At 44.7% G+C, this 72,089-nt stretch overlaps 1 protein-coding gene across 2 annotated transcripts; it reads right to left on the reverse strand.

The window, feature by feature from the left end:
* Positions 1–17,279: 17,279 nt before the first annotated feature.
* Positions 17,280–53,974, reverse strand: IL20RA (interleukin 20 receptor subunit alpha). 2 transcript variants are annotated; one of them, XM_073335214.1, is made up of 7 exons: positions 53,656–53,974; positions 32,300–32,426; positions 26,568–26,746; positions 25,608–25,783; positions 22,580–22,724; positions 21,573–21,712; positions 17,280–18,386 (listed from the first exon to the last, which is right to left on the reverse strand). In XM_073335214.1, the coding sequence occupies exons 1-7, from the start codon at positions 53,738–53,740 to the stop codon at positions 17,448–17,450; spliced, it is 1,791 nt and encodes a 596-aa protein (XP_073191315.1). In that variant the 5' UTR covers positions 53,741–53,974; the 3' UTR covers positions 17,280–17,447. The 2 variants fall into 2 exon arrangements, with proteins under 2 accessions (XP_073191315.1, XP_073191314.1); XM_073335213.1 differs by having other exon boundaries at positions 32,300–32,429.
* Positions 53,975–72,089: the final 18,115 nt, after the last annotated feature.

Here is a 72,089-nt window from a genome sequence, read left to right on the forward strand (position 1 = left end):
GCTTTCTTCTGGCAGCTCACGGAAGCTACTAGATCGCATGCCCTGATTCTCATGGGTGACTTTAATTTTCCTGATATCTGCTGGGAGAGCAATACAGCGGTGCATAGACAATCCAGGAAGTTTTTGGAAAGCGTAGGGGACAATTTCCTGGCGCAAGTGCTAGAGGAGCCAACTAGGGGGGGCGCTTTTCTTGACCTGCTGCTCACAAACCGGGTAGAATTAGTGGGGGAAGCAAAAGTGGATGGGAATCTGGGAGGCAGTGACCATGAGTTGGTTGAGTTCAGGATCCTGACGCAGGGAAGAAAGGTAAGCAGCAGGATACGGACCCTGGACTTCAGGAAAGCAGACTTCGACTCCCTCAGGGAACGGATGGCCAGGATCCCCTGGGGGACTAACTTGAAGGGGAAAGGAGTCCAGGAGAGCTGGCTGTATTTCAAGGAATCCCTGTTGAGGTTACAGGGACAAACCATCCCGATGAGTCGAAAGAATAGTAAATATGGCAGGCGACCAGCTTGGCTTAATGGTGAAATCCTAGCGGATCTTAAACATAAAAAAGAAGCTTACAAGAAGTGTAAGGTTGGACATATGACCAGGGAAGAGTATAAAAATATTGCTCGGGCATGTAGGAATGATATCAGGAGGGCCAAATCGCACCTGGAGCTGCAGCTAGCAAGAGATGTCAAGAGTAACAAGAAGGGTTTCTTCAGGTATGTTGGCAACAAGAAGAAAGCCAAGGAAAGTGTGGGCCCCTTACTGAATGAGGGAGGCAACCTAGTGACAGAGGATGTGGAAAAAGCTAATGTACTCAATGCTTTTTTTGCCTCTGTTTTCACTAACAAGGTCAGCTCCCAGACTGCTGCGCTGGGCATCACAAAATGGGGAAGAGATGGCCAGCCCTCTGTGGAGATAGAGGTGGTTACGGACTATTTAGAAAAGCTGGACGTGCACAAGTCCATGGGGCCGGACAAGTTGCATCCGAGAGTGCTGAAGGAATTGGCGGCTGTGATTGCAGAGCCATTGGCCATTATCTTTGAAAACTCATGGCGAACGGGGGAAGTCCCGGATGACTGGAAAAAGGCTAATGTAGTGCCAATCTTTAAAAAAGGAAGAAGGAGGATCCTGGGAACTACAGGCCAGTCAGCCTCACCTCAGTCCCTGGAAAAATCATGGAGCAGGTCCTCAAAGAATCAATCCTGAAGCACTTGCATGAGAGGAAAGTGATCAGGAACAGCCAGCATGGATTCACCAAGGGAAGGTAATGCCTGACTAATCTAATTGCCTTTTATGATGAGATTACTGGTTCTGTGGATGAAGGGAAAGCAGTGGATGTATTGTTTCTTGACTTTAGCAAAGCTTTTGACACGGTCTCCCATAGTATTCTTGTCAGCAAGTTAAGGAAGTATGGGCTGGATGAATGCACTATAAGGTGGGTAGAAAGCTGGCTAGATTGTCGGGCTCAACGGGTAGTGATCAATGGCTCCATGTCTAGTTGGCAGCCGGTATCAACTGGAGTGCCCCAAGGGTCGGTCCTGGGGCCGGTTTTGTTCAATATCTTCATAAATGATCTGGAGGATGGTGTGGATTGCACTCTCAGCAAATTTGCGGATGATACTAAACTGGGAGGAGTGGTAGATACGCTGGAGGGGAGGGATAGGATACAGAAGGACCTAGACAAATTGGAGGATTGGGCCAAAAGAAATCTGATGAGGTTCAATAAGGATAAGTGCAGGGTCGTGCACTTAGGATGGAAGAATCCAATGCACCGCTACAGACTAGGGACCGAATGGCTAGGCAGCAGTTCTGCGGAAAAGGACCTAGGGGTGACAGTGGACGAGAAGCTGGCTATGAGTCAGCAGTGTGCCCTTGTTGCCAAGAAGGCCAATGGCATTTTGGGATGTATAAGTAGGGGCATAGCGAGCAGATCGAGGGACGTGATCGTTCCCCTCTATTCGACATTGGTGAGGCCTCATCTGGAGTACTGTGTCCAGTTTTGGGCCCCACACTACAAGAAGGATGTGGATAAATTGGAGAGAGTCCAGCGAAGGGCAACAAAAATGATTAGGGGTCTAGAACACATGACTTATGAGGAGAGGCTGAGGGAGCTGGGATTGTTTAGTCTGCAGAAGAGAAGAATGAGGGGGGATTTGATAGCTGCTTTCAACTACCTGAAAGGGGGTTCCAAAGAGGATGGCTCTAGACTGTTCTCAATGGTAGCAGATGACAGAACGAGGAGTAATGGTCTCAAGTTGCAGTGGGGGAGGTTTAGATTGGATATTAGGAAAAACTTTTTCACTAAGAGGGTGGTGAAACACTGGAATGCGTTACCTAGGGAGGTGGTAGAATCTCCTTCCTTAGAGGTTTTTAAGGTCAGGCTTGACAAAGCCCTGGCTGGGATGATTTAACTGGGAATTGGTCCTGCTTCGAGCAGGGGGTTGGACTAGATGACCTTCAGGGGTCCCTTCCAACCCTGATATTCTATGATTCTATGATTCTAAGCACTGGACTTGAGAAGGAAAGTAACAGGAAGCGGTAAGATGCAGGGGAGGAAAATTATCTTGATGTGAACAACAAAGGGCTTTTCTGGTATATTTGGGGGGTGAGATCCTTCACCTAGGAAGTCAGTTGAATCTGTGAAAAAGGGACCTCAGTCAGGCTTGGATGAAAACACTGGAGAGAACTTTGGGTCAGATAAACATCTTCAGACAGGAGGACAACTGGTTAGTTAAATTTAAGCTTTGAATGCATATTATGGTGGTGGTGTGTGTCACCATTTGTGTCCATCTCCCACACTGGTTTTTACTTGCATCTCTATTGTTCCTTAAATTAATTCTCTTTTATACTTGAATTCAAGTGCTGTGTGTGATACAGGAGGAGTGGACTAAGGTAATACTGGTGAACTGTTGTATGCTGTTCGTTGGGGAACAGAGGATCTGGGATTTCTTGGAGTATGCAGTGAGCTGGGGCTGGATACCACAGTGGGACATGTTCAAGGGACTCAGGGCTGGGTGCATCTGTTGTCAACCTGCAAGGGAAGGCCAGGGTTGCTATAGTAACCCTGAGGAGAATGCTTGAGTGGCTGACAGGCTGGTTGCGTTCGGGAGCTAGCACCCTGCTAGTAGAGGCAAAACTCCCTTGTGCTGGAGGCAGGTGGTAACAAGGTGACTCACAGCCATGGTGGGGATTGTGGCTGGATTATGGATGTGGCCTACCCCTGGGAAATTTTTTTTCTGGCAGGACCCAAAGTGGATGTGGTGGTGTGGTGTTCTGTGCCAGAGGTCTGGATCCCGCTTACCCTAATATCCGAGACCGACAGCTGCTGCTTTTTATGGAGCAAGTGTTTCTTTTTCACACTTCTGCCGAAGCTGCTACCAAGAGACAGTGGTGGGTGTTTCAGAGAAGTCTAACAACCAAATGACAGAGCTGACACTGTTTTTCATAGCAGACCTCACCCAGACGGATGGCTGCTTCTGGACCAGGACCACAAGCACAGAGTGGTAGGATCACGTCCTGATGGAAATTGGGTGACTAGCAGTAGACCCAGAACTTTTGAATGAGAAAAGCCACATTCCTGGAGCTGTGTGAGGAGCTCACCCTGTCCCTTGGCACAGAACACCCAGATGAGGTGCAACAATGGTCCAGAAGCGCATTGCTATCACCATGTGGAAGCTGGCAATAACAGACTTTTACAAATCTGTTGGTAATCAATTCAGAGTAGGCAAATCCATGGTTGGCACAGTGGCCATAGAAGTTTGCAAGGCAATTAATGCTGTGCAGACCCCCACTGTTGTAAAAATTGGAAGTATTCCCAAAATTACTGCAGAGTTTGCACAGATGTGCCCCCTCGATTTGTCCCTCTGGTTCTTGAGCCTGAATAAGTTTCTGAAAGATATCCCTGTGAAACACAGTTTATCACGTCCCTGTCTCATGATCATAGCATAGATACTCTGCTAGTGGTTTCTCCTCACATTCTTCCTCCTCCTACCTTTGCTTCTCCTCACACTCTATGTGCTTTTCTAGTCTGATGGAGTAGTCCATAGGCACCTCAATGATTAAGTCATTTGCTATCCTCTGTCATTCTGACCTCAAATTCGGAGACCTTCCAATGATATTGAGTGCTCTCCTAGTTGGCCTCCCATCCCTGGAGCAGTCTAACACATCCTCACTTGGTCCTGACAGATAGAGGAAAAAGACATTGGTGAATGCCCATGACTTCCTATAATTTCATACTCATTGCTGGCAGCTGCAACTAATTAAGTAGCAACTGTCTCATAAGAATGCCATTCTCTTGGCTGACTCCTTTGCCCAGCAAACTTTGGCCTGTGGCGTTTTCTCAGGAAAAGAAATGGTGAGATGATTTTATTTTTAGCTGTCCAGAAAATGTCTTTTTGGGAAAGGCTTGTGGGCATGTGGTAGGGGCAAGCCCTGGGAGACACAGCTGCAATCATGATTATGTTGAACCCAACCCAGGCTGCTGTAACCCTATTACATAGTCAAATTCCAGAATGGAAGAGGGACCAGTTATTCCAGGCCTCAGAAGGAGCTTTTCCATGTATACAAGAGAAATCGTACTGTGTCTTGTGGCAGAAGAACTGATAAGTGACTGAAGAGGGACTGCAAGTTACAACAGTGGCAGAGGGAGGCTTGCCTTACCAAGGACTCTCAGAGACTGCCTGGAACGTTTACCGAGTGAAAACTATATTTTATTACTTTACAGGAATGGCCAAAAATAAGCTCAGCAATAAACTGCCATCTGCACTAGTGGGAGGGGGGCTTAGCAGGGGTATTTGGCTGGATAGTGCCTCTAAGGACTATGTTATGGCAAGTTACATTTTGTCTGGGCTATGACCAAAAAGGTTTTTACTTTTGGATTAATGCTTTTCCATTTTAAACTCTTTTACTGCATTCAGCCACTGTAAGCAGCCAGTTTGCAGGGGGTTTTTTTCCTCTACTTGTCTGCCATTTAAAGCAGCATGGTCAGGGTATGGGGAATTGGATCAGTGTAACGGCACAGCATATGCCCTCAACTTAAGTGCCACTGAGAATTATAATGTAAAACCCATCCAAATAGGTCACGGTATGCTTTATAATAATATCAAAGATGGCTGTGCCCACATTACCTGGCTGAGATGCTGTGTCCTCCCCAATGCTTCTGTTTGGGGCCCCTCAATCCCACTGTGCTCTCGCTGTTCCAGATTAAAGAAGAGTTCCTGACATGACTAGGAGCTGATGTCCTTTTTGAGGATGGTGTCTTCCCCCATGCCTGAGCTGTCTGTCTGGTGTGTGTGTGTGGGTGTCTTCACAGACATCCAAGTTCTGAATTTACACCTGTCCTGGCTCCAAAGGTGAGTCCATGCTGGAACGGGGCTCTGTGTTTGGAGCATTGCTCAAAAAACACTCCATTTCATCACAAAACAGACAGGTAGCCAGGCCAGCAAGATTTCTTATGGTTATCTTTGGCCTTTTGGTACCTCACCTTGAGCCCCTTTATCTTCTCCCTGTACCACTGCCTGGTCCGCTTGATCCCGTGGTCGGCCAGCAGCTGCTGAAAGGTACCATCATGTAGTTGGAAATTCCTCTTTGAGGAATCAAAGTCACTGGTTTTGTACAAAGCTTCACCAAGACTCTGGTGTGATCCTTCAGCTGGTGGTTGCACTCTGATACATGGGCTTATTACTGCTGTACGTATTCTTCTGCTGTAGCAAACACTGGAGATAACTGAAGCAGGAGAAACCACCAGCAGGGTGGAACTAAGGACCCTATGCAGAGGCATGTGCAGGTGAGTGACTTCCACTGAAGGGTCAGAGCACAGAGAGATGGGAAGGTGGTACACAGGAGTGGGTGCAAAGGGGCTTGTGGGAAAGGACTGGTGGACCATCATATTAATTCAGGTGATTGACTATTGCTGCTCGTTTTCACGACACTTACCTTAGGTCAGAAACATGCTGGGCAGGCTAACCTCGGGATTGACCTCATGCCTCCGGGCACGGCGGATCCTCACGGGGCAGCACAGATAAAAGCATGTGGCTGTGTGAACGCAGAGCGTGTGAAAGGAAAACTGGTGATTGAACCCGAGTTAAGTGTGCAGTGAAGACTAGGCTCCAACTAACAGTCCCAACAGTCCTGAGCCTCAAGTCAGGGTATTGTTAATAAGACAAAAGAAATATTTTATGGACAATGGTACAGTTAAAAAGAAAATAATAAGATAAAAGATACCCAGAGATAAATACACTTGAGGCAAAACACTAGAGAAAGCATCTGTAGTCTAGCACTAAGTTTGGGTTACAGAGTATTGAAATGTAAAACATCTGAGAAAAAATCTTTGTCTCGTCTCCAGCTCCTTAGCTATCTACCCTCTCTCTGTCCATGTTACATGCCCTTGCTATGCATGTGCAAGTGTAACCAGAATGCCCTTTCTTTACAGCCCAGGTGTGGTTGCATGAATAAGCATTATAGCTAAATTACCATTGTGCTATTACATCATTCCCCAACCTCATTCCTTTCTGAATACCAGCTTCAGCTCTTTCGTCTTTCTTTCTATGCTGCTACATTTTAATGTCAGTCCAGCTGCTCTTAGGGATTCTCATCTGCCATGTTCTCAAAGGCTTCCCTCAGTTGAGTTCATTGGGCAGTGCTCCAGGGTACCTAGCAATGTTGAATAGCTCACAGCTAAAGTAAACAGCTAGTTGAACAAATAATACCAGAGCCATTACTTAGCTGAGAGACAGCAATTATAATTTGAGATCAGACATAGGTTTACACACAGATCAGAAGTAAATAAGATACTTGCCTACTCCATTGGGGTTCGTGAGACTAATTAACCTTTGCAAAAAGCTATGAGGTTCTCTGTTGAAAGGTATAAAGTATTATTTAAAGAATGGTCAGAATGACTTAGTGCACACATTGGTAGCATGTGTTGATTTGTTTTCTGGTTTTGAGTCATTCTTAGCATCTATGCCAAGAATGCTTCAGGTAGCTGCAACACCTCCAATTAAATAAACTAGATGTATTTCTTAACAAAAACTTCTTAGGTGTAGTCTCCTATTATTATGATCACATATTTTTCTATATTCTACAGAAGGGCTAGATCCATGTTAAGGATTATTTTCTTAATATAGTGAGAAGACTAGGTAGAATTCACCCTCAGTGACATACCCTCTATTTAACAATCCACCCTGTTAGAAAACAAACTGGGAAACTGACAAGCCCAAAACCCAGGTGGAAAATAGAGTAAAGAGTCCTAACATGTGTAGGAGTCATCCTTTGGAAAGTGTTTTCTCTTGAAAGCCTTCATGAGCTTCCCCCACCTCCCAGGAGGTCTTCAGACTCTGCTCCCAGCTTGGAGCTGAATCCTGGGCAGTTTCGGACCCCGCTCCAGCTCGGAGCCAAGGTGAGAAGCCACAGCAGCCCCCTGCCCACTCCCTGCTGGGAGCCGGGCAGCCTTCTCAATTTCACAGTTTGGCCATGAATTGACAAGGCTGCTCAACTCCAGGCAGGGAGTGGGCAGTGGGGGCCTAGCAGCCAGGGCAGCTGGACCCTGCTCTCTGGTGGTGAGACACCCCAGGCAGCTTCCCCCAGCTCTTGGTGGGATGTGAGGGGCTGAGAAGCCCCGGGAAACTTCCCCCCCGCTCCCAGCAGGAAACAGGAGGGGCAAGAAGCCCTGGACAGCTTCTCCCACTCCCTGTGGGGAACAGGGAGCAGAGGTGGGGGGCAGCCCTCCGGGAGCCCAGGAGCCTTTGGGGCAGCCAGGCTCCCGGAAGGGAGCTGCCAGTGGAGTTGAGAGACCGGGCTCTCAGCTCCCCACACTGCCATCTTTGGTTGGAGGAAGTGCTCCTGGTGAGGACACATCACCGACTCAAGGAGGGTAGCGTGGACATGCACCATCACAGTAATTACTGCAGTGGGTGTAAGTCGACCTAATATAGGTTTTTAGTGTAGACATACCCTTAGTTAAGCTAAATAGATTGATGTCTTTGAGTCAATCACTACAATGCATGTTTTCTAATCCTTTAATCATTCTCATGGCTCGTCTCTGAACCCTCTCCAATTGATCAACACCCTTTTTGAATTGTGGACACCAGAACAGTATTCCAGCAATGGCTGCACCAGTGCCAAGTACAGAGATAAAATAACTTTTCTACTCCTATTTCGTATTCCTATTTATGCATCCCAGAATCACATTGCCTCTTTTGGCCACAGTATCACACTAGGAGCTCATGTTCAGCTGATTATCCACCGTGACTCCCAAATCTTTTTCAGAGTCACTGCTTCCCAAGATAGACTCCCCCATCCTGTAAGCATGTTCTTTGTTCTTTGGTATGCTCAAAAGAGTGGGGACCATGAGGCACCGTGTGCCTGGCAAAGTGTGAGACTTCCCAGAGCCACTATGAATTGTAGGGTGTCACTACTAGGGAAGCCCCATGGAGTGACAACAGCTGTGGGCGCTCAGCTGAAAAACAGGGGAGAAAGAAGAACTAGGTGGAAGAAGAAGTAGGCAACCAAAGGAGTCCTGGACTTATAGAAGCGTTTGGTTTGAGGGATGGGTGAAGGTTCATGCTTCTGGTTGTATAAGTTTTCCCATCTTTAATAGCAAATGGATTCCCTATGCTCATATCTTCCTTAAGGGTACATTTTCAGAGCATTGCACAAGGCTTTAGTTATGTGACCCCTGTAATAAGCAGCAGAACAGCTTACACAACCCTTGGAAACCTTGTCGCTGATGGTCATACTCGTCTACAGGAAGGCAGATGGGCCCCTAGCTCTCTTATGCAGGCAAAATTTTCATTGAATTCAATGGGCAGTTTGCCTGAGGAAGGACTGCAAGGTTTCCCTATGAAGGTTTACCTCTAAGGCCAGCTCCCACCCCTTGAGCAACATGTTGCAAGTGGATACTCCTTCCACGCTTGCACAGAAGACGCCACGATGGGGACACTGAAGAAGCCACTGCTGCTGTTAGCCATGAAGACCCATTGTATTACTGATATGATGTCACGGAGGTTTAAACTCATGTAGGAGACTAAAGTCTGGATTCTCTGATGTATCCAGTTCCACTGGTGCAATTGTGGGCAGTGGGACGGGGAATGAACCACAAAGTTGAGGCTCCTTGATCCTGAGGCTGGTTCTATATGAGTCCCAGCCGTGGTCAGCCTGAGTGCTGCTCTAATCTACATTGACTGGATATGGCCCCCAAACTGGGGCTTGCTGAAGTGCAATCCCACTCTGCCCCAATACTGTGGGATACAGAGGGGTGACATATTTGCCCACCCAGACCACACCAGCTCTACACCCAGTGGGGCTTCCTATACACTTGGGGAATCCTCAGATGAGAAATCCCACCAGAATTTGCAGTGACAGGGGGATGGAGTGGGGCAGAAAATCTGAAACCAAACAGACAATGCAGCAACAGAGGCTGGAGGCTTGGCTGTAACAAAAAGAGTGCATAAGGCTGCCCAGCAATTTAGCTTAAATTCTCACCTATTTGCTCCTTTCCAGGCTTCATAACAGAGGGAGCACTGGGTGCTGAATAAGCATGATATTGGAAGTCAGTGGGCGTTTGGGGGGCTAATGACCAGCTGTGCCTTTGAAAATCTCCCCCTTAGCTTCTGGTGACAATGGGATTTGAGTGCGCATCTCCCCCTTGCTGCATGAAGGAAACTAAGCTACGCAGAGGAGTGTGAACCAGCTGGAGGGAAGCAGTAATGCATCATATGAGCAAGTTATTACTGTACCCCATCCTTGCCTGTTCCCCTGTTATTCTTGGTCACCCCTTTGCTGGGGCAGGTATCTAACATGGTATGAAAACAACACAAATAATAATGGATTCCACTGGTTCCAGGAGACACACAACAGTCTGTAAGAACAAAGTTCACAGTCCTAGGCATGAGAGTAACCAAGGCCCCTCTCTCAAGGCTGAGCTGGAGTTTTCCAGCATATCACAATTGTCAAAGCTTAGATTTTGCCGGGAAGGCCTGGGAATTTTTCTGAGCTTTGGAAGCAGATAGTCCTCTGGCCCATAGAGACTGGATTTGATGTAGGAATGACTGGATGAAATTCTATTGCGTGTGCTATGCAAGAGCAGATTGTGACAATGATTCCTTCTGGCCTTACAATTTATGCATGTCATAAATTTCCCAAGATGGAATTTCCAGCCCGGGCCAGCTGCCTCTTAACCTGCTCTTGCCTCCTAGGAACACAGCACTGTTTGGGTAACAGCCCTCAAATTCCAAAGAGGTGCATTAGATATAACTAAAATCATTTGTTGTGCTGTGTGGGTTTCAGTTGCATCTATAGGGTGTCAGTGTGAACTGTCAGCCTTCTGTGGTTTCCATCAGCAGACCATCCTCCGTTTCATGTATAGGAAAGTGACTGCTTGGCACCATGGCTCAGGGGTAGGGTGACCAGACCTCCCAATTTTATAGGGACAGTCCCGATTTTGGGGGCTTTTTCTTATATAGGCACCTATTACCCTCTACCCCCTGTCCTGATTTTTCACACTTGCCCTCTGGTCACCCCTCTCAGGGGTCCTTTGTGACCCCTTGCTGATGCAGTAACTACACAGTAACTGAACTCCTTTCAAGGGACTGAAAAGGGTGAGGGACAGTCCCATTTCCCCAACGCAATCATCCACTGAGCTTCTGCAAAAGACGCATGTATTCTTATACTTTGCCAACTCTTGTTTAACTCAGCTGTCCTTGGCAGCTCACCTCCCTGCAGCCGAACAACCATGGCTTGGCTCAGAGAATTAATTAAAGGGAGTCCCCATGGCTGCTTGTGTTATTTGGAAGAAGTTATCCTGTATCTTGGCAGCAGAAGCCTCCACTGTCTCCCTGGCTTAAATAGTGGCTTTGGTGCTAGTACACTACAGCCCCTGCTGGGCTGCTACAGTGCACGGACATTACAATGAAAGGACTGCAATGTTAGCCTGCACCTGATATAATGAGAAGCCTAATAGGTGTTTTTCCTACAGGCAAGCCAGGAGTTAAAGCTGCATCCTACATTGGACTGCTAAGTCAAGGGTAGACCTTCCCTGATGTTAATGACTCAGCTTTACAGTCAGTATCTAATTGTAAAGGACTAGAACCGCAGGCAGGCAGTAATCTGGCTGGCACAGGGAAAAAGGGCCATTTAACTTGCCCATTTGTGTATTCATAGCTTAAATACTAATGTGATGTAACAGTTACAGCCATCAATCACTTGTGGGTCTGCCAACAATCCACAGATCATTAAATATAAATGCTTGTTAAGGTAAAAGTAGTTTGGGAGGGGATAGAGACATATATCATGTCTGAAATAAGTCCTAACACTTTCCCTGGTAAAGAAAAAAGGTTCTAAAATGATTTTAAACAGTACTTGAGTTTAATCTGATAATTAATGTTGTCAGGATGTAACCACATGGGATTTTGCTACTCAGGAGGAGCAGTGGCTGTGCTGTGGAAGGCTCCAGAAATAAGGACAATTTTCTCCAGCTGATTCAGCAACAGCATTCAAGAGCCCATTCAATTTTTAATTAATGACCCAAATAAAGTCACTAGATGCAATGCCAAGCTCCAGAAAGTCATGAAGAAAATGGGAAGGTGGCAAGCGTGGGCAAAAAAAGATTTCTCTCTTCTCATCAACACCTGGCTTCACTTGATTCCATAGTTTTCAACTCACTCTTTCTCCCATCCACTAAAAACATCAAAAGCCTATGGTGCAACCATCTAGGTCTATAGCTACAACCACAAATACAAGGATAGGGTCAACAGCCTGTCTTCAAATGTGACATTTTGTTTAGGTATCCGTTTTCCCTATGTGGAAAGATTCCCACCATCTGTCAAAATTCTTTATGCTGTCACTGGCCTCTATCATGGTATTTTCAATCTTCAAGCTGTTATCCCTCCTCCTCCCTTTTAAAATAACTGAAACAGTTTTGTCTATTACATAGGGCCCTCATTTGGGAGTCCGGAGACCTGGATTCTCCCACTTATCTGCTTTCTGACTTAAGGCAAGTCGGATCACCTCTCTCTGCCTGTCAAACCTTTCCACCCTTCATTTGTCTTCCTGTTTAGGTGCTGTTGTGGGACAAGGAGCATCTCTCACTATGTTTGTATGAGGCTTAGTACAATGGGGTCATAATCTTCAGGCTTCTAGACATTACCATATCATAAATAGTAAGGTAACCTGCACAAGACAGGAACTCAGTTTTTGCACAGCACCTATGACAATGCAGACCAATTCTGGCTGGGGCTGTTGGGCACTATATTTTTAGAAAGACCCAATACTTAACGGAAACGGAGGCACAGAGAGGTTAAGCAACTTGCTTCAGGTAGCACAGGAAATCTGTGTCAGGAGCTGAACCTAGACCTCTTAAGTCCGAGTCCTGTGCTGCAAACACAAAGCCATACTTCTCGAACCTAATCCACCCATTTGCCTTGACATTTATACCACACTCATTACTTTGGTCTGTAAAAATGAATGTGTCTCAACCATGTTTTCCAGGTATGATGAAGGAATCCAACCATTTTGGGGATATGGACTCCTGTACATGTGAATACCTGCCTGATGCCACAAAATCATTTCACATAATCCACTGAGCAGCCATCAGATGGGTAAGGATTTGCTGGGTGCAGGTAGGATGCTGATGGAAAGGAAAGTGGTTTGGAAAGCACAGTGGGCATTCTATGGTCATCAAACAGGGAAGATACATTTGTCCAAGTCAATTTGGATTAGCTTTCAGAGATGCAAGGCTATAAATCTTCTGCAGCTTAGCAGCCATTAAGCCAGTAGGTTAATTATTTGATCACTTGAGGAGCAAGCCCACTCAAGTACAGCTACTTTATAAAATAAAATAAACAAATCCTTTAGAAAATTCAAGTTGAACTGATCTCACTTTTCATATAAAAGTGGCTTAGCCCAGATTCAGTGGCTTTTGATTTTACTGTAGCACCAGTCCCTGCAAGAGATGCTTGGTACGTATTGGTGAGTCTATGGTTAGGCTAGGCTACAGTTGAGCTGTCTCCTACCTCTCTGCAGGTTTTCACGTACTCCACTGAAAAGCATGCAGAAATAAGTAGTAATCAAATCCAATTGGATGAAACAGAGCCATCTGCTGTGTATCTCAGGGATCAGAAGTTAGAGAATACACTATATTTACAAAACAAGTGTCACTGAGGTTGCATGTTTGGTTCTTTAAATAAATTTCTCAGGAACGCTGATGTCAGTGCTGCAGCAGAAAGCCTGGAGATAAATGTTAACTGAATTATGAGAAACAGGTCTGTCATCTTATTGATGAAAACCATAAGCAGTAAAAAGCAAGTAAAAACACTGTACCATCCAGTTAATTGATTGTGATTACTGTGGTTTTCCATTTCCTGGAATATTTGGCTTTTGATCAGAAATGTCACTGTCGCATCAGAAAAGAGCCTTCATTGTCCACTCCCGAGATGGGCATTTTAACATCATCTCTGGCACTTAAGATGCCAATCTTCCTAAATAACTAGTAGTAACATTGCCCCATCGCCTCTCAATCTGTGCCTGGTAGATAGGATAACTTTTTGTCACATATGCAATTGGAAGGGGTAGCAGGTATTGGAGGATACCACTAAGTAACATCCCAGCTGATATTTCATTATGAAGCTTCATAGAAGCCCTAGGAAACCATTCTGTTCATATTCTTGAAATTTTTGGCGTCCCCCTTTCCTTCACTACATTTTGAGGTAGATCTTTGTTCTACATAGAAATACCCCACCCATCTGCCTAACACTAGTGCTGTAATGGTCATCCACACAAACCAGGGGGAGGCAGATGTGGTCTTTGCTTCTGACCACTTTTCACACTCTCTACTGCGAAGGGAGACTACAGAGCATGACCCCTTTTTGGTGAAAGTTCAGGGTGAGGCATGTTCTACTCCACTGTTCCCTGACAGGCCATGGATACAATGCCTGGGGTCTGAGGCAGGAAGTGAAAGATCTTGATAGGATCTCCCTTGAAATTAAACAGCAACAAAAGGAAGCGAACTTTACTATTCAGTGCTTAAGCCACACAGCTGGACTTGGGGGTGATGTCTTAAGCAGTAGGGTTAAAACATCTGTTGCAATAAGAAAATATCAGCATTCGAAGAATTGGCCAGAAGGGTGTATCTGCATGGCTCCCTTTGCAGGATCGGGGTCTTAGAGACAATGATTGGGCTTTTAGTCCTGTGGTACGTCCCTCATCTTAAAAAGTGAGGATTTTTTCCAACAGAAATAGGCCTCAGTCAAAAACCTGGATCCAAAAACCCCACACTCCACCCAAGGGTGAAAGAGAAATCTGGATCAGCCTCTAAAAAAATAATGGAAAAGAAAAGCCAGGCTGTAACAGGTAAAACTCCAACTGTTTCAATATGCAAAGTATCTGGGATTTCCCTCTGCTGTTTGGGCTGGAACAGCTTGCCAGCAGATTGCATCAGCTTGCAATATGTTGCCTTTAATTTCACTTTTAATTATAAAAAAACTGCTTTAGGGACACTATATATGTAAGATTACAAATGGAAGTTCAGGTTACTGTGTTTGCAATGTAAAGGTAAATAAAACACTATTAGCAAGAGAAGTGATTCCCCAGTTTATCATACATTAAAGAGAAACATTACCTTCTATATGTTAAAAATAATTTTAAACTTTATAAAATATAATGGCAAGGAGAAAGATAACAATGGTCTGGGGATCAGACTATCTGGGGTTGATTCTGGCTCCACCGCTTACCATATTTCCTATGTGTCTTCAGTCAACCTTCCCCTGCCCTCCACTTTCCTGTCTGGAATATTGGGGTGGACAAACTTTTTGGCCTGAGGGCCACATCTGGGAATAGAAATTGGGTCTGAGGCAGGAAGTGAAAGATCTTGATAGGATCTCCCAGGATTGCTCACAAAATTGGGGTTGGGAGGGGTTTGGGGTGCAGGAGGGTGCTTCAGGCTGGGATCGAGGGGTTCAGAGGGCAGGAGGGGGATCAGGGCTGGGGCAGGGGATTGGGGCACAGGGAGAGGTTCAGGGGTGCAGGGTCCGGGGCAGCGCTTACTTCAAGTGGTTCCTGGAAGCAGCAGCATGTCCTTTTTCTGGCTCCTAGATGGAGGTGCGGCCAGGTGGGAAATAAGAAACCACAAGTAATTTTCAGCATTGCTATTATGCCAGGCTATTGCCACCATGCTGACCTGCTTTTGATCAACTGGCACACAACATTTCTTAATGCCCTTTGAGGCATTTGTTATAAATCAATCCTGATAATGCCTGTTTATGTCAGGTGCTGCCGCTGATAAGGACGGCACCTGCACAAATCACTAAGGTAAATGAGAATTGATTCTGGCACTGTGAAAGTCACTGTGTGAGTCATGCTGGTGAACTATTCCTTTCTCAAGCTGCCATTGGACGGCAGAGTCGCTACTATCTTTGACCTTGATGAATGAGTGGTTGTAACTTTCACAAGGGAATAATTAACAGCCTGCCCCAAGTCAGATTTATGCTACTAGAACTTCTAGTCTTTGAGGGATGGAGGATCTTACACAGCTATTGGTAAGCAGTTCCAATTGTTAATTACACTTGCTGTTAAAAAAAATTGTACTCTAATTCCAGTTTTAATATTTCTAGCTTCAACTTCCAGCCACTGGACTCTGGTCTATACTTATAATTTAGATCAACCTAGCTAGGTCACTCGGGAATGTGAAAAATTCCCCCTCCCCCTCCCCTGAGAGTTGTAGTTCAGCTGAGCTAACCCCCAGTGTAGACACAGCTAGGCCAACAGAAGAATTCTTCCATCAACCTAGCTACAGGTGCTCGGGAATGTGGATTACCTACAGAGACGGAAAAACCCCTTTCATCAGTGTTGGAAGTGTATACGCTACGGCATTACAGTGGCATAATTGCAGTACCATCTCTGTGCCACTGAAGTACCTGTAGCGGAGACATGCCCTAGGTCTTGTTATGCTTTCATCTACTCCTCTATTATAATGGTATCGTCTCCAGATGTTGGTACTTAAGGATCAAGTCACCCCTTAGCCTTCTCTTCAGTAAGGCCCAAGGCCTTATTCAGGACATCCCTATTCAATACAGTACATAAGCACAGGCTTAACTTTTAAGATTTACCTTGAATTCAGTAGGACTTCAGTATGCGCTTTAGTGCTGTCCTGAATAGGGATGAACTTAAGCATATGCATTCCCAGTTAGGTGATGTGGTCTTTTATTGTAAGGTGTGTTTTCCAGACCTTGAAATCATTCTTGTACCTCTTTTTTAACCCTTTCTAACTTTTCAATATCCAGTTTGAAATGTGGATGCCAAAAGTGGACACTATTCCCATAAATGGTTTCACCAACGCTGAATGCAGAAGCAACAGCACCTGCTTACTCCTATTTAATGTTCCCCGCTTATCTGTCTGAGGAATGCACTGATTTTTTTAATTTACAACATTTCACTTGGCGCTCCTATTCAGTTAGTTAACTCCAGTGACTCCCTGTAGCTGGAACTAGGCTTTCACGTGAAAGTCTTTATTTTGTTGCTGATTATTTTGGCTTGATAAAAGCACCTAGCCTATTTTAATAAGATTGATTTAGGGTAATTAGAATGTTTAAGGGTAATATATGCACTTTCCTTGAAGATGTTAAAAGTGTCACCAATAATTTACTGCTACTGCATTGACAGAGATTGGTGTAGCGATTGGGCGTGGGTGGTCAGGCAACAATATTTCTGTTTTTCCACCTTGGTTTAGATTGTAAACATTTTGGTGTACGGACCCTCTTTTACTAAGTATCAGTACAACACTAATGCAATGGGGCCCAAATCTCATTTGGGGCCTCTAAGAGCTTCTATAATATTTAATGACTACTGTAGATAACGTTTCTTCAAAAACAATATACAGTGGAAGTTGTTAATTCCCACAAAAAATTGGCCTTTTCTCCCCACCTCTCAGTAAGATTTTACAGTAGAGGCTGTAATGAGTTTATTAAAGCTTGATCCAATTCCCAAGGAAGCCTACAGCAGTCTCTCAAGCGATTTCAATGGGGGCTGGACTAGGCCTTTAAATAAGTCTACTTATTTTACCAAAATATGTGAAAGAACTTTACCCTGTAAATCTGACATGGCCCTTAGAATTCTTGTGGCAGAAGATGCCTCAGGTTCTTCCTCTGCTTCCTTCCTATTTTTTAATGATTTAATTCAGTGCATAGTGAGAAAAGCTTCCTAACATTCTCTAAAAATAATTGTTTTCAAGCACAGATAATTTGTTTTAAATGCGTATAGCACAAAGAAGACACCAGAATAATCCTTATAGAGCATCCACTTTACAATACAAGTCTTCAAAAATATGACAACATAGCAGAGATTAGATAATTCCAGTACAAATCCAGCCTTGAGGCTAAATCAAGCCATGACTTGGATGAAATAAATACCTTTTGAAGGTATAAACAACAATTTACATTTAACATTTTAAGATCTTGAAGGAAGACCGTTCAGTCTTCCATTTTTACATGCAATCCCCATTGCTCCTTGAATTGCAGGAGATACGGTTCTTGGTTTTCTGATGGCTCATCAGACGCCTGGCTCTCATAGAGTTTGGACAAAAGCCCCTCTTTAGCAGGCTGATCACACACTTCATGCTCAAATACTTCTTCATGTGTATCACTCTCAAAACTGGACAAAGTAGGTATATAAAGTCTTCCAATATGAGGATCCCAATCTACTAATATGGTCTGTTCATCCTCCTCTTCTACCTCTGTTGTCCTAGTTTGGTCTTGGAGGCTCTGTGTTATGGTTTTTAACTGGGGACAGTAAGACTGTCCTATTTTTTCAGTACCCAAATCCGTCTGTGGATCATCTAGTAGTTCCTCTGATGCAGCAGCCTCCTCCTTCCAATTAAGTTCTTTTAGTTTCTGCACCGAACACATGTCTGTAACCTGCACATCAAGCTGGGGACAGTATGGCTGTCCCATTTTATTGTCAGTGAAATCCCTCAAAGTGATCTGTGGCTCATCTAGCAGTTCTCTTGGTGCAGACTTCTCTGTCAAACCACGTTCTGTTAGGTTTTGCACAGGAAAAAGGTCTGCAGGCCTCACATCAAGTTCATACTCTACAACCCCTTCATTCCTTTGACCCAAAGCATAGTGGAATCCATGTTGGCATATACTATATTGCTCCAAGACAGGTAAAATGTTCACATCTTCAGAAGTATCAACCGAGTCTTTCACTTCCAATGCTCTTTTCAGAGGCTTATCATCAACTCTGCTTTCGTCATGAATGGAATTGCAACTGTGGCTGGTCCTGCCTATTAAATTAATGGTTTCCTGGGAAGTCTTGTACTCACCCATCATATTAATAGTGATGCAGTTAACCATTATTTTTTCAGAAGGGATTAAAATCCTTTCATCATGTTTATCCGTGTAGTGCAATACCTGTAACGGAAAGACATTTTGATTTAAAAAAAAAAAAAGACACCATCTAACTGCAACTTATTTGGCATCTACTTTTAAAATGTACAATTAGGTCCCATCTGGTCAGAGTTCAGGAGGAGAGGAAGGGAGAAGTGTAAAATGGCCCACTCTCTTTAAGCAGTGACAAGAGGAGCTGTAAGTCCATTGGTAGGATCATTCAGAAAGCTTCTACCTTAAGGCAAAAGTTCACCGTGCATTCAGTAATCAGTTTTAACTTCACATTGGAAGTTGTGGGTTCAAACACAGGACTGAGAGACCAGAGATTTGTGTTCTACTTTCAGTTATGCCACAGAGTGCATTTGTGACCCTGGGGCAAGTTACTTCACCTTCTATGCACTCCATCTCTCCATTTGTAAAATGGGGATATCACTAGTTACCTACTCCTCACAGAAGTTGTGTGTGTCATAACTTGCTCATTAGCATTTGCAAGGTGATCCAAGATCTTCCAATGGAAAATGTTACAGGATTGCAAAGTACTAGTTAAATTATAGCTGTACTTAGGTTTCTTCCAGTTTGAGAGAGATTACTGGTGTCTACCAGCAATCCTCATTTAAGTACAAAGAGCCTCTCTCCAATCAGCAGACCCTTTCAAATGCATTAAGTGCAGCCACTGTAAATAAAATATACCCGGGGGAAAAACACCCCAAAACCAGAAACCATGAAGCTGTCTTTTTTATTGTAAGTGTAGTGCTTTAATGCTCAGTAAAATGAGAGACTAATACCACTAATCTGAGAAAGGTGTAGTGTAGCACGAAAGCTATTTCAGAAAGTTCTCCTAATGCTCTTCAGTTCTGACTTGAAACATCTTGGGTATTCCACCTCCCCATGGCTGGAGACTCTCAACCTGGGGAGGAGGTTTGCAGATGTGGCCAAATGGTGGTTGGGATATGGACTAATTTTCACTTGTTACTTACGTCATGATTTTAACCCAGATGTCAAAAGCGGGAGGATGCAGAAGATGTACCTCCATGCGGTCTGGCCACAGCAGCAACCCTGAACTCCCCTGAGTGCAACGGCTGCCCTATGCTAGTGACACTGCCAGGTCCAGTCTCCCCAGATGAAGCTGGCTCCATATAAGACGGAAGGAGTGGCACAGTGGTGGTCCAAAAATAGCACAATGGTTGCACTGCCCCATGGTTTTTGAAAGTATTGCACCCTCCTGAGGCACAATCACTGCAAGAACTCTTGTAAAATGCTGCACCTACAGTACTAACCCTGCTATGGGCTGGCTTCTTTCAGCTTTAATCCCATCATTCTCTCTACCTTCTTCAAACCCTCCATGCCATCCTCTGTCACAGAGAGTGAATTAACATCACAAATGAGAACCTACAAAAGTAGGTTGGCTTAACTATATGGCTCAGGCCTGTGAAAAATTTCCCACCCTGCGAGGTGTAGTTAAGACAATCTCAGTCCTGTGTAGACACTGCTAGTCGATGGAAGAATTCTGCTGTTGACCTAGTTACCATCTCTCGAAGAGCAATGGAAGAACCCGCCTGTCGCTGTAGTACGTGTCTACACTACAGTGCTACTGCAGCTGGGCTGCCATAGCATTTCTAGGGTAGACATACTCTGAGTAAGGTATTTTCTTTATGATGGGGCATCAGTGTTTGTGCAACTTGCTGTGCAATATCTAGAAGACAAAGTTACTCTTTTAGGGATTAAAAATGAAACCTCTCCCATCCCACCCTATTCTTTTAAAGATATTTTCTTTAAAAAATTGTTAACATAATAAAAAGAAAGAGGAAAAACTTGTAAATGCTTTTACATACATCTTTGGGCTATCTAATTAGTAGTACAGTTGGATGCTAGTAGAATAACATACAAAAACAGACCTGAGACTGTACTGTTTTTAAAATACACTAAAATTGAAAGTTAAGTAATCTGCCCAGTGCAGACATGCTAAATCCTCCAGAAACATAATTAAACAGTGAACTGGAGTAATATCTAGTAATAGTCCAAGAGAGCATCACTATTTAATTTGGTCTTGACTTTTTCCATTTTTAATTCTCTCCTCTATTTGGTGATGAATTAATCCAATTAATAATTTTTTGCTAATTGAATCCTCTCCATAGGGCTCCCTGGGTAAATATAGAAATCGTGCCAGCTTACTAATGGCATTTGCCTCAGTGCACCTTAGTCCTTGCTTATAGCAATGACCCTTTCCAAGACTAAGAGAATAGTTCCATTTTGATGTTCAGTAACTTTGGGCACCTTTTTAGGAAAGACTGCCAGGCAGTCATGCCTAACACAGGCACAGCTGTTAATATAAGAAAAACAGAAGAATTTACAACTATTTACAAAAATTATTTACAACAATTTACAAAAATTAACAACCAGCACATGAATACTGCGTACAAATGTGGTCTCCTCATCTCAAAAAAGATATACTGGCATTAGAAAAGGTTCAGAAAAGGGCAACTAAAATGATTAGGGGTTTGGAATGGGTCCCATATGAGGAGAGATTAAAGAGGCTAGGACTTTTCAGCTTGGAAAAGAGGTGACTAAGGGGGGATATGATAGAGGTATATAAAATCGTGAGTGGTGTGGAGAAAATGAATAAGGAAAAATTATTTACTTGTTCCCATAATATAAGAACTAGGGGCCACCAAATGAAATGAATGGGTAGCAGGTTTAAAACAAATAAAAGGAAGTTCTTCTTCACTCAGCGCACAGTCAACCTGTGGAACTCCTTGCCTGAGGAGGTTGTGACGACTAGGACTATACCAGGGTTTAAAAGAGAACTGGATAAATTCATGGAGGTTAAGACCATTACTGGCTATTAGCCAGGATGAGTAAGGAATGGTGTCCCTAGCCTCTGTTTGTCAGAGGGTGGAGATGGATGGCAGGAGAGAGATCACTAGATCATTACCTATTAAGTTCACTCCCTCCGGGGCACCTGGCATTGGCCACTGTCGGTAGACAGGATACTGGGCTGAATGGACCTTTGGTCTGACCCAGTATGGCCATTCTTATGTTCTTATGCTCTTTTCTTGAGATGAGTGGGACTTAAGGCACTGATCCTGCAATATATGGCATGCAGGCAGGCTGTAGCGCCCACATGGAGTCTTAGTGAATTCAATGGGGCTCTGCACAGGTGCAGTGTAAATGGCAGGAATGGGGCCTTAGTGAGTAATGAGGAGCACTTACCAGGTTAGCCGGATGCTTTTGCTTGCTGACATGAATATACCTGTGCACATAATAGCCTGCCATAGAGATAATGACGCCTGTTAAAATGATGGGTAGAATACATCCATATACGATTGTTATAGTCTGCTCTACTGTCGGGTCTGTTAATAAAACAGAAGTTATTGCATTATGTAATTTACTTCTTAATATTATGAGCTGTCACAGGCACCTGTCAAGCTGCTGTCTGGATGGATGATGTGAGTGTGATGCATTCAGGGATTTTTGGCATCTCTAGGGGATGAAAATGGTGACATTTGATCCGGAGCCCAAATTTTGATAATTCCACTTGTCTTTGCAGGTGGAACTAGTTAACCTGGTGGAACTAGCTCACCCTCACTGTGAGAAAAATGCCTACTGAAAGAACAGTTTTAATTCTGATTTCTCTCAGATACAGATCCCCTTTTCTTCCGATAAAGCATTTTTTTACCCAAAGACCCCAGCTTCACATAGCAGAGCTGAACAGTTTGCTGTGTTTCCTGCTGCTACTGGTTTAGGCATATTCCTGTATGCTCTGGATTTGAAGACTAGGTGGGTGGGTAAGGAGGGAGGAAGAGAGAACGTGCACGCACACAAACGTATTCCAGAATCCATTAGACTGCAACAAAGACCATAGGGCTACCGGGGGAAAAGAGAATAGAAGGTGATGAGCTTTATGCCCTGAGGAACAGCCTGTTCACAGATGAAATTATTTCATGTGAGCCCCAGTGAGTAGGACCACGTGTATTTTGCAGCCAGAGAAAAACATTTTGGGAGATTCTTCATCAGTACAATAGATCAAAATCTGGTGGGGGAAGAGAGAAGGGGAAACTTTCCAAAATCAGAACTGCCCCTTTCATTTGGCACCCTAGGCAGTTCTTACCTGCACCTATTCTTAGAATTGTCCCTTTTTTAACAAGACATATAACTGTGATAGTTTCAAACTCTGATCTAAGTTTCATTCTCTGCACATGTTGCAGATTTGTACATACCTTTCAGAGTAGCAATGCAATGTTCTTTGGAAAATCCACTGAGCAAAAGTGGTGTTGTAACATATGTCTGTACACTGACACAGTAAACTGTATTGGATTCCAACCGGGGCACAAGCAGTGTATTGTTTTTAATGGAGAAGACCCACTAGAAAAAAAGAACATGGTAACTTTTATTTAGCACCTACCCTAAAACACAGATGATGGATTTTATTAAAAACAAACAAAAACAACTTGGAAAGAGCACTATTCTAACCATTACCGTGAGCGAGAGCATGAATCTTAAATTATTCCATTTTTCTGAACACTAATGAAAACAGAATTAGTTTTACATTACCTCATCTGAGCATGTTACCTTCTATTTAACGTAATATTCTGTAACATTACTGACCAATTCCCCCTTTACAGAAAGGAGAGAAAATGGAACGCTACTAGCATATACTCAGATGGATAGCGTGATATACCAGAAACATCTCATTGATCTTTCTGTAGGGCATCCTAACAAGGTCCAATAAAGTTACATTTAGTTTTCATGTTAGGTAAACTCATTGAGGCCAACCCTTCTTCTACCAGAGTTAATGAGAGTTTTAACTTTGACCTATAGGAACAGAATTAAGCCCTCTCACTTCTCTATTGGCTTGGAAAGCCAGACCATTATTGAACAGCACTGGTGGAGTCCCACTGCTTTAAAAAAGCAAACTGACATCAGAGGAAAAAAGGCTGCTAAGAATGTCTCTCCATAGTTCATCTGTGGAATAATTGTAGCTTTCAGGCATTTTAAAGAAACAGCATAATATTAATACGGCGCAGCTGATAGGGTAGTATAAAGAGTCATGATAGGGTAGTATAAAGAGTGTAGATTGGTAATAGTAGTATGGTGAATTATGCAGGACAGCTCAAATGAGTATTAATCGAACCTTCACACTACACCCTTTATTCTCTACGTGCCACATGTTACAGGAAGACTGCTTAAGACACGTATTCAAGTTTTACAATACTTTTTTTAAAATTAGAATAAGAGTTTGTTAAACTCTGCTTGTTAAACTAGGTGCCTGATCTTGGAGGCAAATTAAAAATAGCGATTACATTTAAAACAGGGGCAAAGAGATCTAAAAATAACTTTCCTATATATAAAATTGTTATAGCATCATTGGCCAATATTTTGGTACTTTGCAGAGCTTGCAGCTAGATATATCCCCTTTGAAAGTTGGGCATCTCTCCTCTCCAATGATATAATGCACCTGTTTCTAGCCCTGCAAAACTGTGAGAAATTGGACCTTGCCAGTGACTACATTTGCTTATCCTGCACTTCATGGCATTGTAATTTGGAAGAGGTATGTGTGTGTGTACATGTTGGGGGTGGGGGAGTGGTAGAAATATTTTTATAGCAAGTCATTGTTTTTTCTTTTCTCATGTGTCTGATTGAAGCTGCTCCATGAAATGGAATGTTAGATTGAATCAGGTGAGATGGATTGGTGGGCAATGTTCAGATGTGGTGGTCAAAGGATGTTGTTTATCACATAAGTTTTACAGCCAGATGTGTGGCATTGTGATGGGGTAAACTAGGCCCAGAGGGAGGCCTCAGGGTCCCGCCACACTCGTCCCAGGAAAAGAACAGTGGAGAGGTCCTTCAAGCAGGCTAGAGTGGCTGCAGGGAAAGCAGCCAATCATGGCTCAGGAGGGCCCTATAAAAAGGAGCTGCAGCGGCAGAGACAAGACAGTTCCTGGCTGGAGTTAGAGGAGTGTAGACCGTGCTCCTGGCTGGTCAAAGGAAACTGCAGGACAACAGACAGCTCAGTGGTAGCATGGACTGGAGGAGCAAGGAAGAGCTGGCTGGCTGCTGGGCCTGAGCTTAGAAGAGTAAGGGTAAGGCACTGGTGAAGGGTGGGACTGCAGGGAAGTGGCCCAAGGAACTGAAGGCAGTTTTGCTAAAGGGACATGGTAGTGCACAGCTGCTATTCTTAGGGTCCTTGGGCTGGGACCTGGAGTAGTGGGTGGGCCCTGGTCCCCCCACCCCATAGGCCTCTGGGGAAAGGCCTACAACTGGACAGCAGTAAGTCCCCAGAAGGAACTCAACTGTCAGGAGGCCCATCTGGAAAGCTAGGGCCAGAACAGATTAAGAGGGAAAAGCAATCCTCTCTGAGGAGGAAGCACTGGGGGTATGGCCCGATACCAGGACTGGGACTGGTTTAAAAGAATGCAGATGCACCTAGCCAGAAAGGGGTGCTAATGAGAGGTGGGTGCCATGCCTTTACAGGCATGTACAAAATTATATTTAAATAAATAGAATTTTGGGTTTGACTTTTTGATATTCTTATATCTTATACTACTATTTGTGAAGAACAAAGACACCGTGTGTTGTATTTCCCACAACCAGATGGGACTTTTAGTACAATGAGAAGAAATAAGGGATAGAGCAGTTAAAGTGTTATGGTGGGAGTGTAATACATGAGCATACACTGGAAGGCTGCCTGGCTCTTCTCTCAAGGCAAGGTCAAGCAACCAGTTGGGAGGGGCAAGGGGGGCTTGGGGAGAGAAGGTATAAAATACTAAAAGACCAAAGAAATGCCTGTCCCTGACCGAAGCACAACCTCACTCCTTACCCCTCCCATGGGGTACGAAAGGGGTGGGACTGTGGGCTAGCCTTGCAGGTATATTTGGGCCTCCGGAGGAGGTGGAGGTGGGAATGGGGAACTGGAACATAAGCAAGACTCTGAGGCATCAGAGCTGGGAAGGGGGACATGGGGCAAATGCTCTGCGGCGTCACAGCTGAGAACAGACCATTGGGAAACAGACTCTGCTGGTGTGTCGAGCTATGGATATGTTTGCTTGGAACTAACCCCATAAACAGTGCATTGCCTGCACTTCGGACTTCCGCTTTCTGGCTGTGTGACAAGAACCAGGACAGAGGATGAATGAAAAGCCCTGTAACAAAATGAAGTAAACCGGCTATGCTATTACTTACAGTGCAAGTTCCATAAACATGTGAAAAGATTTAACATGTACTCTTCTACGGCCTTTTCAAGCTTACCTTTTTCTTTGTTTTTTTGTTGAGTACAGACACATTATATTGCAGGCCAGAGTAGACTTGATACAAAGATATAGATTCCTCTTCAGGGGTTCTTTTCCATTTCTCAGGAGCAGTCAAAACTATTGATATAGATTTTTCAGTGGAAGACACAGTAACTGCTGGTGGATCAATTTTAGCTGGAAAGATATGTTTATACACTTACATAAAGCAATTTCAGACAGCAAAGATACATTTGATATGACTATTACGATATTAAAATTTTCCAAACAGTGGATGATAAGTTTCATTATAGATTTTTTGGGACTTAATATAAAAGGAATTATTCTAAGTTACAGTTATCTGGATAAGTAACTAAGCCTTAATATCAACAGTGTGGATACTACTGGATGGGGAGTTTGGGTTAGGAATCCTTGTGCCTAGCAGACTAAAAAGCCTTGATATTTACATGACTTGACTTATGTCAATGTGCATAAGATTTCAGCTTACTAAAATGAGCTAGATAACTGGGAATTTCTGGAGAGCACGCAGATTGGCTGTCTGGCACAGATGAGAAACATGGCACTATACGTTATTATTCTGGCTGCTGCCTGGTTAGTAGGAGCTATAATGGAAAAGTATTATTATGGATGCAGAACATTTCTGCTTCTTAATAGGTGTTCTCCAAACCGTACATGCACTGCTGCAAGCTTTGAAGGTATGGTAATATTTCACTCTACTTGAAAACACTGGCCATCTATTATTCAGCACACAGAGATATTTCCAAACATACTCAATATGCAATTGGCATAGAAACTCAAATTCTTATCAGATACACTCCAACTAGTTCTGCCAATAGCAAAAACAATTTTGACATGCTATGAAATTTCCTTCGTTTGCGCTTGACGGCGAGCACGCAATGTTAATAAATGTTTCACGATATAATCACAGCTATGAACCCCTGACTTTATTGTCTTTCCTTACTATCAGTGAGAGGATTGAACCGTGCAGTTTCTGTCCATCTGGAACAGTTGCCATTGAAAAAGGCTTTTACACTTGCGTAGTATTGGTCCTCGTGGTTATACGTTTCATTGGAGAGATCACACCATGTTCTACTGATGTTCTTGCATTCTGACTTTTTAATCCATTTACCTATGCCATATCTGCGTGAGAGAGAGAAAAGAGAGAGCTGAACAAGAACCATGGCCAGAAACATAGTAGTCACTTGGTAAACTGCACACATGAAGAACAGAACGCGGAACCTTCTGCTCCCAAACCTCAGGCAGCAGCTACCACTTGTATGGAGATTTCCCAGTAGCTGGTTGTAATTACTAAGGGTTTACATCTTAATAAATCAGTGCAATATAATTGCTTACCCAGCATCCAACAGAGAGCAGTAGTGAACATACACACTAGCTTATGAACTATACTCCAGAGATGTAATTAAGGGTATGTCATTGCTCCCCTGACAAAATCCCTATTTTAAGGGGTTATCGTTTGGATGCAAAACACAGAAAAGAGATCTGTTTACAGGACTACAAAGTTCTGCTCCTTGGGTCCTGTTTGTCAGTCTGGTTGGGCCATTTTGTTCCCGAAACCCGGCTTAGCCAACCACTTGAGGATCTCACTACACTGAGGGAATCCTGAAGCTACAAAGGCCCAGACTCAAAAAGGTACTTAGGTGTCTAAATGCCAGATTTAGGTGCCAAAGTCTGTTTTAGGCTAAGATTCACAAAACTCCCACCAAACCCTGTAGGTGCCTAAACTGACTCAGTGCCTCAATTTTCAGGGTAAAAGTTCCCTGGGTACCTAAGTTTTTGCCTTTAAGCACACACACTATCACATTCCTCTAGGCATCTAGATGCCCATTTGAGAGGCTGCCTACCAGATTGGGTCCCATTCAAAAATCTGGCTGCTGGAGGAGTTTATGGTGCCCGCCTTGCAACTTTTAGCCCAGTGGTTAGTACACACAGCTGGGATGTGGGAGACCCAGGTAAGGTTCAATTCCCCACCTCAGGCAGAGGGGGAGAAAGGATTTGAATTTGGGTCTCCCATCTCTCTAACCACTGAGCTCTGGCATATTCTGACAGGGATCTCTGTAAGTCTCTCCTGTTGAAGCTCTTCCTCTTTGGAATCGTATTTAAAGAGCCATTGGGCCGGAGAGAGAGAGAGACAGAGAGAATGACTGTAGTCTGGTGAGTATCACAACACCTAAATACGGAAGGGTGTGTCTACACTACAAAATTTATAGAAGTCGGTTTTTAGAAATTGTTTTTATATAGTCGATTGTGTGTCCCCACACAAAATGCTCTAAGTGCATTAACTCGGTGGAGTGCTTCCACAGTACCGAGGCTAGCGTCGACTTCCGGAGTGTTGCACTGTGGGTAGCTATCCCGCAGTCTCTGCTGCCCACTGGAATTCTGGGTTGAGATCCCAATGCCTGATGGGGCAAAAAACATTATCGCGGGTGGTTCTGGGTATGTCGTCAGGCCCTCCCTCCCTCCTTCTGTGAAAGCAACGGCAGACAATCGTTTCATGCCTTTTTTCCTGAGTTACCTGTGCAGACGTCATACTATGGCAAGCATGGAGCCCGCTCAGCTCACTGTCACCGTATGTCTCCTGGGCACTGGCAGACGCGGTACTGCATTGCTACAAAGCAGCAGCAACCCATTGCCTTGTGGCAGCAGACGGTGCAATAGGCCTGAAAACCATCCTCACTGTGTCCAAGGTGCTCCTGGCCGCCTCGGTAAGGTCGGCCAGGAGCGCCTGGGCAGACATGGGCGCAGGGACTAAATTAGGAGTGATTCGACCAGATCATTCTCTTTAGTCCTGCAGGCAATCCTATTGTACCATCTTATGGTGAGCAGGCAGGAGATGAGGATGGCTAGCAGTCCTACTGCACTGTCTGCTGCCAGCCAAAGATGTAAAAGATAGATGGAGTGGATCAAAACAAGAAATACACCAGATTTGTTTTGTATTCATTTGTTCCTCCCTCCCTCCATGAAATTAACGGCCAATAATCATTTCGGTGAGGTCTGTTAGGGGCACCTTGAAAACTTTAATGGCGATTCAGTCCTGCCTGAAAAACCAGAGGGAGGGATAGCTTAGTGTGTTGAGCATTGGTCTGCTAAACCCAGGGTTTTGAGTTCAATCCTTGAGGGGGCCATTCTGTGTGACAGTTGTTTTTATTTCTCCTTGATCTAAAGCCACCCCCTTTCCTGATTTTAATTCCCTGTAAGCCAACCCTGTAAGCCATGTTGTCAGTCGCCCCTCCCTCCTTCAGAGCAACAGCAGACAATCGTTCCTCGCCTTTTTTCTGGGCAGATGCCATACCACAGCAAGCATGGAGTCCGCTCAGATCACTTCAGCAATTAGGAGCACATTAAACACCACACACATTATCCAGAAGTATATGCAGCACCAGAACCTGGCAAAGCGAAACCGTGAGAGTAAGGGGGAGATGTTTATGGCGGCGTGGGAGGTTGAGGCAAATCGCCTGGCTGCTAGTTACGCGCAGCCAGACACCAGGGCGATTAGAAGAGCACAGGAGGGCGCGATGCGCATCAGAGAAGCTTTGAAAACCAATTTCATGACTGGCCAGGCTACAGTGTGAAAGTTCTTTGTTTCTCCTTCATGCAACCCCCCCCCCCCCCGCCCCTTGGTTCACTCTACTTCCCTGTAAGCTAACCACCCTCCCCTCCTCCCTTCGATCATCGCTTGCAGAGGCAATAAAGTCATTGTTGCTTCATATTCATGCATTCTTTATTCATTCATCACACAAATAGGGGGATAAATGCCAAGGCACCCCAGGAGGGGTGGTGGAGGAGGGAAGCACTGGGAGGGGTGGTGGAGGAGGGAAGGACAAGGTCACACAGCACTTTAAAAGTTTAAAACTTATTGAATGCCAGCCTTCTGTTGCTTCGGCAATTCTCTGGCGTCTGGGTGAGGAGGCTATGGAACTTGGGGAGGAGGGCGGTTGGTTACACGGGCTGTTGCGGCTGTCTGTGTTCCTGCTGCCTTTCCTGCAGCTCAACCATATGCTGGAGCATATTGGTTTGATCCTCCAGCAGCCTCAGCATTGAATCCTGCCTCCTCTCATCACGCTGCCGCCACCTTTCAGCTTCAGCCCGCCACCTCTCCTCCTGGTCATTTTGTGCTTTCCTGCACTCTGACATTGTCTGCCTCCACGCATTCCTCTGTGGTCGGTCAGTGTGGGAGGACACCATGAGCTCAGAGAACATTTCATCGCGAGTGCGTTTTTTTTCGCCTTCTAATCTTCGCTAGTCTCTGGGAAGGAGAAGATCCTGTGATCCTTGAAACACATGCAGCTGGTGGAGGAAAAAAAGGGACAGTGGTATTTAAAAAGTCACATTTTATAGAACAATGGGTACATTCTTTCACTGTAAACCTTGCTATTAACGTTACATACACAGCACATGTGCTTTCGTTCCAAGGTCGCATTTTGCCTCCCCCAACCACGTGGCTAGTCCCTCCTTCCTCCCCGTGGCTAACAGCGGGGAGCATTTCTGTTCAGCCACAGGCAAACAGCCCAGCAGGAACGGGCACCTCTGAATGTCCCCTTACGAAAAGCACCGTATTTCAACCAGGTGACCACGAATGATATCACTCTCCTGAGGATAACACAGAGAGATAAAGAACGGATGTTGTTTGAATGCCAGCAAACATACACTGCAATGCTTTGTTCCACAATGATTCCCGAGTACGTGCTACTGGCCTGGAGTGGTAAAGTGTCCTACCATGGTGGATGGCATAAGGCTGCCGTCCCCAGAAACCTTTTGCAAAGGCTTTGGGAGTACATCCAGGAGAGCCGCAAATGCCAGGGCAAATTAATCATTAAACATGCTTGCTTTTAAACCATGTACACTATTTTAAAAAGGTACACTCACCAGAGGTCCCTTCTCCACCTGGCAGGTCTGGGAGGGAGCCTTGGGTGGGTTTGGGGGGTACTGGCTCCAGGTCCAGGGCGAGAAACAGTTCCTGGCTGTCAGGAAAACCGGTTTCTCCGCTTGCTTGCTGTGAGCTATCTTCCTTGTCCCCAAAACCTGCTTCCGTGTTGTCTCCATCTCCATTGAAGGAGTCAAACAACACGGCTGGGGTAGTGGTGGCTGAACCCCCTAAAATGACATGCAGCTCATCATAGAAGTGACATGTTTGGGGCTTTGTCCCGGAGCAGCCGTTTGCCTCTCTGGTTTTCTGATAGGCTTGCCTCAGCTCCTTCAGTTTCACGCGGCACTGCTTCGGATCCCTGTTATGGCCTCTGTCCTTCATGCCCTGGGAGATTTTGACAAATGTTTTGGCATTTCGAAAACTGGAACGGAGTTCTGATAGCACGGATTCCTCTCCCCATACAGCGATCAGATCCCGTACCTCCCGTTCTGTCCATGCTGGAGCTCTTTTGTGATTCTGGGACGCCATCATGGTCACCTCTGCTGATGAGCTCTGCACTCACCTGCAGCTTGCCACGCTGGCCAAACAGGAAATTGAAATTCAAAAGTTCGTGGGCCTTTTCCTGTCTACCTGGCCAGTGCATCTGAGTTGAAAGTGCTATCCAGATCGGTCACAATGGAGCACTCTGGGGTAGCTCCCGGAGGCCAATACCGTCTAATTGCATCCACAGTACCCCAAATTCGACCCAGCAAAGCTGATTTCAGCGCTAATCCCCTTGTCGGGGGTGGAGTCAGAAAATTGATTTAAGAGCCCTTTAAGTTAAAAAAAAGGGCTTCGTTGTGTGGACAGGTGCACGGTTAAATCGATTTAATGCTGCTAAATTCGACCTCAACTCCTAGTGTAGACCAGGGCTTAGTGACTCTAGGACAAGGAGCCTATGCTATCCCTCCTGCTAGCACAGAAAGTCAGGCCAAGGGAAAAGGGGCATGGCATGGATTCTCCTATGCCTGGTTGCCAGAACAACTCCTGGAGGCCTTTAGCAAAAGGCTTAAGTACAGCAACTTGCAGGTGGTCTGAATTTGGCTTCATGTTATGACAAAGTTATTACAGTAAGGAACAGGTAAAGTCACCTAGTAGCAGGGGCTAAGACAGAAGTACTGTGACCATCATCAATACTATTCAAGGGCCAAATTCTTCCACCATCATTCACATTGAATAGTATCTCAATACACAAGTGGTAACGGTGCTTCTTAAGGTGGGTAAGGGTAACCAGACTGTGGCCCTAAGCAACATTCTTATTCCTTCTGGGTCAGATATAATCCTTCACAGATAAAAGCCTGATTCTGATCTCACATATATTGATTTTACACCAGCATAATTCCATTAATTTCAATAGAGTTACCTTTAATTTCCAAGTGTATAGATCAAATTTGGACCCTTAGAAAATTTTGAAGAACAGGCATATTCTACCTTCCATCAACTATCACATCCTATGCACAAGTGTTAAGAATTTACACAGTTCTTCTATGATTTGGAGCCAGCCTCTCTATGGCACAATCTCTCTTCGTCTCATATCTCCGCAATGCCCCCATAAGCTCTTATTTTATATCCTTCACATATTCCGTCCTCACGCTTCCTTTAACTGCATCTAAACTAAGTAATAACAAAAAAAAGTTTCAACCATTTATTTTTATTTACATCTCCAAGCCCTGATTCATTCTCAAAATTAGTTTTCCATCCCTGCCTTTGCATAAAGGTGCCTTTACTTAAACTACTAGAATGGGGAAAGAGACAATGAGCAAACTTACATCAAATACTTCACCTTATAGAGTACTCCCTCTCCTAGTTCTTCTGGTGGTGACCAGTGCAGGATATTCTTCAGGTTTTTAGATTCAAAATGGACATTTCTAGGACTGGGCAAAGAACAGTACAGATCTGCTGGAAAAGAAAATTAAAAAGGAACAATATACACTAAGAATCCCAAAAGACATTTGCTTCAAAGCAAAATTTATTTATTTTTTAAAGAAACCCTAAAATGTGAAACACTTTTTTTTTTTCTTGCCAAAAAGCAGAGCTGTATTGGTCATGAAACCTGGATTATTTTCTGACATTGTCTCATAGGAATTGCCCTACTGGATCACACAAGAGGTCCACCTAGTCCAGTATCCTGTCTCTGATAGTGGACAGCACCAGACATTCAAAGGAAAGTGTAAGAACCACACAGTATGCACATGTGGGATAACCTGCCTCTCCTATTAGGTCTCACTCTAATCTTTAATAGTTAAAAGATGGCTTAAACCCTGAAGCAATTATTTCAATCTATTTGCCAGGAAGGCTTACTGTTCTGTAATCCTCTGGAGCCATTTTAAACCCCCTGGATCCTTTTTAAAAATATGGGTTACAACTCATTCTGGCTCATTGAAAAATTCAGGTTAGAGAGGCTTTTTTTAATCTGCAGTCAGCTATTTCCCAAAATATTGTGTGTGTGTTTTTAAGAGCTCTGTGTAACCCCAAAGCTCATCTCTCTCTTCAACAGAGGCTGGTCCAATACAATATATTATCTCACCCACCTTCTCTCTCTAATTGTTTGCTTTTGTGAAACAAAACTATGCATGAAGCATGTGTGGAGAATTCCTATGCAACAGCAGCCTTTCTTGGTTAAAAGCATTGTGTTGAGTGATGCTGCTGCATACCCTTATTATAATACTGCTGTAGACTACGATCTCTTATTATTATTACTGAGACAGCCGTGATCCAGAATAGTAGGCTTCTCTGTACAGTTGCTGTGATAGTAATAATTTTGTTACGTTACTGTTTAAAATGGGACATTACCTTTAACGTTACTCGCTGACACTTTGTCTACACTGGAACTTCAGTGGCAAAACTTCAGGTGTTTTTACCGCCCCCCCTCAGCCGAATGACAAAAGTTTTGCTCTCCTGCCGACAAACAGCAGCTAAACAGCCGTGTCGCTAAAAGCTGCGTAGTGTAGACACAGCCTGAGGTTACAGTCAAGATTCTGATCTTACTTACACAGGTGTATATCTGTATACCTCCATTGACGTCACTGTCTGTATTCACCCAGACATAAATGAGATCAGAACCCAACCCTATGTTAGCTACGGAGTGTTACTCTGCTAAATTACTACTCATTGAGCCAGTTCTTGAAATAAAGGATTAAACATGGAATTTAGTTTTGGTCTAATATGGGCCTCAGTTCAGCAAAGTACTTAAGTGCCTAACTTATGTCATATTTCCATGTCAATGGGAAAGCTCAAATGCTTACATTCCTTGCTGAATTGGGGCCTTAATAAGGCTATCATAACCAGGGGCCAAACCGTGCACCCTTTACTTACAACTCAATCCCATGTGCCTCCTGCCAGGAGTATTGTTTGACATCACTGGAAGCTGAGGGCACTCAGCAACACTTAGGATCAGGCCTGAAATTTCTGAAGTTGAACAACAGCACAACTGTTTGCATTATCTCTTGTCATAAGTATGAGGCTATGAGAACATAAGAGGAAATTAAAAAAAGGGAATCTGTGGCCACTCTGGACTTTTCAAGGCCCCCCTAAACTCATCCTCTAGCAATATAGTTGTAGTTCTTCTTTAGCTGAACAAAGAACCAGAGGAATGAGGAAGTAAAACATTATAATGTAATGAACAACAGGAACCTAACAGAAGGGTTAGTCCTTGTGGTGAAACCTGATCTTGTTACTGCCTTAAATGGCCTTAAAGAATTATTTGAAGTTTATTTCAGTATCATTTAAATATTTATTCTCCAGATGTGTAACTCTGAAACCATTAATTACACTTGTGACACTGGTCTATAAATCAAATCAATGTCACCACTGCTCCCTTAACAGACTTCTCTCACCTTAGGATATCCTAAGGCCAAACTGTAAAAATGAAAAGAAGGAAATATTCTCAGATTGATTTTTAGAAAGTATTATATTGTTGCAATTCTGCTGGAGCAGAGTTAAGGTTACTGCTTTTATTTGAAAGAGACTTTCTGGTTTAGGGTGGAAATATAATCTTAACTCTGAATTTTCCATTCTTCAAAATATATATAAACATTTTTGGAAGGTAATATACAGTCAAAACACTGGTATGTACCTACGTGCTTAACTTCAGCTTATAAATACACTCCACAAATCTCCTGATTAATGTTGCCCTTTTTGGCCTGAGCGGTAAGCCAATATTTGGGGCCTTGCAAGACTGTCGCAGTTAGGCAGAGAAATTAATGATATGAGTTATGTATTTCTTTGGTGCAATCCTGTATATTTACAAAGAACGTACACAAAAGCCAAGTACCCTTAATGCAGTAGAGACAAACCAACAGCAGGCAGTTTCCTTGCTCTCTTTCCAAGTCTGCCTTCCTAGTGATTTCTGTGCTCAAGAAGCAGTGCCTCTCTGCTCCCTCTCAGGGCCACATTAGGGTTGCCAGGTGCCCAGATTTTCACCAGAAAGTCTAGTCGAAAAGGGGACCTGGCAGCATCTGGTTAGATGTACTGACTGGACACCTAAAGTCTGGTTATTGAGGGTGGGAGGTGCCGAGTCACTGACCTGCACCAGCCCATGCTCAGCTGGAGCTGCCTCCTACCTGCATCTCATGGGCAGGCAGGCGGGCTCTGCATCAGGTTGCAGCTCTGGAGCAGAGGGAGCCTGGCAGGGTGGGGAGAGGGAGGTGAAGAGGATCCAGCTATGGGGAAGCGGGAGAGCAGCAAGTGACAGGGGGAAGGGAGGGAGTGAGCTGGTGCGAGGCCTTGACGGAAGAGGTCGAGCACGGGCGGGGTCTCAGGTGAAGAGGCAGGGCAGGAACAGGGCTTCAAGGGGAAGATGCGGGGCAGGGCATGGTTGTTGTCATCAATTAGAAAGCTGCCAACCCTGTATTACACTCCTGACTGCTTAGCTTGCTTTCTGCTGGCTTCTTCTTGCTTTTTTGTCTCTCACACACATCTTACAGATACATGAGCTATAGGATTATTAGGCAACCACTCCCATAGAAACCCCTCTTAATCTTCTAGGGTTACCTTTTGCTCAGACCTTGCCAGGTGGCCCACTGCCTTGTGTGGTTGCTTCTAATGTTTCCAGTGATCTCACAACATAAAGAGGCAATTAATTGCTCCTTCCATTTAGCCTGAAAGAAAGGTGCTTAGGATACCCACTTGTATTAAGCAGCTCTGTGATTTTATAGATTAAAGACCTGCTTGATGGTTGCCATTAACACCTTCCAGCATAATAAGAACAATCAGGGATGACCTGGTTTGGACAAAATAATCATCATCATCAGGTAGATTTCCGAAGATACTTAGGTGCCTTACTCTCATTGAAAATCTACCTCTCAGTCGCAGGTCTCAGTGGTAGCCGTGTTAGTCTGTATCAGCAAAAAAACTGAGGAGTCCTTGTGGCACTTTAGAGACTAACAAATTTATCTGGGCATAAGCTTTTGTGGGCTAGAACCCACTTCATCAGAAGTAGAAGATACAGGAGCAGGTATAAATACATGAAAGGATGGGGGTTGCTTTACCAAGTGTTAGGTCAGTCTAATGAGATAAATCAATTAACAGCAGGATACCAAGGGAGGAGAAATAGCTTTTGAAGTGGTAAGAGAGTGGCCCATTACAGGCAGTTGACAAAAAGGTGTGAGTAACAGTAGGGAGAAATTAGTATTGGGGAAATTAAATTTAGGTTTTGTAATGACCCAACCACTCCCAGTCTTTATTCAGGCCTAATCTGATGGTATCTAGTTTGCAAATTAATTCCAGTTCTGCAGCTTCATGTCGGAGTTTGTTTTTGAAGTTTTTTTGTTGTAGAATTGCCACTTTGAGGTCTGTTATTGAGTGGCCAGAGAGATTGAAGTGTTCTCCTACTGGTTTTTGAATGTTATGATTCCTGATGTCAGATTTGTATCCATTTATTCTTTTGCGTAGAGACTGACCGGTTTGGCCAATGTACATGGCAGAGGGGCATTGCTGCTCTGTGACTGTGCTCTCAGTCACAATTGGCCCTGACCCTCTTATTGAAAATGCCCATTTCCACCCTCCACCTTCCCTCCATTGTCTGTCTGGTGCTCAAACCCCAAAGTCCCCAGCTTCTCTCTATCTTTGAAGATCATAGTGGAGCCCATCAGGCATGATAACATCATAGGCCAGGTCTACACTATAAATGTACATGGGTAGAACTACATCGCTCAAAGGTGTGAAAAATCTACACCCCTTCAGCAACGCAGTTCTACTGACCCAGCCTTTGGTGTAGACAGCCCTATGTCTATGGGAGGGCTTCTCACCTCAACATAGCTACTGCCTCCCATGGAGACAGATGAACTATGCCAACAGGAGAAGCTTTCCCTTTAGCAGAGTAGTGTCTTCACTGAAATGTTACAGTGGCGCTGCAGTGTTTTAAGTGTAGACCTGCCCCTAGCTGTGCTGTGCTACTGTGTCTTTCACATTTCCCAGCACTCTGATGCATTCTTGTTAGGTGTCTGATGTCGAAGCTCCACAGCACACAAGATTCCAACGATCAAATGCTACTTGCCCTAGGTCACCTTGTCAGAGGCACAAAATGCACGCTGGCATGGGTGGCACGTCCAATAGGCTGAGGAAGGCTGTGCCTCCCCAAGCAGCCCTGCGTGGTCCTGCCCACGCTCCCCCAAAACCCCTTCCTGCTTGCCCTTTCCCCCTTGGCCCCAGCCCAGGCAGGCTGCTCCTCTTCAGTGCTGGTGTGGCTGGGGCTAGGGCGGCCAGGACTTGAGGGGCTGGGGCTGCCCAGCGTTGGGGGGGCCCCTGGGTGCTGGGGCTGTGTCGCCCAGTGCAGAGGGTGGGGGGAAGGGGCTGGGGTGGCGCACACCCTGCGCTTAGGGGGTTAAGGTTGGTTAACGCTAAGCCTAATGCTTACTAGTTAACAGTTTAACATTTTACATCCCTACAGAGGATCAGTAATTATATCCAGATGAAAAGGTGAAACTTCCTGACCAGGGGAACCAACTAAGCTGCACAAAGCTGGAAAGAATGATTAATATGCGAGAGCTGCATCTAAAACACCAATATACATATCACTGCAAAGAAAAAACAAAGCCAGCAATAAACTAGTCTGCTAAAGACGTATGCCCACAACCATCACAAGCAGGCTACCTCACTGCAGTGAAATGTATAAAGCGAAGGCAAACTCTCAGCAAAAACAGAACCAGTGACCACAAACAAGAGCTGAAAATTGGGAGCAATCTTACAAAATAGCGATTGTGCAATCTATGTAACAAAGGACAGATTGAGAGACAGAGGCACTTTTCATGCCAATGCTCAAAATACGAGGAAGAGCAAGAAAGGGATTTTCTCAAATTACCCGGAGTCAGAAGAGACTTCTCACTAAAAAGCTACGAGGAAAAACTGCCTGACTCCTGGAGAAAGACGGTAGACATGGCATCAGACTGCGAATCAACCTGTCACCAGATCATGAATGGATGCCACTGACAAACAGACCCCGGGGATCAAACTCCAAACACGGTGTTAAGACCTATTCTAGGTGGGTTGTAAACAAGTTTTGACATATCCCAAGGGGTCAACTAGTCTTTTAAATAGCATATTTTGGCAACACTTGTATACTTGTCAGGCCAATAAAGTCTCATTGAATTGCACCAGATAGAGAGAATCTGCTCTTGTTGCAGACACAGGTGATACCAAAACCTATGGAAGTAGAGCATCTGAATTTTATTTGCCTACCTGAACCTTTCGAAAGTTCATCACTACATGAAAGTATGTACATTTTCACAGCATATTTATACAGCAGATCTGAGTCACGTATTTGTTTACTACACTAAAATATCTTAAATATATGAAGTGTCAAGGTGGGGGTTTCATTTCATGTTTTGCTTCCCTCCGATGTGGTTTCTGTGAAGTGAGGAGTACTCAAGACAGAGCCATCACCTCATCTCCTACAGGCGATCTCCGTGAGCAAAACCCCCAGAATTTGCAAGAGAAAGGCTTTTCTTTAAAGAAAGTCACACTCCTTCTCCCCTTGAAGTCAATGAGAATTATACCATTGACTTGTAAGATGGAAAGAGTAACTTTAACTTACACACTAAGGTAATGCAACTGAATTGGGATTCAGGAGATCTGGTTTCTATTCCTGTTCTTGGCTCTGTCTATATTTGCCATCTAAATTAATACAACAGTGCTATTGGAAAGCCTATGGTAATCTAATTTACAATTATATTCCAAGATTTCTATTGAAGTTAATTAGCATATATAACTCATTCACTAGCTGCTTATTTCAGTTCCCGTCTTCACACACACACACACACACATTGAGCTCATTTACACCAGTGAGAATCGGGAGTAAATCCACAGATTTCAATGGGGTTGCCTGCATAACCGAGATCAGAAGTTAGCCATATACTCAACTTGGCAAGATTCAATACATACATAAAAATGTTCTATTTCATAGGAAATGTTTGCAATGACCTTTATCACTCCCCATCATAATGAAGCCACTTTCTGTATTTCTCTTACGAAGAAATTTGCAGCCACTACTACAGTGCAGTAGAGACTGTGTCTCCGTGTTTGTACAGTACAACAGTCCCTGATCCTGACGGTGAGCTCTGGATAATGCTAATATAAATATTAAATCATAATAATACCTTACATTTCAGGACTCTATGGCCAGGGTGGCCAACCTGAGCCTGAGGAGCCAGAATTTACAATGTATATTGCCAAACAGCCAGAGTAATATGTCAGCAGCCCCCCGCATCAGCTCCCCCACCCTGCTCCCAGCGCCTCCCTCCCACTGGCAGCCTCACCAATCAGTGCCTCCCGCTCCCTCCCTACACTTCCTGATCAGCTGTTTCATGGCATGCAGGAGGCTCTGGTGGGGAAGCAGGAGGAGCAAGGGCACAGCAGGCTCAGGGGAGGGGGCGGGAAGGGGTCGAGTGAGGGCAGGGCCTGTGGCAGAGCCAGGGGTTGAGCAGTAAGTGCCTTTAGCTCCAGCCCCGGAGTCAGTCTCTATACAAGGAGCTGCATATCAACTTCTGAACAGGCTGGCCATCCCTGATCTAAGGCATAACTGAATTAGAAGGGAAGAACAAATACCAATAAATTTAACCACATCAAATAACAGTCAAACAATGACCTTAGAGTAAACTACTGCAGAATTATTTAAAATATAGATACTAAGCCAGAAACCGCCCTTTCTCAGGTGTGCAGTCCTTAAACAAACCCACTGAAGTCTAGGAGACTACTCCCATGAGCAAGGGTTTGCAGAGCAGGCATATAAATTTGAAGTTGCCTTTCTTTATATAAGATTTTGTTTGGTCTAGAAAGCTGGTTAGCTTTAATTACAGGTCACCACCATTTCTGCACTGTGCTAGAATCATATCTTTTTATAGTGCAGTTATGGTTAGAACAGGGATCAGGTAAAATGTTACTTGTTCAATAGATCAGATCCTCGTGCATAGTTAGAGTCACGTCTTTATTTTAGTGAAAAATAGCAAGTGTTTAGTGTCTTTTGTTCCTATTAGTGCTGCAAAGCCAAGACAGCTACGAGAGACTCTGGGATTTTATCTGGGCATGCGCCTCATCAAGAGGATTGATAAAGTTCCTATTACAGATTTATTATTGCTGATGTGTGAGCCAGGAGAAAATCAGTTTGACATTCAGATTTTAAGCTGAGGTTGAAGAACTGGCATTTAGAAGACATTTGTTTCCATGTGAGCAAAGAAAATTTGACCTGGACACCACTGAAAGCTACCCCAAAAATTGAATTACCTGTGACAACCAATGGCAGCAAGAACCAAAGCCTTCTTGAAAGCTGGTCTGGAGTCAGAAAGTTGCCTTCTGAAAGAGCTAAGAACCATTACAGATTTCTCTGCCTTCAAAACAAAATAATTTATTGTTTGTATTAGAGAATCATAGGACTGGAAGGGACCTTGAGAGATCATCTAGACCAGTCCCCTGCACTCATACCAGGACTAAGTATTATCTAGACCAGCCTTGACAGATGTTTGTCTAACCTGCTCTTAAAAATCTCCAATGACTGAGATTCCACAACCTCTCTGAGCAATTTATTCCAGTGCTTAACCACCCTGACAGTTAGGAAGTTTTCCCTAATGTCCAATGTAAACCGCCCTTGCTGCAATTTAAGCTTCTTGTCCTATCCTCAGAGGTTAAGAAGAACAATTTTTCTCCATCCTCCTCGACACATTTTATGTATTTGAAAACTGTAATCACGTACCCTCTCAGTCTTCTCCAGACTAAACAAACCCAACTTTTTCAATCTTCCCTCAGGTCATGTTTTCTAGTTCTTTAAATAATTGTTCTTCTCTGGACTTTCTCCAGTTTGTCCACATCTTACCTGAAATGTGGCAACCAGCACTAGACTCAATACTTCAGTTGAAGCCTAATCAGCACAGAGTAGAGCGGATTACTTCTTGTGTCTTGCTTACAACACACCTGCTAACTAATACATCCCAGAATGATGATTTTTTTTAGCAAGTGTTTCACTGTTGACTCATATTTAGCTTGTGGTTCACTAGGACCCTCAGATCCCTCTCTACAGTACTCCTTCCTAGGCAGTCATTTCCCATTTTGTATGTGGGCAAATGATTGTTCCTTCCTAAGTGGAGTACTTTGCATTTGTCCTTATTGAATTTCATCCTATTTACTTCAAACTATTTCTCCAGTTTGTCCAGATCATTCTGAGTTTTAATCCTTTCCTCCAAAGTACTTGCAACTCCTCCCAGCTTGGTATCATCCGCAAACTTTATGAGTGTACTCTCTATGCCATTATCTAAATCAGTGATGAAGATATTGAACAGAACTGGACCCGCAATTGATCCTTGTAGGACCCTTCTCCATATGCTCTTCCAGCTTGACTGTGAGCCACTGATAACTACTCTCTGGGAATGGTTTTCCAAACAGTTATGCACCTGCCTTATAGTAGCTCCATAGAAGTTACAGTCCCCTAGTTTGTTTATGAGAAGGTCATGCGAGACAGTATCAAAATCCTTGGTAAATTCAAGATATACCACATCTATTGCTCCCCCTCTATCCACAAGGCTTGTTACCCTATGAAAGAAAGCTATTAGGTTGGTTTGACACACTTTGTTCTTGACAAATCCATGCTGTTACTTATCACCTCATTATCTTCTAGGTGTTTACAAATTGATTGCTTAATTATTTGCTCCATTATCTTTCTGGGTACTGAAGTTAAGCTGAGCAGTCTAATTCCCCGGGTTGTCCTTATTTCCCTTTTTATAGATTGGCACTATATTTGCTCTTTTCCAGGCCAATGGAATCTCTTCCGTCTTCCATAACTTTTCAAAGATTAATTGCTAATGCGTCAGCTAAGTCTTCAGTCAGCTCCTCAAATATTCTAGGAGGATGTATTTCATCAGGCCCTGGTGATTTGAAGACATCTAACTTGTCTAAGTAATTTTTAACTTGTTCTCTCCCTATTTTAGCCTCTTATCCTAACTCATTTTCACTGGCGTTCACTCTGTTAGACATCCAATCACTACTAACCTTTTTGGTGAAAACCAAAACTAATTTAGCACTTCTGCCATTTCCACATTTTCTGTTATTGTTCCCCTCCTCCCACTGAGTAGAGAGAGTAGCCAATGAACGACTTGACAGGGGGCGCAACAGACCACAACAGAAACTGCTACCCAGGCAGATTTGAACTTGTGATCCTTGGTTTACTAGGCCAATTCGCTAACCCCTGAGCTATGGCACCTAAAACTATGTTTAGGCATTTAAAAAAGTGACCTGATTTCCAATGGAGTGGAGTTGGTCTCCTCTATGTACTAATGTGGCACTGCCAGACCAGGCACCAGCTCATGCCAAGGTTCCCATGTCTCAACTGGACAGTGACAGCTACACAGTTGGAATCTGGCTGGCTCACTTGTAGGTTAATATAGAAAAACAGGCATTAGAATAAGGATGTGTTCAGTATTTAGACTCTATTGCGTGCTTTAATCTTACTCATATTTGTGTTCTATATTGTTATGTAATACTTAAGCGATTGTATTGTGAGCCTCTGTATCCATCGCCATACAGGAGAGGGACATTAATTAGTGTGAAGAGCTGCTTTTCTACATAAATTGTAGAGGAGGCCAATCAATAACAGGCAGGTGATGGCTGGATCTTACAACTGGAAACTCTCCACATCTGGATAGCGGAATCATCAAAAAAAGAACTCAGACTCTTATTGTTCTGCTCACCTCCCTGTGAAGATGAGTCATGCTAGTGGACTCCTTCCCTCAGCTGAGTTTACATCTCAGAGCACATGGAAGGAGGGGGATATAAAACCCCATACAAAAGTAACTAGGGATCTATATACCGCTTGGACTCTGGGTGGAAGGCAAGGTGTTTCTAGGCATAAGCAAGAGATACCCAGCTGCTTAGCCTGTCTTAGCCCTAAAGGTCAAACAGCACTTGCTGATTATAGAAGCCTATATATAGTAGCTTTTGAAACCTAGGACTGTAACTCATTTGTGTGTCTAGGTTCAGTCTCTAATTTCCTTTTCCTATTTAATACATCTTCATATAGCTTATTATAGGATTGGCTACAAGCGTGGTCTTTGGTATGAGACCTAAAGTGCAATTGACCTGGGCTAAGTGACTAGTCCTTTGGAATCAGGAGTAAACTGAATATTGCTGTATGGAGCAATCCTATCACAGAGATACGCTCATGTGGATGGCGAGACAGACCGGAATATCCAAGGGGACTGCCTGTGACTCCTTGTTAAAACTGTTAAAGAGCCTGCAGAGCTTGCAGGTGGTTGGTGAAATCTCAGCTTACAACTCACAACCAATTAGGGGTTTATGCCCTGTTTTTTTAATCAGTCTGCCCTGAGATTGGTTCTCATGCTTTTGCGTCACCATTGGGAGCATTACAAGCAGCACTCTCAAAAGAATCCAGTACAGGATGGGAGGAAGAGAATGATATGTAGGTTGTAGCCCAGCTATATCTTCTCTCATGTGCTGCTACAGTTCTGTGGCTGGTAAATGAGAAGGCAGGGAGCAAAGCAGAGTTATAAGGCCAAAGACCGAGGCCAGGTCTACACTACAGACCTATACTGGTATAACTATGTCGCTCAGGGGTGTGAAAAACGCATCTCCCTGAGCAATTCAGTTATTCTGACTTAACTCCCCCGCATAGACAGCGCTTTGTTAAATGGAGAGCTTCTCCCCGTCGACACAGCTACTGCCTCTTAGGCAGGTGGATTAACTACACAGATGGGAGATTTCAGAGTAACAGGCGTGTTAGTCTGTATTCACAAAAAGAAAAGGAGGACTTGTGGCACCTTAGAGACTAACCAATTTATTTGAGCATGAGCTTTCGTGAGCTACAGCTCACTTCATCAGATGTATGCCGTGGAAACTGCAGCAGACTTTTTTTTTCATATTCTCTGTGTATATATAAAGTCTGCTGCAGTTTCCACGGCATACATCCGATGAAGTGAGCTGTAGCTCACGAAAGCTGATGCTCAAATAAATTGGTTAGTCTCTAAGGTGCCACAAGTACTCCTTTTCTTTTTACAGATGGGAGAAGCTCTCTCATCAGCATAGTAGCATCTTCCCCCAAGCGCTGCAGCGGCACCGTTACTGTAGCACTGTACGTGAAGACAAGACTGAGCAGCGGGAGGAGGCACTGAAGCAATAGCAGGAAAAGAGTTGGTGTAAAGGGAGAGAGGAGATGTTGGAAATCAGAGAGAGAGTGGAAAGGTGTGATGGGGCAGAAGGCCTAGAAGGGGGAAGACAAGCACAGGATTTGTGATGAGAAAGTGGAAGAAGGCAGAGGAGGGCTCAAAGTTCTTTGCTTCAGCAGGGCTCCAAGATATGGAGAGACATGCTGGGGAAAGGCAGCATTAGTTGAGGGGCCGCTGAGAGACTCCAGGGCAGTGTGGGGTCATCCACAGGCCAGAGGAGAGAAGAAGCCAATGCATCCAGCCCTCTGGAAGGGTTGCTGGGACTGGCTCCTGGGCAGGCGGTGGTGGAGGCAGACATCTTGGAACCCAGGCATGACTATTCTTTTTGGCTAACTTTGCTGACAGGGTGAAACAAGCTGATTGTTTGTCACTGCACTTGTCATGTTTGCTCCAACTCACCGGCAGGGTTGATTCAACCAAACCTTAGGCTGCCTGCAAAGTCATTTGCTTGAGGCACACTCGGTAATTAAGGGGAAAGTTGTTATGGTCAGTCTCTATTGCTTTATTTTGAATTCAAGTGATGGAAAGTCAGTGCTGGCTTCAGACTAGTTGTTGTAAAATGTAAAGGGTGTTTGTGTGATATTAAATACAACGCTCTTTTCAGATTTGAGCAGTTTCACATTCAATGTTGGCAAAAATGACTATTTTTGCAATGGAAAGAGCTAAAACTGAATTTCTGTATGTTTTAAAGGCAAAACTAGTTTTGCCTAAAGATAAATAAAAATGGCTCATTCCTAAAAAAAAAAAAAAAAGTCTTTTATACACCAGCAGTTTTTCAGAAAAAGGTTTATTTTGAATTTATAACAAAATGTGAAAAAAAACAACCTCATGTAAGTAACCATTTATGAATATTTTTCATACCTCTCTCAACTACACTTAGCATTGCCCCTTTATCACCACTAACAACATCCAAAAACATGAGCTTCCAGTGCCCCAGGACAGGACACCACCATCTGCTACCAAAAACACAGATTCAGCCAGGAAACAGGTTTTGTGTGAGGATGTCTGAACTTGGAATAATATTTTTCAAAATTCTCAAGGCTGGAACGAAGGTGTGCTTCAGGAATTAGCCTGTGTTTTGCACTTTTAGTGAGCAAAGAGTTCGAGTCTTCATGAAAGTTATAATCTGATTTTTGAACATGGATCTGCTGGACCACCTCCTAAATTATACATATGGGGCACTAGAATGAGCCTCTCTTTGCACATGTGCTCAGCAAAGAATGGTTATGATGCTCACACTGCAGAGCACTATTATCCATTTAGCAACAATGGTCCAGTTAAAATTGATAACTTTGTATTTATTGCCTGAAGGGTGTTTCTGATCTTATTATGTGACCTATTAACAAAGCTTTCTCTGGACTAGAGTTTTTGCTCCTGTGAAATTAGAGTTAATTTATCCAGTTAAACTCCTATGCCTGAATCTCCACCTGTTCCTCGATCTAGGATCAAGCTTCTGGATGGTGCGTGAGACCTTGCTCCCCACCCCACACAATTCTCCAGGCTCACTGCTCCTCCAAGGTGTCAGTTCAATACTCCTCTCTAGCTTAGAATCCCAAAGAGACAAAAATGGCCCATAAGCCTAATTAAGGCTTCTCCATCTCCTGACCTATTGCAGGCAGCAAAACTATCAGGTCAGTCTGATATGCCAGCTTGAAAGACAGCAAAACAATCTCCTTGAACATCTATCTCCAGCCTCTAGCTAGGCTTGCAAATGGCAGGATACTATTCTGGGAGACAGCAACTCCCCCCCTCTGATCCAGCCCAGCAGAGCAGAGCACTCTCAATTCAGCATCTGCAGGGAACATATACGAGCTAAACATCTATCATTGTTTTTAGCAGTCTTCCTGTATATTAAAAGTGCTTTATGATTATTTTTATAATCTGCTGCTGTTTTTAATTAGGCCACAGTTTTAAGTGACTGTTGCTGAACATGGAATCATAAACGGGGAGGTATTTAGCCTAGCCATCTGCTTCTGTTACATATAGATACTAGAGTAACAGCAGCAAAAAAATACCTTTAATAAAATAAATCTATACAGTAGGACCAGAGAGAATGTTTTACACTGACCAGGGGTGGTCTGAGGGCAGGGTACACATATTTCAGTTACTTTCCAGACAAAACCTTAACTACTGCACTTGCTATGATCAGTAAAAGGCTACGATTCTTGGATGGTGAAACCTGAAATACTTCCAAGTCTTGTCTATAAAGCTATCCAAGGTTGAATTAAATTTGGAGAGTTGAACAGCTTCATCCCCACTTTGGTCTGCCACCTTTTTATCCAGGGATGGCAGGTTTGTATAATTTTTGGTGGTGCCCAGAATAGATCCACGTCCCCCCCCCCCCCAGACCTGCCTTGTAAGCCAATATATTTTTTTTAAATAATGTAAAAATGTGTGGGCTCTGGGGTGGGGCTGGTGATGAAGGTTTCAGGACACAGGAGGGACTCAGGCAGAGGGTTGGGGTGCAGGGGTGAGGACTGCAGGTGGGGCTGGGGATGAAGGGTTCATGGTACAGGAGGGGGCTCAGGGCTGGGGCAGAGGGTTGGGGTGTGGGGGGATGAGGGCTCTGGCTGGGGGTGTGGGCTCTGGGGTGGGGCCAGGGATGAGGAGTTTGGGGTGCAGAGGACTCCCCCCAGCCCTCTTCCCGCTGGCAGCAGCGAGGTCCGGGGGAGGGACCCCCTCTCCCCCCCCGGAAGCACACTCACCTCACACCACTGTCACTGCGTGTGCTCCCAGGGCCCCTCTCAGGTCCAGGAAGCCCCCTTGCCCCACCTGTGGTGGGTGCCGGGGGGGGGTTGCCATCACATGTGTGCCTCCTCTCCTGCTGCTGCCCCTCACTGTAGCCTCACTGGGGATGGGGCTGCCCCTTGCCCAGAGTGGGGCAGGACTGGTGACTGTGGGCAGGGGGACCCTTGTGCTGGTGGAGGGTCCTGCCAGAAAAGGGAAGGGTCCATCCGTCCAAGGTAGAAGGGCAGGGGTAGGGTCAGCCTGCCCTGGCACTAGTGGATGGGGGGCACTAGGACCCTGCAGCGGCAGTTGATGCCAGGAGCCGGCAGAGTGGAGCACAGTGCAGAGCTGCAGGGGGTAGTTGCCCAATGCCCAGGGTGCAGGCAGGGACGCTCGGGGCAGGTGCGCGGGGGTGGCAGGCAAGGCGAGGGGAGAGACCCGGCCCTGAACATTGCTGGAGCCGGGCCCCCGGGCCCTGAATATTGCTGGAGCATGGGCACCACGGGCCCATATAACTCACTGCCCCTGTTTATGTCCAAACCTCCATGAGCAACCACACGTGCCTCCGCCTTCCTAGAGCATAGCCGCTTTTAAACATTTCTGATCTACATCCTGTACATCATCAGTTCAAACATTATACACTGCAAAAACAGGATACTGCTGCACTTTCAGATGAGACAGTGAACGATAAGAACAGTTAAGTCTTATGCAAACCACAGGCAAGAACACTTACTACCTTCACAGTGTCTGACAGTTCTTGGAATCCCCTGAGAATCTAATAGAAAAATGATCTCCTTTTATCTAAATGCTCAGATCCCCATTCCTTGATGTCTATATTTTCACGGTGTACTCAAGCTGAAATATAGAGATCGCTATAAGCAGATTCAAGGTTCTATACACCCAGCAAAGTAACACTCTACCAGTCTGATCTCTCTTATGCCATTCCTATGCTCAGCCTGGGAACAGAGGTGGAAAACGGAGGGGGCAAATAGGGCTTTATGTCATCTCTGTGCTTCTTATAGTCCAAGTTCATCCAAGGGCTTGCCTGTGGCCCCTGGTCAGAGTAGCCTCAGGAGCTGTGGGTAGCAGAGAAGAACAGGAGTCCAGTGTGCTCTGGTCATGCCCCCTACGCTAAGGGCTGGGAGAAGCGTTGGGGTAGAGCCGTTCTATCAGTTGGGAAGTGCTTTGTGCAGGCCAGGCAGATTGGGTAAAGCCCCTTTACATTGCTGGAGCAGCTAGTTCAACACAGAATCTGACCTATATATCTTCTAAACAAGAATCTTCAAACAAAGGCTTATTTAAATCTAGAAATATATACACTGAAGTGTAAAATCCAGATACAAATCTGAGCTTCTTCAGTTTGGTCTGGATCTGGAGCTTTGTTTTGGATTCCCATCTTTACTTAAAACAGGTGTTTCTCTCTCTCTTAATCATTGGTCACATATTATTAGGAGGAGTTCCCCAAAAGTCACAAAATCTCCAACAGCAATGACATAGTTTGTAAGTTTTCAATAGTCTCTTGTAGAGGAACAATAAAAATGAAGTTCCACACAAGTCACAATCATAAAAACAAACATAACTATGTACACTTAAGAGTAATACAAAATATTATATGTCCAGAAAGGGGTCAAATTTCTGATGCTGTGAAAGCTGTAATCTAGAATTTACTGAGTTTTCCCCACTGAAAATCTCACTTAAGTCATCAACATAATTTTTCCACCTTGAATGATAAACCTAAATCAAACAAATCATTCTTTCACAATTTACGGTAACCCATGTCTTCTCTCAACCCATTAAGACCCACTGATCCATGCCCCCAGGTGACTTACACCTATTTTGAGGTTAACTCCATTTTTATCAATGGATTGCAAAGACTTGTGCACATACACTGTATGTCTACACAATGGCCTGTTTTTTAGATGAATGTTGCATGCATTAAATTGGAGATTCTCTATTTGACACTGTATTAGGTTAGCTAATAAATATTCTGCTCCTTTATCCTCTTGCTCTTCTCTATTTCTCAGACAACAATTACAAAGTGCTATTTTGTGTATTTCAATGCTCCCGTGACTGTAAAAGGAAAACATATCCTCAAGTTTACTTAATGAGATGGCTAGGGTTGCTTCTTGGTGCTAACAGATTCTGGTTACTTTCCAAATCATGAAGAACATGTCTTGATAGCAACAAAGCAGCAGATTAACCACAAAGAAAATAAAATCAGATTTGGCAGCCCATACACCTTTGGGAGCCTTAATTACAAACAAAATATCAGAAGGAATTTTGAGAAGGCACCTTTGAAGGTCTCATCTGGTATTCCCAAACCACAATTACAGTGCTATTTAAGCACTAATAAATAAATACATCAAAGAATTTGCACTTTGAAGATACAACCCTTCTAATTTTTGTTTCCTATAATGAAAAAAATATGGGTTGGGGTTTTTTCTGGAGGGGGGTGGGGTGGGGAAGATGTTGGTAGGAGGATTTACAGAGCTGTTCATGAAAAGAGCTGAGTGCTCTCACATGGTCAAGAAGAACTTATTAAATTCTCCTGACTTTTTTTGCCTATACAACAATGAAATCAGTGAGTGGGAGAAAAGGTCCTAAATTCTCCTCTTTCCAGAGGACAGATTTTTAAGAGGAGATTAAAGATGGATTTACAAATCTCTCTTCTCACCCTCCGCCAAAAAGCCTTCATTAACATAGCATTAAAATGTATTACATATGCGATTTCTCCCTTTAACACACACCCAGATAATTGTGAGATCACGCCCAGATCATCAGATAATGGGACTTCAGAACTGGGATGTCTAAAATTTCAGACATGTCTAAAATATCACAGCACAGTCCAACTACTATATGAACCATGCACTAAAAACCCAGACCAAACCCACAAAAACACAAAAACACCCCCCGCTACCTCAAAACACTAGGTGATCAGTGAATTTGAAAGTTTAAAATCCAGATTAAGGTTGAATGCTGCTGCTCCTCTGTTGTACAGAAGGTTGTTAAACAACAGAAAATCCAAAGTAGAGGGATTATGGGACAGCTCTTGGATCATGCCAGAACTGAGTTTGTGCAGCTCAGTTGCAAAGTTTTCTTTCAACCACATTTATGCCTCTAACAACAATCCCAGCCTATTCTAGTTCCAGACTAGGCCCTCAGGACAACTCAAGTAGTTTTAGGACTATATTATGCCCATCTGTCCAGGTCTGACAGCAGGGGCTCTCTACAGCAAGAAAGGTGCTGTGGGCACAACCCCTCTGCTGAGAGTTAAGAGGAGGATGGAATAGCTCAGCTGGCTCTACACCACATGGAGATTCCTTTACAGAAGCGTAATGTTGAGAGAGGCCAATTAAAATAGCTTTCCAGTTGTCTTGTGCTGCCAGAGTGTAGGGAAGGACTGAGGCTATGGCTCTACCCCTGAAGCTAAATGCACAGCTTCTCCGTTATTCCTTCGTGTGGTTGACTGCACACGGGACATTTGAGGGCATGCTTAAAGCAAATGAAGATGAAATTTTGGGGCAACATGCTCTCAGCCAGTGGCTGTTCTCATCTCGTGTTCTGCTGGAGGAGAACACTGAGGAGCCATTTCCCGCAACCAACAAAACTCTTCACTTTTTTTTAAAAAAAACCTTCCTCAAACAATAAAAAGCAAAAATAATTTTCTATTAATCAAAAAAGCAATTCTATGCCAATTTTATAAAAGAATTGTTCCAGGACTTTTGTGCTAGCTTTTGACCAGGAGCAATATTCACTATCTTCCTGAATACCCGGGGATTTCTCACTGATTTATATTGACAGCATCACTGCCCTAATTTCATGAATAACTGGAAGTTAGACCTGCTGCCATAATGCCATCAAAACAATGCATGGTAATTAAGGCCACAATTAAGAAGAGCCAAATCAAACCAGGGCTCTCTCTGCTTGTCTCTAGAAGACAAGTAGATCCTATGGATGCATTTAAATGGGTGAGGACCCTGCATTCCATTTACTGAAATGTCAGGGTTAATGGATTAAAGTTGATGAAGTACAGACAATTAATTGCCCAAAAGGAAATGAGCTGTGTCAAATAGAGTGCACACTCTGAACTCTTATTAAAAAAGAATTTCAAAACCATAGATGCAGGGGACTGGACTAGATGACCTCTCGAGGTCCCTTCCAGTTCTATGATTCTATAACAAAATAGGTTGTAAACAGAGGTAACAGACACCATCACTACAGATATCCAAAAGCATCCAGGATAAACATACTTATGGGCAATTCTGTTTCTCTTGGAACCAACAGGAGTTTGGCTATGGATTGAAATGGGAGCAGAATCAAGCCCTTATGGGTTTAGGCCCAGATCCTCAAAGGTGCTTAACTTCCAAGGAAATCAATGGGAATTAGGTATCTAAATACCTTGGAGCATCTGGGCCTTAGTGTTGTGGAGACTGGCAGTAGTGAAATGGAGCAAAATGAACTAGGTTTCCAAAGGGTCACTTCCAGTCCTAACATCTAGAATTCTTTGAGCTATTTTAGCTTAGAGGTGCAAAAAGATTCCTGTAAAATGCTAAGTAGCATGGGCCCAATTTCCCTCTCACAGCATTTAGCTCACTGACTTCACGGGAATTACTCTAGATGTACACCAGTGCGAGATGAGGATCAGGCTCTCATAGGTCCTCAGCACTGTGCAGTCTAAGGGCCCAATCCTGCTATCCTTACACAGGCAAGGCTCCCACTGACCTCAGTCTGAGTAAGGACTGAGCATGCACTACAGGCCTTGGCACTCAGGGTATGTCTGCACAACAGCTGAGAGGTGTGATTCCCATCATGGGCAGACAGACTCACACTAGTTCTGATTGAGCTAGGATGCTAAACATAGCAGTGTGGATATTGCTACATTAGTGGCGGCTTGGACTAACTGCCTGAGTCCAAGCCGGCCTGACCCCTGCTGAGTCCAGGCTCTGGTGGCCAGCCCAAGCCGCCACCAGTGCAGCAACTTCTACACTGCTTTTTTAGCACGCTAGCTCAACTCTGTCAATCCATGCTAGGAATCACACCTCCAAGGCATGCCCTAGGTAACATCACCTGCAAATAAAAAAGCTAAAGTCACCAGTACTCTTAGAAAGAATTCTGCGTGTAGGTATTTTCTATCTAAGTGGTTCTTATTGCTTCCTTCACTGTCTTGACTTGGGCAAAAGAAGGGTGATTCTCAGCAGGGAGATATGGGAACGGTTCAGGGTGAGAGGTTGGGGTTGCTGTGTTGAGGGAGGATCCAGGAGAATACTGGCATAGGTTAGCCAGGGTTTTACCGTTTGTTTGTTTTCTATAACACCACAATGTAGATGAGAGCTGAGTCAGGAACCAATAATGGTTTGGGGAAGAAGGGGTTGGGGATAGTTTAAAACAAAACAGGGAACTAATGTGTGTAACTATCACTGACCTGACCAGTTTGTCTATATGTTGTCTCCGTTCCCTTTATCTCTCTCTTGTGTATTCAGCGTGAATACTCTTTGCGACTGTCTTCTTCTATGATTGGCAAGTACCTGGAATATTTTGGGCACAAACCCTCTAAATAATATTTCAAAGGGGCTCCATGAACTTACCTTTGACTCAAAATTTACATTTGGTAAACATACACTTTTAATCAAACCTGAAACCAATAAATTAAAAAAAAATCCAATAAAAACAGTTCTTTTAAAATACTACTATCCTCTGTAGCATTTGAAATCCTGCAGGCTAGAGAACCTGAAAGTGAAACTAACTATAAACAAAAGAGAAAATTATTTTATTGTCTCATATGAAAGGTATGCTAAAAGTAAACAAAGAGCCAGAGAAGTGCTTAGGGTACTATAGTTTAAAAATCTTTACATTTAGTCTACAGTGTTATTAGTAACACTAGTAAGGAAATTTGTTTACATATGATATTTAAACTGTAAGTGTCCCTTTATTTGTTGGTTTAGTGGCACTTCCAATTTTTTGTAAAACTAAAAAAACCCCCAAAAAACAAGTTATACTTTATGCCAATGATTATTTTTAGATAATAGAGGCTTAGGTGAGTGATCTATCTTTCCCCCCCCCCCTTCATTATTGTCAGACAAGGGTTTGAAATAAAAGCCTGGATACGAACTTCAAATAGGAAGCTCATAGGTATAATGGACAGCATCAAAACCATCATTCCAAACACTCTCAAACACCCAGGGCTGAGTCCCCAAGCCTACCCAAAGTTCAGGGTGTTTGGATTCATTGATGTCCATTACAGAAAGCAAGCTGCAACTTGCAAAACACGGGTCCAGATGCTGCTGCTGAATCCAAATGGACAGACCTCTGCTGCTGCTGCACAGTTCCAGCTGCAGGATTGAAACCACAGGGGCTACTCCTGTGAACACCTAACCAGTAAGTTCACTTTTGTGAGCTGGCCCATTTGGCTCAAGTGCTTTCCATGAGCAAAGCTACTCAGACCCCTAAACATTTACACGATCAAGCTCTTGGATCTGGGGATTTCATCTAATAATGATAATATGGGCGGTCTCATGGAGCCACTAATTAGATGGGATCTGGAGAGCCACTCCACTAAAACGTGCTTAGCTGCAATTGGATCCCACGGGACAAAACCCTCCAAGAGCGGAAACCTAAAAGGAGCGAGTTCAGGTCCCCAGCCCTGGAGAGAGGGGGAGACGCGCACACCCGGGCCCCAGCCTGCACGTGCCCAGGGAACGGGGCAGAGAGCGAAGGGGGAAAGAGCGGCTCCAGCCTACCTTGCGCCCCGGGAGAAGGCAGGAGCAGCTGCAGCATGAGGAGCCAGGGTGCTCCCGCCCGCCTCCAGGACCTGGGGGCGCACATGGGGCGGGCGGGAAGGTCTGGCCGCCTCAGCAGCGAGCCCAGGCTGCAGCTCCCCCGGCAACCCTTGGGTCCCTCCCGCTCCGGGCGCGCCGCCGCTGCTGCTCGGTGCAGGTGGAGAGCCGTCAACACTCGGCGGCAGGGGCGGAGCCGCCGTGCGCCAGCCTCCTGCTCGCTCCCCCGCGCAGCCCCGGCCCCCCGCAGAGCTGGAGCGGGGCAGGCAAGCAAGGGGGCTGGCTGCCCCGCCGGGCCGCGGGAGAGACGAGCGGGGGCAAGCGCGCGCGGCCGGTAAAGACGCTGCCAAACTCGGTGGAATTTGGATCTGAATGAGGCTGGCCAGGTGGGGCTGCTCGATGAAGCGCAATTCAGGATGACCCCATGGGGCTGTTAAGGAAATGGCATCAGAGGCCGGGGAGGGGGGTCTCACAATAATCGGTGGTGCTGTTTAAGAAGACCAAACAGGGCAAACTGTTTAATGACACACACACCAGCTACTTTGAAAGAGTCTTATAGTAAGGTCGTAAAATCAAGCCCTAACCGTGTGCAATCTCAGTTCAATCCATTATGCCTATCCATTATCATAGCCTATGTGTATACATGAGACATGTATCCATTACAGTAGCCTATATTTATACGCTCATCGTTTATTTACTTTATTTTTTTTGCCACAGGCAACCTTAATTCTGGCCTTTCCTAACTTCTGAGTGTTTGACTTTTCAACCTTACAGGGCCCTGGAACAATGTTTATAGTGGGGGTGCTCAGAGACATTGAACCAAAGTGTAAACCCTGTAGATAATGGAATCCACTTCAAGACAGGGGGGTGTGGTACACCCCTAGTTCCACCACCTATGCAACCTGAATAATGTTCTTTTAACATAGTTTTTTGTGAGTGTAATTTCCTAGGTTTTTTTTTAAAGCAATCTGAAAAAAAAATTCATCATATGGCACCATATTGACCCCCCACATGGGTCATCAGAAGGGTTACATACCTTAGATCCACTGCACAGACGACTGCCACTTGAGCTAATGGAGTAACTGAAAGCAGTGTGTTGTCATCCTCCATGTGTACCAGCATTACAGGGGGATGGGACACTTTGCCAGTTGGTTTTCTAGCTATTTGCTGACAGTGAGGGGTGGTGAGAGCCGGGAATGTTGGTTCTGTTGCAGGTTCTGGAGGGGAGTGTGCTCTAGTGGGCACTCTTTTGCCCATTCCCTCCAACCTGTCCTTGTCTCAGTCCTCTCTCTTCCCCATCCCTTGCTATTCATTCTAGGCACGTTTTCCTCACTTAGCCAGTCCCAGTCTCCACTCCTTAGGTTTTTCATCACAATCCCAGTCTCCTTTCTTGGCCATGCTAGACTTCCCATCCCAGTCTCCCCCACTTCCAGTCCCAGTCTCCTGGCCCAGCCATACCCAGTTCCCCACTGCCAGTGTGCCATCCAACCTATAGAGCGCTGCAAATCAGTGGGTATCCGCTTTATATCTGCTGATATCCGGAGCCAGGTCGGGGAGCGCCATTGGCAGCTGTGGGGAGCCTGGGTCTCTCCACCTGCCTGTGGTGTGTGGCCGGGGGGGGGGTAGGGGGGGGGCAGCAGAAAGCCGCCCCCGGCCGTGTCCCGGCCTGCAGGCTCCCCGCCCGGCTGAGGGCAGGTGGAGGATCCGCAACTCTCCACGGGTGATTCTCCCCGACCAGGCTCCAGCAGCGGGAGCCTCAGCCCGGCCATGGTAAGTAGAGCCCTGCAAATCCACGAATATCTGCTGCTATCTGCATCCGCGGATGTGGATATCCACAAACAATTTTTGCGGCTCGGATGCGGATTCACATATTTGTATCCATGCAGGGCTCTACCAATCTACCTCTTTCCCCAAATTGAACCTCCAATTGCTCTCCCACCCACATTCCCCGTGGGCTCTCAGTCCCAATCTCTCTACCTAAACTCCCTGTTGAATCTGATTTTTGCACTGCTGTTGTCTTCTTCTAGTCTCCTTGCCCAGCCAGTCCCAGAGTCTCACTCCAGCTCCCAGTCTCAGTTCCTTCTCCTTCACCCCCAGGCTTTTACATGTCTCAATCGGTATTTCACCCCCTTGCAAATCTGGTTCTTGTCTTCTTTGCATTTAAATCAGACAGATTCTTCCTCCATACTTTCTGGGCCCAGGATATATGTGTGTGGGGGGCGGGAGGGGGGCGGTGTCACTGAAAGCATGGGAGACACGCTTCCTGCTCACAATTCAGGTTCCTGGACCTGGAGTGGGCATGGCTCACAGCAGCCCACAGCTGTAATTGCAGGGAAAATCCTGCTGAGCCCCAGGCTGGAGCATGGCCAGAGTGGACGGAGTCTTCAGGGAGTTTAGTTGTTAAAATCTAAGAAGCCTGTACTGAGCACATGCAAACTGCAGTTTTTCAAGACTTAGAACATGGCCAGATTTGAGCAGATGTTCATATGGATGGCAAAAGGATATTTCCTTGCCACAATTTAAATCCAATCTCCAAATCATGAGGGCACTAGAGCAGTGGTTCTCAGACTTTTGTACTGGTGACCCCTTTCACATAGCAAGACTCTGAGTGCGACCCTCCCCCCTATAAATTAAAAACACCTAAAAAAGCGGGGTTTGCGGTGGAGGCTGACAGCTTGCGATCCCCAATATAATAACCTCATGACCCCCGGTGTGGTCTCGACCCCCAGTTTGAGAACCCCTGCACTAGCACTAGTCAAAGAAAAGATAGCCCTTTTTAAAAAAAATTCTAGCAAAAGCAACATATTTTCCCCTGGCTTTCTTCTTGGAAGTGCCTGAGTCATTTTGGCTAAAATCCAAAAAAGTTCAGCTTCCGGCAGACACCCAACAAGGAAAATTTCAGCCCAAACAGTTAATATTTGGCTAGGATATAAAGAACTGAAAACAGAATCTTTTAATGGGAAGTTTCAGCCAACTTTAATAGTAGGCTGTGCTGCTTATAATAAGGTTAATCTAGATCTTGCCTTAGGCACAAGTGACACAAGCACGCACATTGGGGTCTCACACCTTTTAAGGGCCAAACTCTGTAATCTTGCCTCGAGCAGAAAGTTTGGACTGTGAGGAAACTCCCTGCCATTTGAGAATCCCTCATCCAGGAGTCTGCATCTTGGTGCCCCTACAAATCACACAGCTAGTCATTTGTCTGAATGCAAAATGAACAGTCTCCTTTCTTGCTCTGGGTATTCTTACTATGTGTCCCTTCTCAAAGGCTGACAATTTCATTGTTGTCAAATTACTTATCTGACTGCACAGCCCCAAATGAGAGGACAATTGTGATGAAAACACCAATAAAAAGCAATTTCATTTGTGATTTTTCTTTCATTTATTCTCTCCTTTCTATACAGTGTGGTGCATATGCACACAATCAAATGGTGATCTGTCAAACTTTGCGCACTCTGACTACCAGTTTAGCATAAGAACATAGGAGCTGCCCTACCAGAATAGAAAAATGGTCTCTGCTTCTGACAACGGTCAATGCCAGATGCTTTAGGGCAGAGGTGGGGAACCTTTATTCTTTCAGGGGCCACTGATGCACAGAAAAAATCAGTTGTGGGCCACACACAGCCCCAGGGCTTTCCCTAGGCTCCAGGGTGGGGCCAGAAATGAGGGATTCAGGGTGCAGGAGGGGGTGCTGACCTGGGGCAGGAGATTGGGGTGCAGGCAAGGGTGCGGGGTCTGGGAGGGATTTAGGGTGTGGGAGGGGGTTCTGACCTGGGCAGGGGGTTTGGGGTGTGGTCTCCCGCTGGGCCGTGCTTACCTCAGGCAGCTCTTGGTCAGCGGCGCAGTGGAGCTAAGGCAGGCTCCCTGCCTGCCCTGGCTCTGCGCTGCTCCAAGAAGCAGCCACCATGTCCGGCTCCTAGGTGGAGGGGCCGGGGGGCTCTGCACTGTGCACGCTGCCTGTGCCCACAGGCACTGCCTCTGCAGCTCCCATGGGCCGCGGTTCCTGGACAATGGGAGCTGTGGAGCTGGTGCAGGGGACAGGGGAAGCACGTGGAGCTTCCCTGACTGCCCCTGCTCCTAGGGGCTGCAGGGACATGCCGGTCACTTCCGGGAGCTGTGTGGCGCCAACTGGACTTTTAATGGCCTGGTAACCCCAGCTTCCCCCTGCAGAGGGGAGAATTGGCGCTTTTGCCACAGGCCGGATGAAATGAAGCAGCGGGCCGGATGTGGCCCGCGGGCTGTAGGTTGTTCACCCCTACCTTAGAGAAAGGGGGAAAACACAATCTGCCCTATTAGAATTGCCCCTTGAGACATTATACATTTTGCAATTACTCCCAGGAGGCAAAAGAAATTAAGGTAGCTTTTTAGAACATTAAAGCAGATTTCCCTGTTGCATTTGACTTTCCTTTCCTTTTTCTTCAGTTATGTTGGCTGCTGTTTTATATGGAGGATAGGTCCATCAGTGGCTATTAGCCAAGAGGGTCGGATCAATGATGGGGTCTAAATTAGCTGTTAGCGCTCAAGAGAGAGATCTTGGAGTCATTGTGGATAGTTCTCTGAAAACATCCACTCAATGTGCAATGGCAGTGAAAAAAGCGAACAGAACGTTGGGAACCATTAAGAAAGGGATAGATAATAAGAAAGAAGATATCATATTGCCTCTGTATAAATCCCTTGAATGCCCACATCTTAAATACTGTGTGCAGATGTGGTTGTGCCATCTCTAAAACCCTGAAAAGGTTCAGAAAAGGGCCACAAAAATGATTAGGGGTATGGAACCACTTCCATATGAGGAGAGATTAACAAGTTGAGGACTTTTCATCTGGGAAAAGAGACGACTAAGGGGGATGCATCTGATGAAGTGGGTTTTAGTCCACGAAAGCTTATACCCAAATACATTTGTTAGTCTCTAAAGTGCCACAAGGACTCCTCATTGTTTTTATCAGAAGACAGGATATTGGACTTGATGGACCATTGGTCTGACTCAGTATGGCGATTTTTATGTTATGTTTCAGCTATGTTTTTTTTTCCAAGTAATCCCTTCGTCCTTCCTCATCCTTATCATGAAATCAAGTGCCAGTGCCACTCAGAATGGCTGTTATGCAAATTTTGAAATCCAGGAACTTGATAGTAGCAACATTAAAAAAAAGCACTACGGGAATCTCTGTTAGTTAATTTGAACTACAGTGGAAGTCAAATGGAGTCCAGACTAGAGAGGATTTAGCCAGCAAGAGGAGTTGATATCAGTGCTAATCTTATATATATAAAAGAACTGCCTAGACAGCAATGTTTTATTTTTTCCAATCTTCCTCCTCCGGTTCATTCACTGGGAAGCTCCAGCCACTAACCAACAACCTCTCACTACAAGGGGTCCGTTTTCTTCCTACTTAAGAAAAACAACTATTTTATACCTGTACTTCCAGCCCTAGCACTTTGTCTGGGAAAGGAATGCCAAGGATAAAGACCATGAGTGCTTGCATTGATCCTAGGATGTGTGGACAGCTTTGGCTGCTTCCATGCACCATGGAAAAATTGCAGTGCCGCCACTTTTAATTGTATTAGGATCAAAGAAGCATAATGCCTCGCATCCCAGAAACAGACAGTAGCGCTCCGAACAAGAGTCAGGTGAGTGACGAGCAGGAACCCCAATGGCTAGGGCACTACCAAATTCAAGGTCAATTTTATGGTCATAGGGTTTTAAAATTCGTAAATTTCATGATTTTAGCTATTTTAATCTGAAATTTTGTGGTGGTGTAATTGTAGGGGTCCTGACCCAAAAAGGCGTGGGGGGGGGCAGGAGTCGCAAGGTTATTGTAGCGGGAGGTTGCGGTACTTCTACCCTTACTTTTGCACTGTGGGTGGCGGGGCACTGGCTTCAGAGCTGGAGGCCCAGCCAACAGCTGCTGCTCTCTGGCCGCCCAGCTCTGAAGATAGTGCAGAAGGAAGGGTGGCAATACCACAACCACCTTAAAATAACCTTGTAACCCTCTGCAACTCCCTTTTGGGTGAGGACCCCCAGTTTGAGAAACACTGGTCTCCTTGGTGAAATCTATGTAGCATACGGTAAAAGCACACAAAAGACCAGATTTCACAGTCTGTGATGCCTTTTTCATGGCCGCGAATTTGGTAGGACCCTACCAATGGTTTAGCGGAGGAGAGGGGAGAGTAGTGAGTCATTCAAGCAATTGCCTTGCAGAGGTGGAGAGAAGCCCAGAAAACCAAAATCGAGTGAGATGAAGCCCTCAACACATAGAACTGTTGTCTTTGGAAAAAGATGAGGCATTTATATATAAACAGAAACATCTACAGTTATGCTAGTTGGCGTATTAATTAAGAGGGATGCCTAGCCCCTCTAGACCCCAGTATATCCCAATGTGGCATAGTCTGATGTCTGAATAGCTGCCTCTGAATTGTCCAGCATTGGCTATTTGTGGATGCATCTAACTGCATGGACCAGTATAGACTAGATCAGTGGTTCCCAAACTTGTTCCGCCACTTGTGCAGGGAAAGCCCCTCCTGGGCCAGGCCGGTTTGTTTGCCTGCCGTGTCCGCAGGTTCGGCCGATTGCGGCTCCCACTGGCCGCGGTTTGCTGCTCCAGGCCAATGGGAGCTGCTGGAAGCAGCGGCCAGTACGTCCCTCGGCCCGCGCCATTATAGTCCTTCCTATATTCGCACGATAAGCACGTCTTTATTTCTCAAATCACTCTGTGCTGACCGTCACATTATTCCTGCTGAGTTAGATGCTTCTTTTCTTCCTCACCAGATTGTGATAAAAAACTGTTTGATTTGGATTGCAAGTAAATGCAGTCAAGTTGAAAGGTTGTGCAGTTATGCTATGTTAAATTTAAATTGCTTAGTAATTCAGTTTTATTTTGTGTATCATGATGAATGCTATGTTGTATTCATAATCTGTTTTTTCCCGCCTTTGGAGTGGCTGTTATATATGTCTCAGTGCAAGAAGTGAGTCCAGGTTGCTGTTTAGGTTATTTATCTATCTATATAGGAATTAGATCACCTTCATCAATGCTGTAATTAAAAGTAATTCCCACATAATTAAAAGTAACAATAACAATTATTTGTTTAAAAAAAGCTCACTCACTCTCCTTTCACCACTTGGAGGGAAAAATTGAATAGGTAGCTGATTTCTTTTCCTCTTTTTAAAAAAAGTGGTAGTTAAAAGGGGTGAGGTTGACTGTGTGTGTGCATGCTGGCAGAGCTGTTGAGGGAAAACTAAGCTGAAGAAATGGGTTTTGCATTTGGTTCTGATTGTCTAGAGATATGTGATCAGTCTCATGTCTTGTGGGTCTGAGTTCCATAGTCTGGGTCCAGTACCCATTAAAGTTCAGTCTCCAGCTCTCACATGCCTCCCCATTGGACAGCAGTTTTTGTTCTAGTGAAATGTAGCTGTCGAAGGAGGTCATAGTCATAGCAGGCGAGCTGGTCCATTGAGTAACTTGAGCTGATCTCCTGGAGGGCTTTGAATGTTTAAAAGATTAGGCTCTGTATTAAAGAGGGAGGCAATGTAGAGAGACGAACACTTGGGTGGTGTGTTCAGAGGCACTCCTTTTACTAAGTAGATGGGCTGCTGTGTTTTATTCTAGTTGGAAGTATGCAGCTTCATTTTTAGGTATAATGAATCACAGTAACTAAGCCTGGAGGAGGCAGGTCACAAAAGCATGGAGTGCTGTGACTAAATCAGTGCTGGTTAGGATGAGGGCTTAGCTTTCAGGCCAGCTGCAAGTGGGCATTTTCAGCAGCTATAGTTATTTGGGGACCAAAAGCACTAAGGAGTCCAAAAGGACATTGAGGCTGCAAACAGACTTTACATTCCATGGGCAATTGCCTTCAGTAGTGGAGGATGTTTCAGAGGTGGTGAGTTCTCTGAAATGTTCCCCTTTTCCTACCAGCATCACCCCATTCTCCCTGGGTTCAGCCTGAGCCAGTTGCTTGTCATCTAGGTGCTGATCTGTCCTTGGCACTGGGGAAGGTGGGAGAGAGTGGTATTTATCTGTGTTAAAAGAGATGTTGAGTTGGGGATAATCCGTGTGTTGCTGGCATATAAAACCATGTTTTCTAACCAGCTCCTCACCATGCCTTCACACAGACGTTGAATGAGATGAAGCACAGGAATGAACCTTGCTGTACGTGGTAGGGAGCCTTGTTGGATTTGTAGCAGAATAACTGCTCATTGTGACTCTCTGGGTACAGTCTGAGAGGAAGGACTTGAGCCATTTCAGGACAGGAGTATTTGGTGATCAGTGGTATCAAATGCCACAAAGAGGTCCTGCAAACTGTAGAAATGATGTAGCTCCCTTGCTTATGGATAGGAGAAGGTCCTCCAACTGAGCAACATGCTGTAGACTGCACTCTGGCTGAGAGGGTTCCAGGCTGACAAGTGGCTGGTGGCTGACAAGTGATGCTGGAGGCTTTTTGAATTGAGGGAATGCCAGAAGGATAATCTCAACGAGTTTCTTCCCCCTGAGTCGTCTCCTACAGGTTTTACTCTTGCAAGGGAGTTAATTATACAAATCCCCATTTTAGACTAATTTGGAGTTTGGGGAAGGGGGAATTGGAATAAAATGGAGATGATCCCAAGCTGCAAAAAGTTGGTTATGAGCTGGAAATCTAAACCCTGCCAATATTTGGGGTTTGTGTGTTGGTTTGGCTCATCCCTAAAGTAAAATACACATATAAATTATTAGAGCAGCAGAAGAAAGGGAAAGTCTGTCCATCTCCACATTTTTAAATATTAAGGAACTCAGCTAAATTTTTAGATTGGGAGACAGATTCATCAGAGACTGTGCAGTCACAAATAAAACAGTAATTTCCTATAACCTACCCAGCTATGATTTGATACGTTAGTTTTGTAATAAGGGTGAGACACACAGGAGTAGTACTAATAGATTAATCTTTTTTTCCTGGCCCCAGTCACCTGACATGGCCAGGGCTACAAAAGACTATGGGTAAAACTTTCAAAAGTGCCTAAGTGTCTTAGGACCCTAAATCCCATTTTCAAAAGTGACTTAGGCCCCTATGTCCCATTGACTTCCAGTGAGTCTTAGGATTCTGTGTCATTTTTTAAAATGAGGCGTAGGTGCATATGAAAATTTTACGCTGTACCCCTGTGACATAACGGGTCAGTATGCACTGTGTCCAGTGTTACAATTGTCATTCAAACTGAGAGATGAAATGTTTAAAATGCCTGGGCTGGGAAAAAAATCATTATTTTTGGAAGATGGCTTAAAATAGTAAATATTTACAAATAAATCTATTACAGTCTAGCATTCTCAGCAGGTTTTTCATGTGATGTTAAGAACAGGAACATAGGGGCTTATAGCTCTTGAGCAGTTATTTATTAATAAACTCATTTTGGGCACTACTGCACCATCAAGAATAACAACCACAATAAAATGGAATTGTTTTAATAATTGCGGGGACAATATAAGCGCCATAAAACAGACTTCTTTAAATACAGTAGTTTCAGCTGACATTTTTATTTACTAACAAAAGAAAAGATTGACTCTGGCTGCAAGAACCACTATCTTCTCCAGAGATTTGAATGAAAGATTATAGGGAGCATAGACTTGTTGGTTATATGTTTATTTGTACTTTGGGTTAAATGAATATAATGATAAAACTTGCAATGGACAAAGAAATGCTGAAAAATATTTTCACAGTTATGACTTCCTAAAGCTGGCAGGGATATCAGTGGAATGTGTGTAAGCTTTGTATACAGGAGAAACAGAGTTGCTGGTAAGTCTGTAGGAACGAGGGGTGAAATTCTGGTCCCATTTAAGTCAATGGCAAAATGCCCATTTACTTCCGTTGAGTCAGGATTTCACCAGGGGTGTTTTAGTTCTGCTTACCTGCTTCTGGAAATTCCTCTCTCAACTAAATATTGACACTTTGACCTGCCTGCAATCATAGAATCATAAAAATGTGGGGCTGGAAGGGACCTCAAGAGGTCATCTAGTCCAGTCACCTAAGCTGAGGCAGAACCAAATAAATCTAGACCATCCAACCTGTTGTTAAAACCTCCACAACCTCCCTTCGAAGCCTATTCCAGATCTTGACTACCCTTATAGTTAGAAAGTTTTCCTAATATCTAACCCAGCGGTTCTCAAACTGTGGGTCAGGACCCCAAATTGAGTCGGGACCCCATTTTAATGGGGTTGCCAGGGCTGGCTGAGACTTGCTGGGGCCTGGCACTGAAGCATGAGCCCCACCACCTAGGGCCAAAGCTGAAATTCAAGGGCTTCACCCCTTGGCGGCGGGGCTCATGTTACAGGCCCCCTTGCCTGGGCCTGAAATCCTTGGGCTTCAGCTTTGACCCTCCGCCTGGAGTGGTAGGACTCAAACTTTGGCCCCCAACATGGGGCTTCGGTGGGCTCAGGCTTCGGTCCCCTGTCTTGGGGTTGTGTAGAAATTTTTGTTGTCAGAATGGGGGCACGGTGCAATGAAGTTTGAGAACCCCTGAATTTTTTCTAACCTAAATCTGCCTTGCTGCAGATTTAGCTATCACTTCGTGTCCTACTTTCAGTGGACATGGAGATCAATTGATCACCGTCCTCTTTATAACAGCCCTTAACATATTTGAAGGCTGTTATCAGGTCCCCCCTCAATCTTCTTTTCTTGAGACTAAATGTAATATTAAATGTAATATATATATACACACACATACCTCAGAGATGATGCAAGAGGAATTAACAGATATCTAACAGAAGAACCCATTGAAGTATTGTGGGCCAGATTCCTTTCTCATTTACATCAGTGTAAACCTGAAGTAATTCCACTGACTTCTGTAGCCTTACTCCAGATTTATTGAGCAGCAAAGAGCTGAGATCATAACCTGGCCAATAACTGTAGTTGTTGCTGTTAAAAGATGATTTACACTAAATTTGCTGAATAACTCTCCTGTTCTCTCAAGGGAGTGGCTACAAATATGAAGGAGTTATTCATACACTGGAAGAAATTAAATCACAGTTTAGGATTATATACGTCATTTTTCAGTAGCTCCCAGCCCTAGATTTGTTGCTTAACATTCCATTCTTGCTGTTGTGTTTGTAAGATGTATCTAGCAAGTGCTCTTTTGCCTTCATTAAACAGATGTGGGAAAGAGTTTTCAATCTTTCCCAATAACATGCAGTTGGTATTGGTGGCTGAAGAAGTGAAAGATTAATTCTCTGCCTATTCACAAAGGGCTAGACTGGATCTTTAACTAAAGGGGTGTGGAGAGCCGGACTGCCACAGATGGTACAGCCTGCTCCCCAGTGAGTCTGTTCTGTTGGTAGGTGTTAAGGAGCGTGTGACTTCCAGGGCTTTACCACTCTGAGCAGAGGATTGTGCTAACGAGTGGCCTGGCATTGGGACCACAGGAATGTGGAAGAGCAGCAAGCTTCTCATACCCTTCCTCCACTTGTGCAAGAGCCAATCAAAATCAGGTCATGTTTCATATTATAGTGTGGTTAAGGTTGCATCACAACATCTATTTCAAGGTCGACCTTTCTAAGGCCAGGTCTACACTACAGACCTATGCTGGTATAACTATGTCGCTCGGGGGTGTGAAAATTTGCTCAGGGGTGATGTGGGTCAAAATGGTCTCACCTGTCGAGAGCTTTACCTGTCGATGTAGCTACCGCTTATCGGGGAGGTGGATTAACTACGCTGACAGGAGAGCTCTCTCCCATCGGTGTAGGAGCATCTTCACTAAAGCGCTACAGCAGCGCAGCTGTGCCAATGCAGTGTTTTAAGTTCCCTAAGTCCTCTAAAATCAACACACTTAGCGTTCTTTGAAATTTGGTGCCTCAGGAGGGTGCTGGGGAAAGTTATTGGCTCTGTTTTAGTCATTTGAGCCAAGGGTTCTAGAGATATAATCCCTGAAAAAAAATGCTGTTTTTCAAAACGTTTCTAGGTTTTGTTGTTTTTTTTTTTTTGCTAGCACAGAGCTAGAGGTCATGCTATTGATGCGATGTACGTCAAAATGGTCTCACCTGTTGAGTTTTACCCAAAACAGTGCATGGCATCCACTAAATATTTGGGGGCTCCAACTGAGAATGGAATTTAAGAAAATGTATGCAGTACTCCTGTTGTGGCCTCATCATTGCCGAATCGAGGGGAGTAATCACTTCCCTCGATCTGCTGGCAATGCTCCTACTAATTCAGCCCAATATGCCGTTAGCCTTCTTGGCAACAAGGGCACACTGCTGTCTCATATCCATCTTCTCGTCCACTGTAATCCCCAGGTCCTTTTGTGCAGAACTGCTGCTTAGCCAGTTAGTCCCCAGCCTGTAGCGGTGCATGGGATTCTTCTGTCCTAAGTGCAGGACTCTGCACTTGTCCTTGTTGAACCTCATCAGATTTCTTTTGGCCCAATCCTCCAATTTGTCTAGGTCACTCTGGACCCTATCCCTACCCTCCGGCATATCTACCAGTTTAGTGTCATCTACCAACTTGCTGAGGATCTAATCCATCCTATCATCCAGATCATTAATGAAGATGTTGAACAAAACTGGACCCAGGACCCACCCCTGGGGCACTCCGCTTGATACCGGCTGCCAACTAGACATGGAGTCATTGATCACTACCCGTTGAGCCGGATGATCTAGCCAGCTTTCTATCCACCTTATAGTCCATTCATCGAATCCATACTTTAACTTTCTTGCAAGAATACTGTGGGAGACCACATCAAAAGCTTTGCTAAAGTCAAGATATATCACGAACCTGTAATCAAATGTAATCAAAATCTTTCTGGGGAAAAAATTAGGCATGGAATGCTTCCTGGGAAGGGTATTAGGAAATGGAAGAGCAAAGGAATAGGCGTAGAGGGGCTTGGGGCTACAGCTAGAGGATGGAGTTGTGGAGAGGGGGGATAAATAGGGAAGTATGGGGATTCAAGAGACGTTGGGGGCTCATGTGAGGGAGGCATGCCCCCCCAACTCTGCCAGTGCACCCCAACTCTGCCAGTCAGGGATTTGGAGCATAGAATCATAGAATATCAGGGTTGGAAGGGACCCCTGAAGGTCATCTAGTCCAACCCCCTGCTCGAAGCAGGACCAATTCCCAGTTAAATCATCCCAGCCAGGGCTTTGTCAAGCCTGACCTTAAAAACCTCTAAGGAAGGAGATTCTACCACCTCCCTAGGTAACACATTCCAGTGTTTCACCACCCTCTTAGTGAAAAAGTTTTTCCTAATATCCAATCTAAACCTCCCCCACTGCAACTTGAGACCATTACTCCTCGTTCTGTCATCTGCTACCATTGAGAACAGTCTAGAGCCATCCTCTTTGGAACCCCCTTTCAGGTAGTTGAAAGCAGCTATCAAATCCCCCCTCATTCTTCTCTTCTGCAGGCTAAACAATCCCAGCTCCCTCAGCCTCTCCTCATAACTAATGTGTTCTAGACCCCTAATCATTTTTGTTGCCCTTCGCTGGACTCTCTCCAATTTATCCACATCCTTCTTGTAGTGTGGGGCCCAAAACTGGACACAGTACTCCAGATGAGGCCTCACCAATGTCGAATAGAGGGGAACGATCACGTCCCTCGATCTGCTCGCTATGCCCCTACTTATACATCCCAAAATGCCATTGGCCTTCTTGGCAACAAGGGCACACTGCTGACTCATATCCAGCTTCTCGTCCACTGTTAGCCCTAGGTCCTTTTCCGCAGAACTGCTGCCTAGCCATTCGGTCCCTAGTCTGTAGCTGTGCATTGGGTTCTTTCGTCCTAAGTGCACGACCCTGCACTTATCCTTATTGAACCTCATCAGATTTCTTTTGGCCCAATCCTCCAATTTGTCTAGGTCCTTCTGTATCCTATCCCTGCCCTCCAGCGTATTTACCACTCCTCCCAGTTTAGTATCATCCGCAAATTTGCTGAGAGTGCAATCTACACCATCCTCCAGATCATTTATGAAGATATTGAACAAAACCGGCCCCAGGACCGACCCTTGGGGCACTCCAGTTGATACCGGCTGCCAACTAGACATGGAGCCATTGATCACTACCCGTTGAGCCCGACAATCTAGCCAGCTTTCTACCCACCTTATAGTGCATTCATCCAGCCCATACTTCCTTAACTTGCTGACAAGAATACTGTGGGAGACAGTGTCAAAAGCTTTGCTAAAGTCAAGAAACAATACATCCACTGCTTTCCCTTCATCCACAGAACCAGTAATCTCATCATAAAAGGCAATTAGATTAGTCAGGCATGACCTTCCCTTGGTGAATCCATGCTGGCTGTTCCTGATCACTTTCCTCTCATGCAAGTGCTTCAGGATTGATTCTTTGAGGACCTGCTTCATGGTTTTTCCAGGGACTGAGGTGAGGCTGACTGGCCTGTAGTTCCCAGGATCCTCCTTCTTCCCTTTTTTAAAGATTGGCACTACATTAGCCTTTTTCCAGTCATCCGGGACTTCCCCGGTTCGCCACGAGTTTTCAAAGATAATGGCCAATGGCTCTGCAATCACAGCCGCCAATTCCTTCAGCACTCTCGGATGCAACTCGTCCGGCCCCATGGACTTGTGCACGTCCAGCTTTTCTAAATAGTCCGTAACCACCTCTATCTCCACAGAGGGCTGGCCATCTCTTCCCCATTTTGTGATGCCCAGCGCAGCAGTCTGGGAGCTGACCTTGTTAGTGAAGACAGAGGCAAAAAAAGCATTGAGTACATTAGCTTTTTCCACATCCTCTGTCACTAGGTTGCCTCCCTCATTCAGTAAGGGGTCCACACTTTCCTTGGCTTTCTTCTTGTTGCCAACATACCTGAAGAAACCCTTCATGTTACTCTTAACATCTCTGGCTAGCTGCAGCTCCAGGTGCGATTTGGCCCTCCTGATATCATTCCTACATGCCCAAGCAATATTTTTATACTCTTCCCTGGCCATATGTCCAACCTTCCACTTCTTGTAAGCTTCTTTTTTATGTTTAAGATCCGCTAGGATTTCACCATTAAGCCAAGCTGGTCGCCTGCCATATTTACTATTCTTTCGACTCATCGGGATGGTTTGTCCCTGTAACCTCAACAGGGATTCCTTGAAATACAGCCAGCTCTCCTGGACTCCTTTCCCCTTCAAGTTAGTCCCCCAGGGGATCCTGGCCATCCGTTCCCTGAGGCAGTCGAAGTCTGCTTTTCTGAAGTCCAGGGTCCGTATCCTGCTGCTTACCTTTCTTCCCTGCGTCAGGATCCTGAACTCAACCAACTCATGGTCACTGCCTCCCAGATTCCCATCCACTTTTGCTTCCCCCACTAATTCTACCCGGTTTGTGAGCAGCAGGTCAAGAAAAGCACCCCCCCTAGTTGGCTCCTCTAGCACTTGCGCCAGGAAATTGTCCCCTACGCTTTCCAAAAACTTCCTGGATTGTCTATGCACCGCTGTATTGCTCTCCCAGCAGATATCAGGAAAATTAAAGTCACCCATGAGAATCAGGGCATGCGATATAGTAGCTTCCGTCAGCTGCCGGAAGAAAGCCTCATCTACCTCATCCCCCTGGTCCGGTGGTCTATAGCAGACTCCCACCACTACATCACTCTTGTTGCACACACTTCTAAACTTAATCCAGAGACACTCAGGTTTTTCTGCAGTTTCGTTCCGGAGCTCTGAGCAGTCATACTGCTCCCTTACATACAGTGCTACTCCCCCACCTTTTCTGCCCTGCCTGTCCTTCCTGAACAGTTTATAACCATCCATGACAGTACTCCAGTCATGTGAGTTATCCCACCAAGTCTCTGTTATTCGAATCACGTCATAGTTCCTTGACATCACCAGGACCTCCAGTTCTCCCTGCTTGTTTCCAAGGCTTTGTGCATTTGTATATAAGCACTTGAGATAACCTGTTGATCGCCCCTCATTCCCAGTATGAGGCAGGAGCCCTCCCCTCACAGACATTCCTGCCTGTGCTTCCTCCCAGTATCCCGCTTTCCCACTTACCTCAGGGCTTTGGTCTCCTTCCCCCGGTGAACCTAGTTTAAAGCAATTAAATTTTTGAATTGCTCCGCTCCAGCTCTGCTCCGGCACTAATAGTGACTGGTCCAGCTCCACTCCGACTCCACTCCGCGCTCCGACTCAAATTAATTTTTAACTAAATAAAAAAGTGCATCCTGTAATTTTGAAAAAACATTATTTTTATTCAGACTTTTAAAACAATTTAAATGTCATCAACAATGATACAAACTAGAATCATTCATAATTCATTCTGTAAAAAATTATTGCAGCAATCAAGTCCTCTTTCATAGCCTGCCGCAAATCATTTAAAATTAACTTTAAAGCCAAAAACAGTTGCTCTACACTAGCTTGAGTTGTTGGCATGCTCGAAGCAATTCTACAGGCAGCCTGAATGCGGTGTGGGTAGCTGTGAATGGCCTCAAATACAGACTTAACTTTTAGCCTACCAATATACTCCATTGCCTCACAGCCTTCCCGAAAGTTTCTCTTGAATAATGCTTCATTACAATTTTGAATCGCAGAAGCTCGCCGGCATCTTTCTTGTTTATCCAGTTCCTTTCGAAGGCATCATCTCCTGAAGAATTGGTGCTTGAATTATCTCCATTTCCCTGTGATGGCTGAAGACGTCTCAGGGATGGATGCTCGAACAAGTTCAGAGTGGAGATGGAAGTTTGAGAACAGCCTGCTATTTCTGAAGGATGTGAACTTTCTGAAACCGCCGATTTGATTGTTGATGACTCCTTTTGTTGTGTTTCGTTTTCTTCAACTTCTTTTACCGAGTTCAAATGTAGCAACAGATTTTGTTTTTCGAGTCGTCGAGCAGTATCAAGGAGCCCTTCCATTGCCTTTGGTATTTCCCTTGAGGTAAGAAGAATCCGATACCGTGGGTCAACATAAACTCCAGCAAGGAAATGAATATTGTCAAAAAGCTTCCCTTCACGTTTCTGGATGGAGGATAGAATTCCTTCTGCAATTTGTCCACCATTTTCTTGCAAGAATTTTGACAGTTTTCGCTGTTCCTTCATTAAAACTCCCGGGGTTACATCGACAGCTTGAAGATTCATGGTTGTTTGGTTTGGCTTTGCCAAGAGGTCTCACAGGTTCTTCAGTTTGTCCCATTCAGCTTTTGTTAACTTGAGTTCTCTTGTTCCAGCAGCAGCCACTTGTTCACAGTAAGATTGAAAAACGAGAAGCCAATCAATCATTGCAAATGTTGAATCCCAGTGAGTCACAGTATCCAATGATTGAGTTACCTCATGTAGATCAAGCAGAACACTTCGAATACTATGGGTTCGTAGTTTGACAACGACTTGTCGAATTTTTGCCAGAAATTTCTTTGCATGCTCTTTGTTCAGTCCATCCCAGATTGCCAACTGAAGAGTGTGAATACCATGCTTCATCAGTTGGACTTTTGAGTTGTCCTCATGAAGCCATGTTGGAAGTATGAGGCTAGGGTCATTAACCCATTGCGCAGCAGCCTCCAAGTTGAGTTCGATTTCATCCATTCCTTTAGTTCCTTCATCAGGCAAAATAGCTTCAGTTCTGTCCGCATCCCTGTTCTCAGAGGTAGAAATGGTTTAATTATCCTCGCTGAAATTTTTGACGGCACATGTCACGTTTGCTGCATTGTCAATGCAGATGCTCAGCACTTGCATTTCACTGATCCCAAATTTTTCTAAAATAGCTTTTACTTGACTTTTCACGTATGAAGAATTGTGACGCCCTTCAGTGTCGATTCTGTCCAAGGTTTTTACCACAGCTTTATCTTTTTTTCATCATAGTACTGAGCATTGATTGCAAGGAAATTTCTGTTTCCATGGGTTGCCGCATCCATTTTCAGGTAGCACAATTTTTGCTCCAAAGCTTCCTTGAGCTCTTCGCGACCAGACTCAGCTGTGCTGACAACTAAATAACGAACCGCATCGTGCCCCGTCAAAATGCCAAGCTACAGACCCTTTTCACCTGCAATTTTTTGGAATCCTTTGTTCTTTAGCCTGAAGGTAGTGAGCGGTGTTGAACTCAAGCAAACCATTTCCATCAGACCTTCACGGAAAGTGTTGGCATCCATGGTGACTGTAACCTTTGAGGACTTCAAATATGAGCCAAGTTTTGTTTGCTCAATTTTGGGTTTCTTTTCAGATGAAGCTCTGCAAAAATCTTTTCTCCAGGTGTTTTCAAAGAGCCAGATGAACGTCATTTAGCAGCGTCAGCTTTCTGTTTTGCCTCATCTTCCTGGTCCTTTTTTGTAACCAGAGCCGCATAGTTTTCAGGATGGTTACTTTTTACATGCCACCAAAGGTTGAAACTTTTCACGGCACTTGCTTCACTTGTCTTGAAGCTACATGGTTTGAGCTCGCCATTCATTTCCTTTTCCACCTTGCACGTTGCCGATTTCTTCTTTGCTTTTCCCAAAAGTCCAAATTTGGGCTTTTCAAATTCAAAAGTAAAGACATCGTTG

Source organism: Lepidochelys kempii, chromosome 3 (assembly GCF_965140265.1).
Source record: "Lepidochelys kempii isolate rLepKem1 chromosome 3, rLepKem1.hap2, whole genome shotgun sequence".
NCBI classification, from domain to species: Eukaryota; Metazoa; Chordata; order Testudines; family Cheloniidae; genus Lepidochelys; species Lepidochelys kempii.

Excerpts from the sequence above, each read along its gene's own strand:
- IL20RA (XM_073335213.1), bottom strand. The coding sequence starts at position 53,740 with ATGTGCGCCCCCAGGTCCTGGAGGCGGGCGGGAGCACCCTGGCTCCTC. Across the intron at positions 26,747-32,299 it reads TATAAGGTGAAGTATTTGAT|ATATGGCATAGGTAAATGGA; the intron begins GTAAGTTTGCTC and ends TCTCTCACGCAG. Across the intron at positions 22,725-25,607 it reads ACAAAAAAACAAAGAAAAAG|TGGGTCTTCTCCATTAAAAA; the intron begins GTAAGCTTGAAA and ends CTTTTTTTCTAG.